Consider the following 72089-nt stretch of genomic DNA (forward strand, 5'->3'; position numbering starts at 1 on the left):
AAGTTAATTTTATTCGTGGGTTTAAATTCTTTTAAAATTCAAGCATATCTTACTCGCGAATTGAAAATCTCTCACCCATATTTCTATTCGCACTCTAAAGTTCTACGCTCGATCTTACTTGATCCGATCTACAACAAATCAAATTTTTCAATCAAATATAATATTTAATCATTTCATAGTTCATAAAGATACTAATAAAATAGAAAATATAAAATTAAATCCATATTAAAATTAAAAGCAATAAAATTATAATAAACTCTTTTTTTAAATGACAGGAAAAGAGGATATAAATTTAATTTTCATCGATTTTATTATATATGTATAATAATTTTCAATTACATATTATAATATATCACAGATTTAGATTGGTCAGATTAGGTTAAACTTAAACTCAAACTTAACTCTATCTGCAATTTAACACACTCCTTCTTAATTTGATCTGCTACAGATTGAGTCATCAACTTTACTAAAACAAATTAGATCAGATTGAATATATATAGATAAGATTAATATTGCTCGCCCTAAATATTTCATAAACAACTTATAAAGCTGGGGATGCATGGCACGCGGAGACTAGCAGGTTTCAGTTCAGAGGCTAACGAGGTTACGAGGCTATATAATTAGTTTGATCAAGGCAATCAAATAATAATAAGTACGGACTTGTGTTTCATGTCTCTTGTGTAAGGGTGGCAATGGATAGGGTAGGGTAGGGTTTGGATCTAACCCTAACTCTATCCGTGAGTTGAGATTTTTATATAAACTCAATTCTACTCTATTCGCGGATTGAGAATATCTCAATCCTAACCCTACCCGCTCTTAACTTGTGGGTACCCAACCCTATCTGTAGGTTACAAAAAATATACAACATTATTATATAACTTGATGATAATTTAAAATAGAACTGATTTTTATGTAAAAAAAAAAATATAATTATCAATTAATGATTTATTTTTTAGTGGTTAAGGATCTTTTATATTTAGTGAAAAGTCTTTGATTCAACATCCACTTAAAACATATTTTTATATAAGTATATAATATAAACATATATATAATGCGGGTTGGTCGGGTAGGGTTGAGACTCAACCTGCACCCTACCCGACCCGCACAAAAATCCTACTCACATCCTACCCTATCCGTTGCGAATCAGGTTGGCAACCCTATCTAATCGGATGGGGTCGGATTAGATACCCACAGATAAGGTACATATTGCCACTCCTACTCTTGTGGGTGATTTTCTTTTACTTAATAAGTAAGCCTATTATATTGGAGGCACATTTTATTCGTAGGATTTAATATTTATGTAAATATATGTCTCAAATAAAGTATTATTTCTCCTCAAATCAAGACAGTCTATTAGCAATCTATCTTAGAATGTGATGATCTTGAAATTTACGATGGTCACAAATAAAATAAAAAAAAGTTACTAATTTTGATCTATAATGATGATGGTATTATGAAAAATTCATTTTATTTATTCTTTTGTCTTCTTAATTCTTTTTTTAATTTGGTTATTGATGGTGAGTTAAAAAGAAAGACTTTATAGGTAAAAAGAGCAGACTAAATTCTTATTTGTTTTCATAAAAACCAACTTCCATCAAGTTGGTTACATTTTAAAATAATTATATATCTTCTTTTATTTTATTATTTTAATTAAATATTTATTAAACCAATAAGATAAGACACATCACACACATGAGACATCATATAATAATATAATTTCTTACATTTTAAAACTAAATTTAATTTAACATAGCTTATCAATTGTAAAAACAAACTTTCATTTCCTTAAAAGAAGATTTTGTTTAGTTATCCATTTCTTCATGTTTAATTATTTTTATTTTTTTTAAAAAACCAAATAAGTTGACGAATTCAATTAATAATATTTTAAATTTTAGTTGATATTTTGATCTCATATTTGGTTTAATTATTTATATTGAGTTTAAATTAAATAGTCTTTGATTCTAGATTATAATTTAAAAATTTTAAATAATATTAAATAACCAATTATCAATACAATTTATAAACTTTAAAATTAATTAAATTTGATTAAACTAATTTTTTAAATGTAATTTGCTAATTATACAAAATTTTACCACTAAAAACTAATACCATAAATGTAAAAAATAATTGAATGGGATCCACTTGATTTTGGCCAAAATCAGGGGCGGGGCTAGATTAACTTTTAGGGAGGGGCTAAAAAAAACTTTATAATTAACAAAAAATAAAATAAAAATTTTAAGGGGGCTAAATTAAAATTTATGCATAATTTGTAAAGAAAACTTAATAGTTGGGGGAGGCCATTGCCCTCCTTGGCTTGTATGTGGCTCCGCCACTGGCCAAAATCGAAAAAGATCCACCCTAATTTTTCACCTAAAAAAATATTATTTTGGCATTTAATATTATTTTAATTTATTGTTAAAATATTAATTTTTAGAATTTATTTAAAAATGTTCCATTCTTCTATACACGAAATCTCCACAACCGGCAAAGACCAAAAGCTAATTCAGTAATTCCTAAGCTTTCTGGCTATCGATTTATTAGTTTGTTTATGTTATTGTATTTAATAATTGAGATTCATTGGTAAAATACGTTGACATAATAATAATAATAATAATAATAATAATAATAATAATAATGAAATTAATTTGATTACTTATACTATAAAATTTTAACAGCATATTAAAATTAATTTGTATCGAATAATATTAACAAGATTTTATTTTAAGCATTAGTTATCTAAAATAACATTATTTTTTTATAAAATTAACTGATCAAGGCTTGAAAGCTAAAAATTTATATAACAAATTGCTATAAAGTCTTAATGCATGCACATATGTAATTTGAGAAGACAGAGAGATCAGTACTAAGTACTAACATGCAACCACCGCCACTGTTGTTTGCTCTGTATACCACTTTTTTCCCTTTGACCAATAATGACCAATGTCTATTATTTTCTTTGACCAAATTAAAATAATAAAATTAAAATCGCACACCTTGCACATGATAATATAACATTATTACTTTAATTTGTACGATTAGGCTTGCTTTCAAGTGGAACACTAATTTAAACGTGCTCTACCTTTATAGGAAGGAGACAGTACTAAAACAAAATAACAAAGTACATATATGTATAACTTTTTTTTTTTAAAGAAAGTACGGGAGACAATGGATTTAGTAAATAATATGAACAATAAAGTTAAAAAAAAATTAAAATAAGATGATAATTAATTTAAATAAATTTTAATAATTTCGAATTTAAAAAAAATAATGATTTGTAAATTGTATGATTTTGAAAATTGGATTAGACCGGTCGGTCTGACGGGTTAAATCGTAAACCGAGACTCATTACGGTATGGTTTAACTTATAAAACTGCTAATTTAAAAACTGCCTAAAAACTATTGAACCGACTGAGAATCGGTCGGTCAGACCGAACCGAGACCCGGCTGGTTTTGCTGAAACGGTGCTGTTTTGGGTTTTGGATAAAAACAAAAAAGGAAAGCGTTCGGCGTTCAGTCTCCTCCTCTTCTCAAACTCACTCTCAAACAAAAAATAAAACCCTAGCAGTAGCCTCCACCGCCGCTGCAAGGAAGGAGACACTGCCGCCGTCCGTCGCGCCATCGTCATTCTTAAGCTCTCCAACCTCTGTTCACTCAAACTCCTCTCAACTCTCACTCTCTCAAACGAAGCTATCTTCCTCCAAAACGAAACCCTAGCTTACAATAGCTTCTGCCACCGTCCGTCACGCTCAGGAGCTTCTGTCCTTGTCTGGTCGTCGTCGTCGTGATCCAAGTCTCCAACTCCTCTCCTCATTCACCAATCACAGCTTCTTTCTCGTTCTCCGCGTCCATCGTCTGTTGATGAATCCATATTTGACGATGTATTTTGGTTTGATTCGAATGGATTTCATCACATAAACTCACACTTATTCACTAAAATAGCATGCTTTTGTATTTTCTCCCTAAATTGTGCTTGATTATGAAAACATGCTCTTTTGTACTTATTTTTGACTACTTTTATTCCATTTACCTTCCATTCGATACCTTGATGTTATTTGTGAGTGATTTCAGATGAATAAGGTAGGAATGGCTTGGTGGGAATGGAAGAGGAGCATGCAGTTGGGAGGAAGCATGAAGAAAAATAAAGGAGGAGAGCTCAGCCATGCGTGCGTGCACACAAGGATGCGTGCGTACGCACAAGAAGGAAATCAGCATGCGTGTGTGCGCACAACCACCTGTGCGTACCCACAAGAACCCAAGCAGAGCGAGTCCAGAGCATCGCAAAGTGTGTGTGCGCACAACCCTCTGTGCATACGCACAAGTAAAAATTCGGCGAAGTGTGCGGACGCACACGTCTGTGCGTCCGCACAGGTCCCAGTGCGTGCCTTCATTAAAAATGCACGTGTACTTGCGTTTTGGGGCCCTTTTTGTCCCATTTCTAAAGGCTTGAGGCTGAAATCAAAGGCTATATATCAAGGGGGCAACATCTCATATGAAGGCATTAGGACTTAGACTTTATTTTCCATAGTTTTACATAGTAGGAGTAGGAGTAGTGTAGATTAGGTAATTCTCTCTTAGGGTTTTAATTAGGGTTTGTAGAATTTTATACTTCAAGTTTAATTTTGGATTATAACAATTGTATTGTAAGTATTTCTTTAATTTCTCTTTTAATTACATTGCTTGTTCTACACTTTCATCTATTTTCATTTCTCTTGTCAATATATGCATAGGTTTGCAATCTTGATTTCTAGTTGTTAATTTGATGTTTGATGCTTATTTTATGTTTGTTTGAGTTGCCTTTATTGATTTTGATCATTTATGATTCATAGCTTTCATCAATTTCTCAATTTTGCCATGTTTTATGTTTATGCCCTCTATGTGTTTGATAAAATGCCAATTTTGATTATGGGGTAATTTCCACCCCTTGGCTTGGGGAAAATGAGTGTATGGATTACTAGAGCCATAATGTCCAACATTTAGTGATAATTCTTGGGTTGTTAATTGTTGTTGTTCCCACTAACGCTAATTTGTTGCTAAGGTAATTAGCAAGCAAGCTAGGATTTGTGGGTTAAGAACACTTATACTCATTTAACTTACTCTCCGATGTGAGGGTTGACTTAGTGAGATTAATCCATCATAATTATCATAGTTGTGGTTGTGGCAAGGAAGGGATTCCATAGCTCATCCCGAGTCAAGGTTTCATTTATGTTTTAAACCACTTTTTCATCAATTTTGAGTCTTGTTTATATTGCATACATAGTTCTTTTATTCCTTTATTAGTTTGTTAATTGCAATTTTGTCTAGTTATTTTATCTCTTCATTTGTTTGCTTCCTTATCATTGAAAACACTCTTTTGATCTTCACAACCAATTTTATGCACTCATTGGTATTAGTTCCTAGGAAAGACGACCCGGGATTTAAAACTCCCGGTTATTTTGTGTTGATTGTGACATCTTTAGGATTATAATTTGATTGATGATCAATGATTGGGTTTGGGCTATACTTGCAACGTCAATCCTATTTTTAGTGCGAAAATCCAACCCCATACTTTTGGTCATTGTCATCTGGTCTACCTCTGCTCAGCCACGCTTCTGCCGCCGTCCGTCATTGTGCTTGTCGCCTGGTCACCGTCGTCCGTCACGCTCAACCACTTTTCCTCATACTCTGCCCAGACTGCTCACGGCTCAGATCGAAGATGGCAATGGCTTCTCTGCTCACTGCTAATGCTTGTTTTTCTTTTTGTTTTTATTTTTCGTTCAGATATTATATTGATTATTGAATGATTGATTGATTATTGAATGTTTAATTGATTATTGATTAGCTTTGCTCAATGCTGTTGTGATATACTGTGCTGTATTTTGTGCTTTGTTATGTTGTGATTCTGTGTTCAATTAAAATTTTGTTTGAGAACTTAGCTTTGCCATGCTTGATAAATTATGCAGTTTTTGAAATCTGATTTTGACAATTTGAGTTGTTTATGAAGCATAGTTCACTGTTATTGAGGAGTGTATGAAGCAGATTACTTGCTGTGTTTGGAGCTGTGTATTAACTAAATTAGTTAATTTATACTTGATAAAGGGTACAAAAGATTGTGAAATCACTTAGTAAAATTAAGTTCTATTAGTTATAGGAAATATATATCTGGTATATCAATTGAGATTAGTTTTGTTAAAAAGGAGTCTTGGGATGAGTCTTGAACATATATGTGCAAACTCAATAACATTGTTACTATATTGATTTTCTAAATAGCAATTACAGTGTTCTAGCATTCCAAGTTTTCCTTTCTTTTTGGTTTTTCATCCTATTTTTTAGTAGAGTTTGTTCATGATCATCCACTAAGATCACTTCAGGCCATGTTAAAATTGTGAAACTATTACTTGTTCATTATAATCAGTCTTATGTTTATCTTTATTAATCTTTATTAATTTTTGTGCTAACAATTTTGTTAAAATTGTGTGTAAATTGTGATCGTCTTAATAATATAATGAGTATTATATTATTATTAATTGATGAGATCAAAGGTTATTTAACTTTTGAATTTGTACTTTGACAAGATTTAAGATTTTGGTTGATGTAGTACTTTAAATTGGGATGATAATTTAGAGTTTATGTTAGACTTTAATTTATTTTAGTATGTTTATTTATATTTTATTTATTTTTTATTATAAAACGGTTATTCCGGTTGAACTGGTTGGACCAGTAAACCAGTGAATCAGTAACTAAAACGGTTCGATGACCGATCCGGTTTTCAGAACCTTGGCAAATTGTGCAGTTACGTATACAGTAACCTCCTTTCTCCGCGTGTAATTTCGGTCTTACAGTGCCTTTCTCTCGCGCATTCTCTTCCACTCTCCCCACTCCGAACGCCGGATAGAACACCACCCGCCACTGCCCAGAACACCAGTCGACGCTGCCCAGCTGTCCGCAAATGTCTGACCGGTAGCAGGTCGACGACAGCTGGGGGTGGGTGTCGTAGCAGGAACTGGGGCAACCTGTTCAGCGGTATCACGAGTTTCGATGGTCTGGGACGCTAGGGCGGCGGTGACAGGACACGACCTCCAGGCTGGGTACCGGCGCGGGAGACAACGGCAAGCCAACCAGACACTAGGGACTCGTGACAGGAACGACTAAGGCTTTCCACGACGGGGGCTGCCTGCGGACGGATGACACAGAAACTTGCGACAGGAAGGTGGTGTCCGTCTGAGCTATTGGTTGCCGGCAACGGAGGTAGACATGTGCGAGAGAGGGGTGGACTGGGGTCGAAGCTGATGGACGGTGATGGTGTCTCTGACACCACTGAGGTAGGATGGTTAGTGAAGAACATCAGAGGTCCCTGTTGCTGTCAAGATTTCTCATTATCTTCCTAGCAGAAATTTTTTTTTTGGAAATATAATACGTTGAAATGTACTGTATTATACTTTTATTAAAATTGTTTTATTATTTATAAAAAAAATTATGAAAACCATGTGCATTGGATTAAATTTTTTAGAAGATAAACAAGAGAGAAACAAATTAAAACACTAGTCTAATATAAGATGGTAGGAAGTTAGAAACATTATTAAATATATAAGTATGTATTTCTATTGAGATAAGTAGCTCTATAATATATGGTATTAAAATTTTTATAATTAAAAAAATTTAAAGTTGATTTCCTTGTTAGAATTTAAACATAAAAGAATTTTTATACGAGATTCACGCTTTAAATTAAATAAATTTATATATATTTAAAAGGTCAAATTAATAAAAAAAGATGAGTTATTTTTTAAAATTATCTAAAAAATTTTATATACTTTATTAATAATTTTCGTTAATAATAGATGGCATGCAGTATTAACTAATATGTAATATATCTATTAGCATATCAATTAGATACTAATTAAATACGTTTATAAAAATTTATCAATTTAGTCTCTAAGTTATATTAGAATTAGAGTTTATATAATTGAAAAAAGAGATTAATAAATTGATAGATTTTCACAAAACATATTTGGAGAATGTCAAATTGAACATATTAAATATCATATAAATTGTCAATTAATATTCTACGTCATTAATCGTTAATGAAAATGGTTAATGAAGTAATAGAAAGACAAATGTAATTACTTTATAATTTTTGAAAAACTAATAAAATTTTTCAGAGATAAATTTAGAAAATAACTCATTTTTTTAGAGATTAATTTGACTATTAACTCATATATATATATATATATATATATATACTTAAAAGATGGCCAAAAGGGAAAGAATGGTTGAGAGTTGAGAAGCTGAGGTTATGGCTTTCTATGGCGGCGGTGGTGAGTGGTGAGTGGTGACACTGACACCACACCACACCACCTTACATTGTCGCCACTACTTCCCTCACTCCACGTGCATGCTCCCCTAGCATCTCCTCATCTTCCCATGCATGCACCTTTATTTTTCTTTCAAATTAAAGTTCAAATTTCAAATATATATAAATATTTGATTATTATGGGATCAAATTAAATTACCTTTTTAGTCGGTACTGTCCTATCTTATTTTTACTTTTGTTAATTAATATTATAATAGTTAATTACATGATGACAATACTAGTGTAAATCATCAAACTTTAGTTAATATTAAAAAGTTGTAAACATAAAATGAAAAATAGTAAGCATACGTACGTCTCAATGGTATGAGAACGTAGTCAAGTATCTGCTATGCAAGTGTCAACCTTCAATATATGGTAACTGTTTCTAAGAAGCTGTTACCACCACTACCAATAGTCTAATACACACCATGCATGGTCCCATCTTCCCTATTTATATTTTCTTATTGCTATACATTTTAAAAAATAAATAAATAACTAACAGCTGCTAAAATGGTTCAATTTATCTTATTACATTTTTTTATAAAGATTGTACAAATTAAATGAAAGAGATATTGAAGGTTTATATTATTTTTAAAACAGTCTTATTTTATTAAAAAACATATTAGTCATCTTAGTTAAAAAATCATATATTAATACACATTTATATTTAATTTGAATTAAAGTAAAATAACAAATAAATTACTGAAAATTCATACTTTAGACATATTAGTTTTTGAAAAAAAATATAATATTAATAAATTTTTAGGTTAACTGTCAAAAATGTCTCCGAATTATTCTAATGCTGACAAAAATACATCCGAATTTTACTATCGATAAAAATGCCTTTAAATAATTTAAAAATGAGACAAAAATGTCCAACAATAAATATATATTTTCAAAAAATACTTTAGAGATTGAATTTTGATGTGATTTTTACAAGCATAATTAAAAAAATGAGATATTATTATTCTTAAAATTTGGTGATTATTTTCTAAGTATATATTTTTTTGTGGTTTTTTAAAAGTATTATTAGTTATTAACAAAAAAATTACAACTATATATATATATATATATATACTTAACTGAAAAACACCAATTTTAAGGGTAATAATATCTCATTTTTTAATCATGCTTGCAAAAAATTTATCAAAATTAGAGATCTCTAATGTATTTTTTGAGAAATACATATTTAATGTTAGATAATCTTGCAAAAAAAAACTAACATTAAATATATGTATTTCTCAAAAAATACATTAGAGATTGAATTTTAATGAATTTTTTTGCAAACATAATTAGAAAAATGAGATGTTATTATTCTTAAAATTTGGTATTTTTTGTTAAGTATATATTATTTTGTGACTTTTTAAAAGTATTATTGGTTGTTAACAAAAAATTATAAAAAAATATATAATTAACAAAAAATTACCAAATTTTAAGTATAATAATATCTTATTTTTATGATTATGCTTGCAAAAAATTGCATCAAAATTCAATCTCTAAGGTATTTTTTAAAAATATATATTTACTATTGGGTATTTTTATTGTGTTTTTAAAATAATTGAAGGCATTTTTGTCGATAGTAAAATTCGAGTGTATTTTTGTCAATGTTTAAATAATTTGGATACATTTTTTGTGATTAATCATAATTTTTTTTACGATAATAAATATTAACACATTATCTTCAGATAAGCCTCTATGATTAGAGTAAAAATTCTTAATTTGGATATAACTTATTTATGTCTACTATTCATAGAAAATTTTATTAGTATTTTTTTAAAAATTAATATGGACGAAATATAAATGTTCGTATACTTTTTTCTTATAAATTTTCAACCAACAGACATTAAGAAATGTGAAGAATCATAACGAATAGTAGTTTTTTACCATTATAACAGATAGTTACTTGCAATATCATGATTCAACATTTTAAAAAAATTAAAAACTGTAGATATATATAATCATTATACAGTATTAGCTAGTACGTAGAAATAAATTAAATCCTAAATGGATTATAGGATGTTAGAGATTTCCCAAATTCCAATATATCAATACCATGATCTCTGTCCCTCTTCCCACTTCTTGTTTCTCTTCTCAGTGTTTAACTGTTTATGTATTCGCTTTTGCTTTTCCATTTGTGCGGCTAATATTGATGATGTGTTTTTCCTTTTTCAACGAAACATTCATGGAGATTTTTCTTTTAATCAACGGTTGAGATTTTATTTTAGTTTTTGTCGGACAACAATGGCGAAGCGTGTTTTCTCTAGTTGGGCCTAATGGGCCATAGCAATATAACAATTTCTTTATGGTTTTTAAAAGTTTCATTAATATTCCGCCAGAGAAAATCGGGAAAAAAATTAATATTACAATCCAGATGACCCATTGTATTGGACAAGGTTACGAGAACCGGACCGGTCAATAAACCGGTGAGGTCACTGGTTCACTGGTTTATTGGTTCGACCGGGGTTCAACCGGGGTTCAACCGATTTAATAAAATATTAAATAAAATTATTAAAAAACCTGAAAATAATTTTAAATATATAAATTCAATAATTTCTAACTTAATAAAATTTAAAATTTCACATAATAAACTATCCATAACTTAATATTAGAGGTTCACAAACAACTTCAAACATCAACGTTTATAACTAAACAAAAAAAAACGCACATAATGACAAACCCATAATGTTCTACATTCAAAAGAAACAATTACTAGCAAGTTTTCAACTAATCAAAGGTGCAACTCATCAAAAATCATAATTATCATTAAGTGTTTCAATATCTCCATCATAAACAGGTAATCCAAAGCCACCATCATTAGAAGTACCATCAAAAGAAGTTGTATTTGAAAAATCAGCTACATTAGGCAAAGATATTTGAAATCGCTGTTCTGACCAAAGATATTTGAAAAGCCTGTAACATTGATACTGGTTCTCGCTCCCTGTTGACATGATGATTGTTCACAACAAATTCAAGAAAATTATCAACCATATCTCTGACGTTATCCTGCATGCATTTTTTTTTTAAAAAAAATAGTAAGTGTTAAAATACCATCATATTCAGTCTTATAATAGACCTTACATTGACATGTACAAACACTCCCAAAAAAAAAAAAAAACAAAAGAAGCTACCAAATTCATTGGTAGTCCAGAGATGAAGGCCATTCTTTACTAAATGCAGGAAGCAGGATTGAATTAGAAGAACTGTGTGCAACATTAATTTAGATGGCCAAAACTACACTGAATTAAACAACAAAAAATTGGAAGATTTGAAAAAGTTCATTATAACAAATTGTTAATTTCATTGATATCTGCTCTTCTCTTTAATAAAATTCCTTTTCAATCCAAAACGGAAATGTTGCAATCTTATTACAGTAAAGGGACCAGCAGAGAGCAAAATATTGTCATACTTCACTATAAATTCATGAAGCCACCAAACAAACAAATAACCTCAAAAAATGAAAAATCAAAATCAAAATCGAACAAATAAAGCAGCAAACAAATTCATGAACAAATAACCTCAGAATCATGAAGCCAGCAAACAAACAAATAATGAAGCCAGTAAACAAAATCATGAACAGAACATGAAAATCAGAAGGCAGCAACAAAATCAAGCACAGAACATGAAAATCAGAAGGCAGCAAATAAAAAAACAAAATCGAAGCACAGAAAATCAAAATCAGAAGGCAGCAACTAAATCAAAATCGCAGACAAATAAATCATAAAATCAAGCACATAAAATCAGAAGGAGGCGAGCTCATAAGTCAAAATCAGAAGGCAGCAAATAGATCAAGAACAGAGTATTACCAAGGAGGAGGCGAGTAACGGCGAGGAGGCGAGCTCGGACGACCGAGGAGGAGGCGAGCTCGGCGACGACCAAGGAGTTGGCGAGCTCGGCAACGACGGTGGTGGTTGCGGTGGTCGCTGCTGTGGCTGCTCGATTGGTGGTGGTGGGCTGGTGGGTATGCGACTGCGAAGAGGGCTGATGGCTGTGTGTGACTGGGTGGTGAACTGTGCTTCGGTGATTTCTGGAGCGTGGTGATTTCTGGAAACTGATTAGGGGATTTAGGGCTCGGCCAGAAGCAGGACGGGGTGGTGGCTCGGTGGTGAACTGCTGTGGGTGAAGAATGGTTTCTGGAAACTGGAAAGGGGAAATCACTGGAAACTGATTGTGATTATTAGGGATTTAGGGTTACGCGTTTTGCTTTTGCCGTTTTCTCTTTTTTTTTTTTTTTTTTTTTTTAAATAGGCCAAAACGACGTCGTTTAGCCTTTCTGATTTCAAACCAAAAAACCGTAAAAAAACCGGACGGTTCTCCCGGTTCACCGGTTAACCGCCGGTTTGACCGGTTCTTTTACCGGTTTTTTGCCAGACGGTTTTTAATGTTACCCGGACCGACTAGATGACCGGTTCCCGGTTTTTCCGGTTGAACCGGCCGGTCCGGTTCGGTTTTCAGAACCATGGTATTGGATCCTCTAATTTTTAAAACGGCTTATTAGGAAAATAATTAAAATCAACCAATAATCAATTAAAAAAGATTATGAGCATTCAAAAATGAAACAAAAAAAAATACATATCTAGTTTATTGAAACCAGACATCTAGATTTCATGTTCACCCATTGTTGGCGTTTCCCAATCTTTGTTCTTTTTCAAAATGCTAGCTTCTCCATGATTGAAGTGTTGGTCTTCTTAATTACGTTAAGAACCTTAGGTATATAATAGCCAAAACTAGGTTTTAGCCTAGCCTGTTATTTTTGGTTGGAGATTTTAAGTTATTTGTTTTCTCCCTTGGTGTGCCCTCAATAGTGTAGAGCTTGCACCAATATGCTGTTTTAAATTAAGGTCCTTATACTATCGTGTCTATATATAATTGTTTAATTTATTTAAAAAAGATAAAAATTAATATTTAATTTAAAAGTATAAAAGTAAATTATTTTAAATTAATAGTGTAGAGCTTGCACAAATATGACATTTTAAATTAATTATCAATTATCACTAAAATTAAAATTATCTCTCTCTTTTTTCTAAAAGTTTAAGCTTTATTTCTCCACGTAAGAGTTTTTTATATTAATTATTTATACGTAATTTTTAATTTATGCTGAAATTTTAATTTTAATTAGAAAAATAGGAATAATAAAAATTAAATTCTGAATTTTAGTAATAAAAAATTCTAATATTATATTATAAAATTATCCTTTTTAAAAAATTTAAATTATATTTCTTCGCGTAAAAATATCTTATGTTTAAAATGGTGAATTATGTATAAATGTTCCTTACTTTATACTCATTGTATTCTTATTTAAAAAGAAATAAAAACAATAAGAATTAAATTTTAAATGTTTATTTTACTTATAAAAGATTTTAATACTATATTATAAAATTATTATCTAACAATTTAATCTGTTAAATAAATAATACACATAAATAATTATATATTTAACAAAAAATATGAAAAGATGAATTTGGAGGAAAATGTGAAAAAGATGTGATTCATGAATGGTGATTGGGAATAGGGCATAATCATTTATGGTTTCATGACACGTAAAATAATAGCACAAAAAAGTGATGATGGGGAGTCTAAAGAATAATTGATCGAATGAGAACAAAATAGAGAGATTGGCAAATTAGGCCAAACAAATCAATCGTATTTGTCTATTTGATATTTTCATTATTAGGTGACGACAAAAATTGGTGGTGTCGCGAAATCAATACTTTAATATACATATTTATCATACTAGCCATGGTTTCTTTCTGATCTTCAAATAGAGAAAGAAAGAAAATAAAGAAGAGAGAAACAAAGATGCTATTGCTATTGATGGACATGGAAGAAATCAAAACCGTCATCATATACACATCTCAAAATAAATAATTTTAGAGCTCTTGTCTATTTATGGACCACTTGTTTGAATATAAAAACTTATGTTTTGGGTGGGGAGATTGAATAACAAACTCTTATGGTTTGAAAAATGACATTTCATAATCATTAGCCGTGGGTCTTTTAATGTAAACATTCAAAATTAAGAGGAATTATTATTACGTACACCAACTTATTGAGATTGATGACACCTTACATTTTATATTAATCTACTCTAAAAAAAAAACTACGAAAAGAAAAGAAAAACAATATAAAAAATCACAAATTTCATTTTTCTTGTGTTGAGTTGGGTTGTTTGCTATGATGTACATACATGGACACAGATACTATAAGATACGAGACATGTTGATATACAAATTTAAAATTTTTATAAGACATGGAAATATATATATATATATTATAAAGTATTTTTTAGATAAATTATAATAATATTTTGGTATTAATTTTTTAATTATTTTTAATATTTTTTTAATTATATAAAATATTAAAAATATTTTTTGTATTATTTTAATAATTAATAATATGTATTATTTCTAAACTCATAATTTTAATAAGGGAAAGTCTCGGACCAGCAATTTTTTAAAAAGTTGGCCAACATTTAACCATCAAAAGAAAATTGAATGATCTCATACCATTGAATTTAATTTTACACCATTAAAAACACTATTGATGATTACAAAACACAAAAGTTGCTGGCCCTAACACTCCTCTTTCAATAATACATGTTAAGAATAAAATTGGACACGCTGATATGTGATGGTATTTAGGTGTGTCCAAACGTATCTAGAGAAAAATTTTTTATTTTTTATTAAGATACAGTTAAACATAGAAGACACGCGTGTCGGACGAGTGTTGATGAATGTCATATTCAAAATGTATCCGACATGTAGACACAGTAAATTAAGAGAGTGTTCGTACTTCATAAGTTGTTTGGTAATTGGATATAGAGTTTATTATTTGAATTTTATTTTGATATTTTGTTTTTATTTTATATATATATTTTAATTTTTTTCGTGAAAAAATGTAAAAATAAATATCAGGATTCTTACTGTTTTCATATTTTATTAAAATAATAAAAAATTATAAACTGAAAATATAAATAAACAAAAATTATTAAACCTGTAGTTAATATTTATAGATTGATATTTGTGTAAATCAAGGTTCTGAAAACCGAACCGGTCATCGAATCGCTCTAGTTACTGGTTCATTGGTTTATAGGTTCAACCGATTCAACCGTGGTTGAACCGAAAAAACCGTTTTATAATAAAATAATAAATAAAATATAAATAAACACATTAAAACATAATTATAGTCTAATATAAACCTTAAAATATTATCCAAATTAAAGTACTACATAAACGAGAATGTTATGATCTTATTCAAGTACAAACTCAAAAGTCAAATAACAAAATAAAACAACCAAACATAAAATTCCAACATCCAAACTTATCATCAATCATGAAAATCCACTATAAATCACAATGTTATTGATACTAATGCTGCATGCCATTAATTCTGGATGGAGTCATAAATTAAGGAATGGAATAATATATATCATCCGGCTTTCAGTTTGCTTATTGATTCCATAATATATATCTGTTCACCAGTTTTGTAATTTATCATCCACAAAAGGAAAATTACAATCCAGTGAATCCACAAAGACCTCAAACTTGTCAAGTTTCAAAAATTTAACAGCAGTAATTCAATCTCCAGCAGCACATCACTAGGCAAAGAAATCACAAAATCCTACATAACTAAAATAAAAAATCATGAAGGCAGTCACCATTTAAGCATAATTAAATCGCAAAACAGTAAAACAACCACAAACACACACAAAACAGCAGCAACTTCAGTTTCCAGCAGCACATCACTATGCAAAGAAATCACAAAACACAACATCAGCAGAGCAGAACATATGCTGAATTAACTAACTTAACAATCTAAGCACAATAAAGCCCAAAGCATAGTTTTAATTAACTTAATTAAACACAAAAATGCTCAGCAGTCAGCAATGAACAACAGAGAGCCAAAAAAGCATAGCACAGCAGCAGCGAAGAAGACACAAACCAGGGTACAACACAGCATAGCAGTAGTGAGAAAAGCCATTCAATAATCAATATAATTTGATAATTTATGAACTAAAAAATAAACATGAACAGCAGGCACTAGTAGTGAGCTATGTGATACAAGTATTCCTTTAGGCAATGAGTACAATCAAGAAACTTTAACAAAATTTAACAGCAGAAAAAAAATAAAAGCATGTACAAACCAGTATCAATTTATCATTAATCAGTAGGAGGATTGGCGTTGGGGGAATGGAAGGGCCTTCGAACACCACGAAATAGGAGGATTGAAGAACGATCACGACGAACCAGGCGGCGACAGTGCGACCAACGGGGGCGCGATGGAGGCTAGGGTTGTGTTTTGGGGAGAAATAATGAGAGTATGTATGAGACTGAGGAATCAGGAATGGGGCTCGAGACAGGGGCAAGGGCTTCAGGTCACTCAGGACGACACTGCGCAACGGCAAGGAGTGGTGGCGGTGGCTGCGATTTCCACGGCTGACTTCGACGGAAAGGGCTGCGCGAATCTCCAAGCTGGCTCCACGAACTTGCGACGGTGAGTGACTTCGATGGAGGTGTTGCGACGGGGGCGGTGGCTCGAGGTAGAGACTGCATACGTGGCCACTGAGTGCGAGAGGCGAGAGTGGAGGGCTGCAGGGTGGAGGCTCGAGAGTGGAGGGCTGCAGGGGAGTGAACTGAAGAGTGAGGAGACCGAAGACTGAAGGCTAGGGTTGGTTTCTGGATCAAAACGCATCGTTTTTGACAAAATTTAAAAAACCGGCCGGGTCACGGTTCGGTTCGACCGACCGGTTCCCGGCCGGTTCGGCGGTTCAATTTCGGTTCTTAAATTTAGCGATTTTGCCTTCTGTCCGAACCGTATTTGTTAACGGTTCCCGGTTCGACCGGTTCGACCGGCCGGTTCGAACCGGTTTTCAAAACATTGGTGTAAATAATTTATTTTACATTATCTAATAAATAATATTAGACATTTAAATTTTTTTATGAACAAAGTCTAACAAAATTTACAATGGCAATAACCATTGAATAACCCTACTTTCTTTTCTTTCTTTTTTTTTTTTAATTTATAAAATCCTACTCTTTCTCATAAGCTAATAATATAATTATTGCTCCCACTGTGACAAAAGGACAACCTCATCTCATGATGGTGTTACGTCGGCTATCCCTATTCAAAAAAATTTTACCTTAAGACATTGTTTCCAAAAGGAAAATCATATTTGGACAATTTGAATTTTGTAAAAATATAAACAATACTACTTTAAGCTTTACCAAGGAATTTTGTGCCTACGATAACAGAATACTATATGTCATAAAATTATTTTATTACACAAATTTAAAATCATAAATAAAAATACATGAATATATATATATTATGCAAAATTTTGTTTTCTGAATTTACATAAATTTTGTATAATCATTTTTTCTTTTGTCATTTGGTTTATGTTAAAAAAAAAAAATTTTAAAAGTCGTTAAGAATCGAACCCTGCTAATATACGTAGAGACAATGAATACATATTACCTGGAACTAATTATATATCCTTCAATTACTAATAATACACCATTTATATTATCCTATTAAAATATTCCTGATTTTGTCCGTTTTTGAAAAACGCTAGTCCTCATCACTAATTGATTATAACAACAAATATATACAGATTTTAGTGATTATGTCATTTAAAAAAAATTAATTTGGTTTGTCTTATTAAAAATGAGATCATCACAAGTATATTTACGGACAATTTACTATAATAAATAATATAAAATCAATTTTACTAGAATGCACAAAATAAAAAATAGATACTAAAATGCATTTTTTTCACAATTTATGTAAATCACAACAGAGGTTTCACGGTTTATAAATACACGTAATTCGCTATAGGGATGTCGCAGTTTACGTGCAACGAGAAATGAGCATAAACCGCGACAGAGGTGTCGCGGTTTACGTGTGGGCGTTAAATGTGCATAAATCGCAAGAGGGGTGTATGATGACTTGGCGGGTCTGACTTTCATGATGGATATAGACCACGAGGTTGGGAGTTCACAGTTCTATTCCAACTTTGCAGATCTCATTCGGGATGACGACTCCCTGCATTTTCAGCAGCAGACTCCATAGGATCAGGTGCCTAAGACCCAACGGCAGATGTCTGACCCTCATGGATTTCAGCCCCAGCTACATATAGATCTGAATGAGCCTACTGGCAGTCCGTATGACAGTTGGTTGGGCATGGGAGGGACGCCTGCATCTGCATATGGCGTGGGCATGCCGGTCAATCCTCCAGCACAGCAGCGCCAGAGGCCCGCCAGAGTGAGACGGGCCGCTCAATGTGGTACAGGGTCGCATTTCCTGGGCGCATTTGGACATGACTCTGACAACGAGGATGAGAACAGGCAGGAGCCGTAGCTTACTATTTTATGTTTTCATTGATGATACCTATGTATGCCGGATTTACTATGTATTTTTGTATTATATGTGTTAGTACTTAGTTTATTTCCGTTAAATTAGGTGTATGTAATGTATGTTTTTTGTTAACCACACACTTTGTTTTATGTTTATATAAATTGTATACTAACGCATAAACTGCTACACCCCTCTTGCGGTTTATACACATTTAACGCCCACATGTAAACCGCAACACCCTTATCGCGATTTATGCTCATTTCTCGTTACACGTAAACCGCGACAGGACTCATGTTACAATTTACATAAACTATAAAAAAATACGTTTTAGTATTCATTTTTCATTTTATACATTCTGATAAAATTAATTTTTATATTATTTATTATAGTAAATTGCCCTATATTTACATTTCAAACCTTATAATTTTATATGAATCTAACCTTGTATGTTAACATTGATATGTACATAATAATATAATTAAATTAATTTTTTTTACGTGTTACAATCATTAAATTGTCAATATGTTCATATGTAAAAAATGTAAAATTTAATAATTTTACTATTTTGGAAATTAAAGAGGATGAATTGTCAACATATTCCTGTTTTAAAAATATTTTATATTTATACCATTTATTACTCTACCAAAAGCAAGGGTATTTTTCCAATATTAATGACACAATCATTAAAATCTGTATACATTTATTGTTATAATCATTAGTAAAGATTAAAATTAATAAAATCTGGGATATTTTGGTAAGATAATATAAATAGTGTGTTATTAGTAATTGAAGGATGTGTAATTAGTTACACCCTACATATTATATGTATTCACTTAGTTTTAAATGTTGTGTTAAAATATACGTTTCAACTAATAATTTTTTGTGTCCGATAATAATAAATAGGTTTATATGTTGTACTGTTTAGTATAAGAGTTTTTCTAAAAAAAAGATTGTTTTGGTAGATAAATATGTTTACATTTTTAATTATTTACTCACATGTTATTAACGTGCTTATTATTTTCATAATTTGGTTCGAAAGGAAGTAGTTTAGTTATATAAACGTATTATTTTAGGGTTGAATATAATGAAACGCAAAAGATATTGATGATAAAACATTTTGTATTTTAAAATAGAAAAAAAATTAGCTACTATAGTGGGACGGTGGTTGTAGGGACTAGCTAGGGACATGGATAATTGGGTAAGATTTCCTCTCCCTTTTCATTTTCCTAATTTAACAAAACTTTTCTCTTTTTCAGTTTGTTTTCGCTGTATTTGGACACAAGATCGAAAAAGGACCACGTTGTGCTTGTTATTGCCTCATCTTATATATATTGATTACAACTCATCATAACTAATTAAGAAACCTTATATTTCTTATATTGCATCTTGGATTATTCTCTTAAAGTATATTCATAATGCACCCAATCAAATACTAAGAAAACAGTGAACATACATTATATATGCATTGCTTTTCTTAATAATTCAACGTGCAATTGATGTCACTATGGAATTCGTTAGTGTATTATCGTAATAATATAGCTAGCTTAAAATCAAAATAAAAGTCAAAAAGATTCTATTTATCCAAATCAAATATTAGATCATTAGGTAACTTTACAGTTTTCGAATTGTCAAGTTTACACAGTCGGCATTACTATTGTTGATCATATACGACGAAGTTTTATTATCTGGTTGTGGTGGGTGTGTGGGGTTACATGTCTATTGTATATGCAACAAGATAAATCTTTCAAACTTTTTAGCTACACACAAAAGGTTTCAACTGTCTCCTTTTACTTGGAGTTGCTTTAATTTTCTTCAACCAAGAACTTGCCTTCAAAATCTCATCAAATTTTATTTGGTTGGAGGGACTACATACCAATATACCATCATACTTCACCACATTAATCTTCTTTATTATTATTATTTATATATTAGGTTTAATTGTTCTATTAGTTCTTATTATAATTTTATTAAATTTATAGTTAGGTTTTATATTTTTTTTAATTGAATCCCTATATTGTTTTTAATTTTATAATTAGATCATTTTTAGTGTGAAAAATATTAAAATTAACTGAATATTTTTTTACAAATTGAAGGTATTCATAATTAAAAATATAATAAAATTTTTGACCGTATTTAATGAGAAACATATTCTGATAATTTTAATTTTTTATATGAAAATGATCTAATTATAAAATTAAAAATAATGTCAGAATCTAATTGAAAAAAAAAAAGAGTATAAAGAGCTAATTAAAAATTTAATAAAATTATAATTAAATTTTATTATTGTTGTTGTTAAATTTAATTTAAATATAAGAGCTACCTTTTATTTATCAAAGGTACATGTATAAGAGATAGTGATTTCAAATTTTCAACATTATAGAGATTTTTAACAGATTTATATGTATAAACAAGCATCGATGTAGAGATAAACTACTTAGGATAATTAATTTGGATTCGTCTACCACTCAATTCACTAATTTATTTAAAGTATTAATGTTTCAATTTTATTTTATGCATGTAATAACAACTCATTATATTTATTAACAATAAATTCTTAAATAAAATTTTAATTTGTAACAAATTAGTCTTTAACCTATTAAATTGTGGAATACCATTAAAAAAAAAAAGGAACAAACTATCTAAGCAGATTCTAAATTCAAATGATACCCTAACTCTTATATTAGTTTGTACCCTAATTTTTGTAGAAGCTCAACTCTCAGTATAAGTGTATAACTGCTATGTATACTTGACATTATACACACAAATATCGTTGCCCTAAATTTTAGATTGTTGTCTCTAAAAATGTTATTTTTAAGTAAAAATTCACCTATAATTATTTTTATCAATATAAAATTGATAATTAAAAATTATTAAATAATAATTTAATCAAATTTATTAAATTATTTAATAATTTTTAATTATTAATTTCATAAAAAAATATATAAAATATTTAACTTATTTTTATACATCAACTCTCTTTTTATAATACATATATTAGCACTTGATTTACCCTTCTAGGGAAAGCCAAGTCTCTGTATTAGCACTTGATTTACCCTTCTATTTTGTTATTTTCATTGAAAATTCATTAATTACAATAACGACATGTGTCAATAATGAAATTTTTCTTTTCAAATTAAAAAATATTAAGTCAACAAATTACTTTTATAATTAAATTTTTCTTTTTTTCTATATCTCTCCTCTTTTTCATTCTTTTTCTTTAACTAATTATCAATTCTTAAAATATTGAATTAATTTAGTTACTAAAATAATAATGTGGTTATATAACATCTATCACTGTTTTAAATTTGCTAATTTTATCTTGAAGGTTTTTTGGGCTCAACTTTTGTTCTTGTGATCATTTGGAATCAGGCAAAAGAGACTATAGTAGACAACCAAGATGGAGGTCATAGAGGAAGGGTGAAGCACCATGGAAATATTGATGATGGAATAAGGTAGATATCAAAAAAATAAAAGAAAAAAAAAAACACAAAGCAAAAAAGGGAGTAGTCTTCGGCGTTGTTGGTTGATCAGCAATCGACGCGGCCTTGTTGGTTGAGAAATTGTAATTCTTAGACTGCATTTAGAATAAAGACAGAGAAGAGACAAAGATTAAAAGATAAAAATTAAATTAAATTTTTGTATTGTATTTAGTATAAAATGTATTGAATTGAGTTATGTCTCAGTAATATGTTTGGTTTAGTATAAATATAAAGTAATATGTTTGGTTTAGTATAAATATAAAGATTAAAGGATAGATTTAGAATTTAAAAAATTAAATAAGATTATTTTAAAAAAAAATATTAATAAAATTTTTGTTTTTATTCTTAAAAATTTTAGCATTCTGTATCCCTACTTTTTGGAAATATTAAAAAAGCTGAAATTTTGTATTTTAAAATTTTAATTTTAATTTTAATCTTTGATCACAAAATACAATACTCAAGTTTCAGTTCAGTCTTAATCTAAAAAAACAAACGCAACTTTAGTAATAGAAATTTGGCTCTCCAAATGAGATAATAAAACCCTAGTAGAGATCTTCGATGCTACATCACATGCCTCAGCCACTTTTCTTTTCTTTTTTTTTTTTTTTTTTTTTTTGATTGGGGGTAATGCATTTTATTTTTTAATTGTTTTTCATCCTGGTAGTTTTTATTTTTGGACAGACATCCTTGTGTTTGAATTTGGAGGACTTTGTGTTACATTCAAGTAAGTTGGGCTATGGCAAAATTTAATGCAACGATGAAAACATGTTTGTCCAATAGACGATTTAGTACTTTTTTTTATCGGGTATTGAGTTACTCTATGACCAAATAAAACCTCCACAAGGGCTATAAACTTAAGCCCAAAAAATACAATACTTTTGGCCCTGGTCGAAGACTGTCCAAAGACAAAATTGCCCTTTGATGAAGGAGAGTATGTTAAAAACAAGGTTGCGAAAATCGAACCGAAAAGGTGAGTGGTTCAATAATTTAAAGATTCAACCGAAGTTTAACTGAAGTTCAACCGATTTAATTAAATATATAATAAAATTATAAAAAATTTAATATATAATTTTAAATATTTGAATTTAATAATTTTTAGCTGATAAATTTTAAAATTTTACAGTTTTTCATAATTTATGATTAAAAATTCACAAATAATCAACAATATATATATATATATATATATATATATATATATATATATATAAAGAAATAGCATAAACAAAAATCCCAACATAAACACAATGCAGCAGAGTCAAACCATAAACATCTCAAAATCAGGAAAATTTCATCAATTCAGCACAATGCAATGAAGCATGCACCATAGGACCATCAACAATTTAGAATCAGACAATCAGCAAACAGAATCACCAATCCAAAATCAGAACAAATCCGCATAAACAACTCAATGTAGAATTGTAGCAATGTTTCTATTTTGAATCAATAACAGCAAAATAACAATTCACCAAAATAACAAGTACAACATATTGGATTTTTAAAAATCAATCTCAGCAAAATTAATAAATTAAACAATTGAATTTATAACTCATCAACGACAGAATTCATCAAATTTCAGAATCATCAATAATTTCAGAATCACCAAATAAAAATTCCAAAAATTAATATCTCAAAACTCAGAGAAGCAGAGAAGCAGAAACGTAAAAGAGAAGCAGAGAAGCAAAAACGACGTCGACGAGGAAGGAAGAAGCAGAAACGACGAGGAAGGTAGAAGCAAAAACGACGCTTTGCCCCCTCATCATCAATAGAATTCTACTACTAGGTTAGTACCCATTCTGACTCTTGCTTAATAGAATTCATGCTCTGAGGGACATCGACCGAAGGCTATACTTCCTCTATCGAGTCTGGGAAGTTAGGATTGCTAGTTGCACTTTCTGTCTTCTCGTCTTCTTTCTCCCTGGCCATAGTTCCCCGCAGATTTGGCAGTGATGGTGTGGTGGCTAGGGAACATATGGTTTCTTTTCAACAATATGAAGATGAAGTCATATGGTTGGATTGCAGGGCCAGTTTACGGGCCAGGCCTCTCTCTGACCTGATAACTAGTCTCGCCTCCCCAGAAGCAGCGACGACCCACGACGAGGAGTGGAGAAGCGGCGACGACGACCCACGGCGAGAAGCAGCGAAGCAGCAACAGAGAGACAAAGAGCGCGACAGAGAGAGAGAAGGGAGAGAAGGGTTCAGCGATGACAAACGATGCGGGGCTCTGGGGGCTGCGGTGGCTACAGGCTGGGTGACTGTGGGTGGTTGTGGTGACTGTGGGTGGCTAGGATTCTTCCCCTTCTTTCAATCTCAAGCTTTCTTCAGTTTGAGAGAGGAGACGCCGAGAGGGGTGAGAGTGGGAGTGGGTTGGGGGTCCTGGGGGTCTTGGGTAGCCATTTAGGTTTTTTTTTTTTTTTTTTTTCAAATAAAGTATAAAACGGTGCTATTTGGATGGAGTACCTGAACCGGAAATCTTTTAAAAAACCAACCGATTTCGACGGTTCACTGGTTATCAGCCGATTCGACCGATTTTTTGCCAAGCGGTTTATGAAGCTAACCGAACTATCCTGGTGACTAATTTCAGGTTAATTCGGTTGAACCGGCCGATCCAGTTCGGTGTTCAGAACTATGATTAAAAACAATTAAAGTCCAAGACCAATATATATATATATATATATATATATATACACACACTTACTTGTCCGCTTATACAAGTATCAGGGATGCGAATTCTTCCTTATGCATGTAACAACTTATTATTGACCAGCAACAAATTTTTAAATAAAATTCAGATTTATAATATATTAGTTCTTGACCTATCGGGCCACGATACACTGTTTTCCAAAACTTGTGAGTTGTATAAAGTTTTTATTTTTTTGTATTAGAATTTAAAAGTAATGTATATTATAAAAAAATATATATACGCAGTAGTGTATTAGCGAGTTGTGCAAATATATATAAAATTGTGCTCAAAGAAGAATCAACAAAATCAATTTTGAAGTCAAGCTTCCGAACCTCAAGCTACGGCTGCATTCGAAAACATAAATAGAGAGATAAAGGAATACAAACTTATTTAAATAGAGAGGTAAATAACTAAATATAGATATACAAAATGGTTTCTCACAGAATTGATTGTCTTCACGTGTCTTTAATTTTTTGGTGTCCAGCAAGAATTATCAAAACGTGGCCGGATGAGCTTTTGGTTAAAATGGGTATTGACATATATATAGCAATTGCTAATAAATGCTAAATGAATAGCCCAATAAATGAGTCAGCAAGTTTTATTTAATTGTATAATCAAGAATTGAAGCTCATGACCAAAAGAGAAAAAATAATTGAAGCCCATGAGGAGACGAAAAAAAAAAGCGAAAAAAAAACAGCAGCTAAAACTTTAGTTTAGTGGCAAATCTTAGTGTTTTTTAGACTGTTTGTTTATAAAAATAGAACACTAAGATATAAATATAGAGATATAAAATTGTATTTGGTAAATAAGACATAAATAGAGAGATATTGTGTTTTAAAATACTAAATTAATTAATGTATTTTGTATTTTTTCTATAAAAAATAATACAGAGACATTAAACGGAGACACATTTTTTTTATCGTCAATATTAATTTTTTATAATTATATTTTTTATTATTCTATTTTTTAAATTGTGTGAAGGAAAAAAATAAAACATAAGGTTAATTGGGTTTTTTATTGTTTATTCTATCTTGTATTTAATTTATCACCAAACAAAATATAAAAATATTAATTTTTGTGTCTCTGTCTTTTGTGTGTTGTTTTTGTTAATATTAGAAATGTGAGGAATGTATGAAATTAGTCTCATATTAAAAAAAAAAAAAGAAAGAGTAAGAATTTATAACATAAAAAATTCGTTAACTAACTACTTTAAAATTTTGAGTTGGATTTAGTATTTTTTTATTTTATATTCTCTTACTTGATTTTAAATTTGTGATAACTTCTAGCATGTGTTAAGTTTTTAGAGTTAGGATTTTTATAGGTTATTATCAATCTTACCCTAAACTAGTTGTTGTTTAGTGTTTAAAAAAAATATCAATATTTAGTCTTTTATAAAATACATAATTTTATAACAAAAAATATAATTGAAGGGAATTGAGAAAGAGAAATCACCGTTTAAGTAAGATTGTAATTTTTTATCATCATTTTATTAATATAATATAATATAAAATAAAATAAAATAAAATAAAACACAACACCCATTTTAAGTAAGGTTCGACCATTTTATTTTATTCTGATAAAATGATGAGTCTAAAATGAGTAAAGAGAGAAAATATTGTAATTCGAGTATCACTCAAACATATAACATTTTTATAATTATTAATTAATAAATGTGTATTAGCATTACAGGAGTTTGAATTTTGCCGTAAGGATTTTGAGGAAATTTTCATTTCTTCCTTCCCTTTGTAACTTTCAGCGTTACTTAAGCTGAAATGAGGAAGAAGAAAGCTTGGGGCCACTTAAGTGCTGGGCTGGTTGGGCCCACGGATTCGGTTTGGGCCCGATTCAACTGATTCGGTCCGTTCGGTCCAATCTTGAATCGATTTTTTCGAAATTAGAGCAACACCTTGCTAGTGGAGATCTTATAAGGAAGGAGTCACTGCGTCATTTTTCCCTACCATTTGATCATTTTGAAAGTGATCAATTCAATGAGAAAGTTTATCGAGTTGAAAGCACTAAAGGGTAAAAAGTTCAAGAAAGCTTATTCCAAGACAATCACTAGTTTAGTATGAGACACAATTAGAAGTCGTCACTGCAATTAGAAAGTCCGGGCAACATTGTTTCTGCAGAAAATGATCATTTTCTAAAAATCATATCTCCCAAACCACACATCGAAAAATTCTGAAATTTTAGGAGAACAATCTAGACATCTCAAGGTTTCATAGAAAAATAATTTCACTCATTTTAAGTGGCTAGATTGCTCCCAGTTTTGTTCACAAAGTGCTGCCCGAAACTATATAATTCTGCAACATGCAACCTTGGGTTTTAAGAGGTCAAAAATTGATTCCTAACTTTTCACTCACTCTAACCTTGCATTCTAACTTTTTTTTACCTATTGTGACTTATTGGAAAGATTAAATCAGCCACAAGTACTCAGGATTAATAAATCACTATTTTTGTTCACTTTTCACATTTAAGCATACTCATATGAAATAAAAAATTTCTGCATTACTCAACATAGCAATCCAGCCACAGATCACTCAAACAATTCACATATATTATCATTAATTGATTGCATCATATATAACAAATATTCCAAATGGATCAATATTCAAATCAATCTTAAACTTTAACATCATTAATAGTTTCCAGTTCCAAATGGATCAATATTTCAAATCAATCCTAAAATTGTACCTGTCGGTGTTCACAGTTTCAAATGGAGACTCGATCTGGTGGTTACCATTTATGGATGCATTAGATACAACTGGATCTTAATGCTCAATCTGCAGCAAACCAGCAATTCCTCATCATAATAAATCATGTGATCTCGGCCTGAATGAACAAATTAATTCGCCTGAAAGGAGTCAAGAGCAAAATATATGTATCAACTTAATGCTAGAACTCAGAGTGACAATGACTTTAGTGATTTCAACTTGATAAACTTCCTCATTGAATTGATCACTTTCAAAATGATCAAATGGAAGGGAAGAATGACGCAGTAACTCCTTCCTCATAAGATATCCACTAGCAAGGTATTGCTCTAGCCGAGAATATGTGACTGAATCTTCCCTGAAATTTCAGAACAAAATTGGATAGTTTCTTTGGAGATATGTATGTTGTCAATCTTACTCTATACAACATATCATAAGATAGTAGTTACACTTTCATCAGAGATTTGTAGTAGTATGGTGTGGAGGAGGAGGTGTGGAGACTTGTAGACATAAGTAGGTGATGGTGGAGGTGGAGATTTGTAATAATATGCTGGTGGAGGTGGAGACTTATACACATATGTTGGAGATGGTGGAGGAGGTGACTTGTAATAATATGCAGGTGGAGGAGGAGACTTATATACGTAAGTAGGTGATGGTGGAGGAGGTGGTGACTTGTTATAATATGGAGTAGGTGAAGGTTTGTGATTGTGGTGGTGACTGTGTTTTTCACACTCTTCATATGGCTTCTTTGAAACATAAGCAAATGGCTTAGCCTTGACAACAACTTCATACTTGTCCTCGGACTTGAAAAACAAGTGAGTTCCATCATTCAACAAGGTAGGGATGTTGCAGGGTGAATCCTTAAGAGGAGCATGGAGCTTAGCATTGCACTCTGCGGATCCATATTTGACATAATCAAAATCCTTCACAGTCATACTGTACTTTCCATTGATCTTTGTTGTACCATAATGCGCTTTAATGGTTTTACTTCCTACTTCACATGTCACTTCCACAACAACTCCTATGTCATAAAGTTAAAGTTAACATGAATGAAGTATACGCAGAAATCAAATCATAATTCATACTTAAAAAATAATAAAGAAGAATGCATAGAGTAAGATTGACAACATATCTCCAAAGAAACTACCTAATTTTGTTCTGAAATTTCACTGGGGATTCAGTCACATATTCTAGACTAGAGTGACACCTTACTACTGGAAATCTAATGAGGAAGGAGTCACTGCGTCATTCTTCCCATCCATTTGATTATTTTGAAAGTGATCAATTCAATGAGGAAGTTTATCGAGTTAAAAGCACTAAATGGTAAAAAGTTCAACAAAGCTTATTCCAAGACAGTCACTAGTTTAGTATGAGACACAATTAGAAGTCGTCACTACAATTAGAAAGTCCGGACAACATTGTTTCTACAGAAAATGATCATTTTCTAAAAAACATATCTTCCAAACCACACATCAAAAAATTATGAAATTTTAGGAGAACAATCTAGACATTTCAAGGTTTCATCGAAATTAATTACACTTATTTTGAGTGGCTAGATTGCTTCCAGTTTTGTTCACAAAGTGCTGTCCGAAACTACATAATTCTGCAACATGTAACCTTGGGTTTTGAGAGGTCAAAATTGATTCCTAGCTTTTCACTCACTCTAACCTTGCATTCTAACTTTCTTTAACCTATTGTGACTTATTGAAAAGATTAAATCAGCCCCAAGTACTCAGGATTTATAAATAACCATTTTTGTTTACTTTTCACATTTAAGCATACTCATATGAAATAAAAAAATTTCTGCATTACTCAACATAGCAATCCAGAGACAGATCACTCAAACAATTAACATATATTACTATCAATTGATTGCATCAAATATAACAAATAGTCCAAATGGATCAATATTCAAATCAATCTTAAACTTTAACATCATTAATAGTTTAATGGATCAATATTTCAAATCAATCCTAAAATTATACCTGTCGGTGTTCACAGTTTCAAATGGAGACTCGATCTGAGTCATTGGCGGTTACCATTCATGGATGCATTAGATACAACTGGATCTTAGTGCTCAATCTGCAGCAAATCAACAATTCATCATTATAATAAATCATGTGATCTCCGCCTGAATGAACAAATTAATCCGCCTGAAAGGAGTCAAGAGCAAAATATATGTAGTATCAACTTAATGCTAGAACTCAGAGTGACAATGGCTATCGTGCTTTCAACTCGATAAACTTCCTCATTGAATTGATCACTTTCAAAATGATCAAATAGAAGGGAAGAATGATGCAGTAACTATTTCCTCATAAGATCTCCACTAGCAAGGTATTGCTCTAGCCGAGAATATGTGACTGAATCTTCACTGAAATTTTAGAACAAAATTGGGTTGTTTCTTTGGAGATCTGTATGTTGTCAATCTTACTCTATACAACATATCATAAATAGTAGTTTCGCTTTCATCGGAGACTTGTAGTAGTACGGTGTGGAGGAGGAGGTGTAGAGACTTATAGACATAAGTAGGTGATGGTGGAGGTAGAGATTTGTAATAATATGCTGGTGTAGGTGGAGACTTATACACATATGCTGGAGATGGTGGAGAAGGTGGCTTGTAATAATATGTTGGTGGAGGAGGAGACTTATATACTTAAGTGGGTGATGGTGGAGGAGGTGGTGACTTGTTATAATATGGAGTAGGTGAAGGTTTGTGGTTGTGGTGGTGACCGTGTTTTTCACATTCTTCATATGGCTTCTTTGAAACATAAGCAAATGGCTTAGCCTTGAGAACAACTTCATACTTGTCCTCGGACTTGAAAAACAAGTGAGTTCCATCGTTCAACAAGGTAGAAATGTTGCAGGGTGAATCCTTAGGAGGAGCATGGAGCTTAGCCTTGCACACTACGGATGCATATTTGACATAATCAAAATCCTTCACAGTTATACTGTACTTTCTATTGATTTTTGTTGTACCATAATACGCTTTAATGGTTTTACTTCCTACTTCACATGTCACTTCCACAACAGCTCCTGTGTCATAACGTTAAAGTTAACATGAATGAAGTATACACAGTTCATACTTAAAAAATAATAAAGCAGAATGCATAGAGTAAGATTGACAACATATCTCCAAAGAAACTATCCAATTTTGTTCTGAAATTTCACTGGGGATTCAGTCACATATTCTCGAATAGATCAATACCTTGCTAGTGGAGATCTTATGAGGATGGAGTCAGTGCGTCATTCTTCCCTTCCATTTGATCATTTTGAAAGTGATCAATTCAATGAGGAAGTTTATCGAGTTGAAAGCACTAAATGGTAAAAAGTTCAAGAAAGCTTATTCCAAGACCGTCACTAGTTTAGTATGAGACATAATTAGATGTCGTCACTGCAATTAGAAAGTCTGGACAGCATTGTTTCTGCAGAAAATGATCATTTTCTAAAAATCATATCTCCCAAATCACACATCGAAAAATTCTAAAATTTTGGGAGAACATTCTAGACATCTCAAAGTTTCATAGAAAAATAATTTCACTCATTTTGAGTGGCTAGATTGCTTCCAGTTTTTTTCACAAAGTGCTGCCTGAAACTGCATAATTCTGCAACATGTAACCTTGGGTTTTGAGAGGTCAAAATTGATTCCTAGCTTTTCACTCACTCTAACCTTGCATTCTAACTTTCTTTAACCTATTGTGACTTATTGGAAAGATTAAATTAGCCCCAAGTACTCAAGATTTATAAATCACCATTTTTGTTCACTTTTCACATTTAAGCATACTCATATGAAATAAAAAAATTCTGCATTACTCAACATAGCAATCCAGACACAGATCACTCAAACAATTCACATATATTATCATCAATTGATTGCATCATATATAAAAAATAGTCCAAATGGATCAATATTCAAATCAATCTTAAACTTTAACATCATTAATAGTTTCCAGTTCCAAATGGATCAATATTTCAAGTCAATCCTAAAATTGTACCTGTCGGTGTTCACTGTTTCAAATGGAGACTCGATCTGAGTCATTGGCGGTTAACATTCATGGATGCATTTGATACAACTGGATCTTAATGCTCAATCTGCAGCAAATCAACAATTCATCATTATAATAAATCATGTGATCTCCGCCTGAATGAACAAATTAATCCGCCTGAAAGGAGTCAAGAGCAAAATATATGTAGTATCAACTTAATGCTAGAACTCAAAGTGACAATGGCTATCGTGCTTTCAACTCGATAAACTTCCTCATTGAATTGATCACTTTCAAAATGATCAAATAGAAGGGAAGAATGATGCAGTAACTATTTCCTCATAAGATCTCCACTAGCAAGGTATTGCTCTAGCCGAGAATATGTGACTGAATCTTCACTGAAATTTCAGAACAAAATTGGGTTGTTTCTTTGGAGATCTGTATGTTGTCAATCTTACTCTATACAACATATCATAAGATAGTAGTTTCGCTTTCATCGGAGACTTGTAGTAGTACGGTGTGGAGGAGGAGGTGTAGAGACTTATAGACATAAGTAGGTGATGGTGGAGGTAGAGATTTATAATAATATGCTGGTGGAGGTGGAGACTTATACACATATGCTGGAGATGGTGGAGGAGGTGACTTCTAATAATATGCAGGTGGAGGAGGAGACTTATATACATAAGTGGGTGATGGTGGAGGAGGTGGTGACTTGTCATAATATGGAGTAGGTGAAGGTTTGTGATTGTGGTGGTCACTGTGTTTTTCACATTCTTCATATGGCTTCTTTGAAACATAAGCAAATGGCTTAGCCCTGAGGACAACTTCATACTTGTCCTCGGACTTGAAAAATAAGTAAGTTCCATCGTTCAACAAGGTAGGGATGTTGCAGGGTGAATCCTTAGGAGGAGCATGGAGCTTAGCCTTGCACACTGCGGATCCATATTTGACATAATCAAAATCCTTCACAGTTATATTGTACTTTCCATTGATCGTTGTTGTACCATAATGCACTTTAATGGTTTTACTTCCTACTTCACATGTCACTCCTGTGTCATAATGTTAAAGTTAACATGAATGAAGTATACGCAGAAATCAAATCATAATTCATACTTAAAAAACAATAAAGCAGAATGCATAGAGTAAGATTGACAACGTATCTCCAAAGAAACTACCTAATTTTATTATGAATTTTCACTGGGGATTCAGTCACGTATTCTCGACTAGAGCAACACCTAGATAGTGGAGATCTTATGAAGAAGGAGTCACTGCGTCATTCTTCCCTTCCATTTGATCATTTTGAAAGTGATCAATTCAATGAGGAAGTTTATTGAGTTGATAGCACTAAATGGTAAAAAGTTCAAGAAAGCTTATTCCAAGACAGTCACTAATTTAGTATGAGACACAATTAGAAGTCGTCACTGCAATTAAAAAGTCCAAACTACGTTGTTTCTACAGAAAATGATCATTTTCTAAAAATCATATCTCCCAAATCACACATCAAAAAATTCTAAAATTTTAGCGAAACAATCTAGACATCTCAAGGTTTCATAGAAAAATAATTTCACTCATTTTGAGTAGCTAGATTGCTCCCAGTTTTGTTAACAAAGTGCTGCCTGAAACTGCATAATTCTGCAACATGTAACCTTGGATTTTGAGAGGACAAAAATTGATTCCTAGCTTTTCACTCACTCTAACCTTGCATTCTAACTTTCTTTTACCTATTGTGACTTATTGGAAAGATTAAATTAGCCCCAAGTACTCTGGATTAGTAAATCATTATTTTTGTTCACTTTTCACATTTAAGCATACTCATATGAAATAAAAAAATTCTGCATTACTTAACATAGCAATCCAGCCACAGATCACTCAAACAATTCACATATATTATCCTCAATTGATTGCACCATATATAACAAATAGTGCAAATGGATCAATATTCAAATCAATCTTAAACTTTAAAATCATTAATAGTTTCCAGTTCTAAATGGATCAATATTTCAAATCAATCCTAAAATTGTACCTGTCGGTGTTCACAGCTTCAAATGGAGACTCGATCTGAGTCATTGGCGGTTACCATTCATGGATGCATTAGAAGCAACTGGATATTAATGCTCAATCTGCAGCAAATCAGCAACTCATCATCATAATAAATCATGTGATCTCGGCCTGAATGAACAAACTAATCCGCCTGAAAGGAGTCAAGAGGAAAATATATGTATCAACTTAATGCTAAAACTCAGAGTGACAATGGCTTTAGTGCTTTTAAATCGATAAACTTCCTCATTGAATTGATCACTTTCAAAATGATCAAATGGAAGGGAAGAATGACACAGTAACTCCTTCCTCATAAGATCTCCACTAGCAAGGTATTGCTCTAGCCGAGAATATGTGACTGAAACTTCACTGAAATTTCAGAACAAAATTGGGTAGTTTCTTTGGAGATATGTATGTTGTTAATCTTACTCTATACAACATATCATAAGATAGTAGTTTCGCTTTCATCGGAGACTTGTAGTAGTATGGTGTGGAGGAGAAGGTGTGGAGACTTATAGACATGAGTATGTGATGGTGGAGGTGGAGATTTGTAATAATATGCTGATGGAGGTGGAGACTTATACACATATGCTGTAGATGGTGGAGGAGGTGACTTGTAATAATATGCAGGTGGAGGAGGAAACTTATATACGTAAGTGGGTGATGGTGGAGGAGGTGGTGACTTGTTATAATATGGAGTAGGTGAAGGTTTGTGATTGTGGTGGTGACTGTGTTTTTCACATTCTTCATATGGCTTCTTTGAAACATAAGCAAATGGCTTAGCCTTGAGGAAAACTTCATACTTGTCCTCAAACTTGAAAAACAAGTGAGTTCCATCGTTCAACAAGGTAGGGATGTTGCAGGGTGAATCCTTAGGAGGAGCATGGAGCTTAGCCTTGCACACTGCGGATCCATATTTGACATAATCAAAATCCTTCACAGTTATACTGTACTTTCCATTGATCTTTGTTGTACCATAATACGATTTAATGGTTTTACTTCCTACTTCACATGTCACTTCCACAACAGCTAATGTGTCATAATGTTAAAGTTAGCATGAATGAAGTATACGCAGAAATGAAATAATAATTCATACTTCAAAAACAATAAAACAGAATGCATGGAGTAAGATTGACAACATATCTCCAAAGAAACTACCTAATTTTGTTCTGAAATTTCACTGGGGATTCAGTCACATATTCTCGACTAGAGCAACACCTTGCTAGTGGAGATCTTATGAGGAAAGAGTCACTGCGTCATTCTTCCCTTCCATTTGATCATTTTGAAAGTGATCAATTCAATGAGGAAGTTTATCGAGTTGAAAGCACTAAAGCCATTGTCACTCTGAGTTCTAGCATTGAGTTGATACATATATTTTGCTCTTGGTTTCTTTTAGACTGGTTAGTTTGTTGACTCAGGCCGAAATTACATGATTTATATTTTAGTTTTGCTTCCTTCACTTGTTTGAACCCTATTTATAGATGCTAGTGCGTGCATTCTCCATCAATCTTGTTCCTTTTTATCCCCTTATATTTTTATTTATTATTATGTACTTTAAAGTTTAAACCCACTCTAAGATGGGTAAAAGAAATAGGAACATTGCATTTTCTGTAAAGTTGTGCTATACAACAAATAGGTAACTCACGTTTGTGACTTTAACTCCGTAACCTTTAAATTTTAATAAACTTGACTCATCCTTAAACGCTCTTTACTAAGTATGGAGTGCTGCACACTTTGTTAATTCATTAAATCTGAACTCTTCATTATAAAAATATTAAAAAAATATGTAATAATAATTAAATTTTCTGATAATTGAGGAATATTTTTCTTCTTTATATCAATTCCTGAAGAACTTTCATCACCAGATTGTGAAAAAGATTATGCAACGGCAAAGATACGCACCTTCTTGGATTCCTCATTGGAAAATGATGATCCCACAAAGCCACCAATAATTGAGAAAAATGAAAAACCCTACATACATACATACCCTTATCAAGTTATCATCATCAATTCATCATAATAATTCTTTAACAGTTGGAGTTATTATAGAATTTAAGGTTTGAAAGCTCTAATTTTCGTACATAAATTAATCAATCAGTGAAGATGATAATTTAACCAAACCTAATATATGTTGTTGCTTAATTATTCCACATGGCATGAGTAAACGTCAAACGGATAATATCTACATACATGGTCATGGACTCATCACTCATGAGTCATTAGTAATGAAATTCTTTCTCGGCTTCTCTTACTATCTTACAACAACTTATAAAAATTGCTTAGAAGAATGATTATATATATGGATCCACCATGTTTTCTTCTTGCATACAAATTTTTAAGTAATCACTTTTATTTTCACACCTTGAATTCAATGAGCAAAATATACAACAACATTCTAAAGACTCAGAAAGCCTTTATTTTTAAAATGCAGTCCAATTTTCTTTAAAGACTACATAAAACTTAACCTGCTAACTAAATAAAATAAAGTTGAAAAATCCATAAATTAAATTAAATATTCAAATAAATAACTCAAAATTTAAACTAATAGTTTAATATTGAATAATACTTGCTATATTGCACTTTTTAAAACAAAGTTGTTAACATTTTTCTCTATGCCATTAAACCTAATGTCAACCAAAATTAATAATAATATAGTCTTATAAAGTAAAAAATGTCTCTTTATCTTCTGAAATGCATATAAAAAATTATATATAAAAATGTGAAAAAAATTTTAAAAATTACAAAATAACAATGATCATATTGTAAAGTCATGTTATGCAATATATAGATGAATTTAAAAAAGATAAAACTGCAGACGAAGAATGACTTAAACGCGACATTGATAATAGGGGTCACCCCGTTCCACCGCTCCATACTCGAGGTCCGGCTGCCAAAGCATTTTGACAAGCCGACGGACATGAGGTACGATGGAACACAGGACCCCCTGGAGCATCTAACGGCCTTCGAGGTCAGGATGAACTTAGAAGGAGTAGGAGATGAGGTAAGATGTCGCGCCTTCCCGGTTACTCTGTCGGGGCCTGCAATACGGTGGTTCAATAACCTCCCGCAGGGCTCGGTGACCCAATTCTCCGACATCAGCCATGCCTTCCTGGCTCAATTCACAACCAGGATCGCAAAAGCCAAGCACCCGATCAATCTGCTAGGGGTGACCCAAAGAGCCGGGGAGTCGACCCGGAAGTACTTGGACCGTTTCAATGACGAGTGCTTGGAAATTGACGGTTTGACGGACTCGGTGGCGAGTTTATGCTTGACGAATGGGCTCCTGAATGAGGATTTCAGGAAGCACCTTACTACAAAGCCAGTCTGAACAATGCAGGAGATCCAGTGCGTGGCTAAGGAGTATATCAACGACGAGGAAGTAAGCCGGGTCGTGGCTGCCAATAAACAGCAACCCGCCTACAACCAAGCCCGGCACCACGAAAGCAGAGAGAAAACTAGGGAACACGCCAGGGACCACACCAAGGACGGCGGCCCGAGCAAAGCCTCGAAGCCATTCCCCCGAATCGGAAAATTCACCAATTACACCCCCTCACGGCACCGATCACGGAAGTCTACCAACAAATAGCAGAGAGGGGGATACTGACGAAACCCCGACCTCTGAAGGGCAGGACGGGTGGAGACAAGAGCCTCTACTGCGAATATCATAAGGGATACGGACACAAAACCCAAGACTGCTTCGACCTAAAGGACGCCCTGGAGCAGGCAATCAGGGACGAAAAACTTGTCGATTTCTCCCACCTTATAAGGGAGCCGAGGAGACGCAATCGGGATCATGAAGGCGAAGACAAATCCCGGGCGGCAAGACAACGCCGAGAACCAGAGAGGGGCGACCACGATCTCACGGTGGTGAACGTAGTAACAGCGAGAAACTCCGCCCCAAGGTCGAAATCAGCACAGAAAAAAGACGCCAAGGTCCTTGCAGTCTCCTCCTCGTCTGCCAGAAGTTCTCGGGTACTCCCATCCATTTCCTTTGTTCCCGAAGACCGATGGTTCGATGAGATGCCAGAAAGTCCCCCCATGGTCATCACGGCCAGGGTCGGAACCGGCCTCGTCAAGCGGATCCTGGTGGATACGGGGGCAGACTCGAACATCATGTTTCGGAATGTCTTTGATGCCCTAGGACTACGAGATACCGATCTGGCGACCCACCCACACGGTGTGGTAGGATTGGGAGACCACTTCATCAAGCCGGATGGAATCATCTCGCTCCCAACCTCCGTGGGGCAAGGGCAAAAGCGAAGGACCGTGATGGCCGATTTTGTAATCTTACGAGATTCTACAGCTTACAATATTATCTTGGGGAGGAAAACCATCAACGACCTGGGGGCCGCCATTAGTACGAAGCTGCTCGTGATGAAGTTTGTTGTTGATGACGGATCCGTAGGATCCATCAGAGGAGACTTGGAAACGGCGGTCGCCTGCGACCACGCCAGCCTCTCTCTCAGGAAAAAGTCCAAAGAAGCTTCAGGAGTTTTTCTCGCCGACCTGGACGCCAGGATACAAGATAAGCCCAGACCTAAGCCAGAAGGGGACTTGGAGAAATTCAGGGTTGGTGAGGGGGACGAGAAGTTCACGTTTATAAACAGAAACCTTCCCCATGAATTGAAAGAGCCTCTGATGGAGATGATCAGAGCCAATGCCGACCTCTTCGCTTGGACGCCAGCCGACATGCCAGGGATAGATCCCCAACTCATGTCACACCATCTGGCCGTCAAACCAGAAGCCAGGCCAGTGGCCCAAAGGAAGAGAAAGATGTCGCAAGAAAGGGCAGAGGAGGTGGCCAGGCAGGCGGCCAGCCTCCTTGAAGCGGGGTTCATCCTAGAATTGGACTACTCGACCTGGCTGTCGAACGTAGTTTTGGTGAAGAAACATAATGGGAGGTGGAGAAGGTGTGTAGACTACTCTGACCTCAATAAGGCATGTCCTAAGGACTGCTACCCCTTGCCCAATATTGACGCACTCGTCGACGCAGCGGCGGGGTACCGGTATCTGAGCTTCATGGACGCCTATTCTGGGTACAACCAGATACCGATGCACCGACCCGACGAGGAAAAAACGGCATTCATAACGCCAGGAGGGACCTATTGCTACAAAGTAATGCCATTTGGTCTAAAAAACGCTGGCGCCACATACCAGAGATTGATGAACAAGATATTCAGTGAACTAATAGGCAAGACAGTGGAAGTCTACGTGGACGACATCCTCGCAAAAACCACACGACCAGACGATCTCCTGAGCGACCTGAGGGGCGTATTTGCGTCCCTCCGGCAACACGGTATGAGGCTTAACCCACTCAAATGCGCCTTTGCTATGGAGGCCGGGAAGTTCCTGGGATTCATGATCACCCAAAGAGGGGTAGAAGCGAACCCCGAGAAGTGCCAAGCGATTCTCCAGATGAAGAGCCCGGGTTGTATCAAAGACGTCCAACGATTGGCCGAAAGGCTGACGGCTCTATCCCGTTTTCTCGGTGCATCGGCAGCAAAAGCCCTACCCTTCTTCAATCTGATGAAAAAGGGAATAGCATTCGAATGGACCCCGGCGTGCGAGGAGGCATTCAACCACTTCAAGGAGATCCTAGCAGCGCCTCCTGTGCTCGGAAAGCCCAAGGCCGGAGAATCACTCTACCTCTACCTGGCAGTAACAGAGGAAGCGCTCGCAGCGGTGCTTGTAAGAGAAGAAGGGAAAACTCAGCAGCCGGTCTACTTCGTCAGTAGGGCTCTGCAAGGAGCCGAGCTGAGGTACAGCAAACTGGAAAAGCTGGCATTTACGCTCCTAACTTCCTCCCGAAGGTTAAGGCAATACTTCCAGAGTCACCGTATAGTCGTGAGGAAGGACCAGGCAATTCGCCAAGTACTACAAAAACCTGACTTGGCTGGTAGGATGATGACCTGGGCCATCGAGCTTTCCCAATACGACTTGCAGTACGAGCCCCGGCACGCAATCAAGGCCCAGGCAATGGCAGACTTTTTGGTTGAGGTAACGGGTGATCCCCCCGAGGAAACGGGAACACTTTGGAGGCTCCACGTGGACGGGGCCTCCAACCAAACGTCCGGGGGAGCAGGGGTCATCTTAGAAAGCCCGGCAGGAATCATATACGAGCAATCGACCAAGTTCGAGTTCCCTGTGTCGAACAATCAAGCGGAATATGAAGCTCTCTTAAGCGGACTAATGCTAGCGCGGGAAGTCGGGGCGTCGAAGGTCGACGTATGCAGTGATTCACAGGTCGTCACCTCACAGGTAAACGGAAGCTACCAAGCCCGGGACCCCCTCCTACAAAAATACTTGGAAAAGGTTAAAGAAATGACGAGTCAGTTCCAAGAGGTCATGATCCAACACGTCCCAAGAGAAAGGAACACACGGGCGGACCTCCTGTCCAAACTAGCGAGCACAAAGCCAGGGGCGGGTAACCAGTCTCTCATTCAGGGCATGGCGAAGGAGCCAACGGTCGCCCTCCATCTGACGGAGTTAAGCCCCTCGTGGTTGGACCCCATTATAAACTTCCTGGAGCTCGGTAAATTGCCTGACGATGAGAAGGCTGCCAAAACACTGAGAAGGGAGGCGGCCAGATATGCAATCATACAAGGACAACTGTTCAGAAAGGGGCTCAGCCAGCCCCTATTGAAGTGCTTGCATCCCGACCAGACGGACTACGTACTTAGAGAAGTCCACGAGGGATGCTGCGGCCACCATATCGGGGGCAAAGCCCTAGCAAGGAAGCTCATCCGAGCTGGATACTATTGGCCATCAATGATGAAGGACTCCAAGGAATTCGTTAGAAAGTGCGTAAAGTGTCAACAAAACGCCAATTTCCACAAGGCACCGGCCTCTGAACTGAGCCTTCTGACGACCACACGACCTTTCGCTCAATGGGGAATCGACCTCCTGGGACCCTCCCCGGTTGGCCCAGGACAAGTCAAGTATCTCATAGTGGCCATCGACTACTACGCCAAATGGATAGAGGCCGAACCACTAGCCAGCATATCCTCCTCTAATTGCAGGAAATTCATGTGGAGACAGGTGATAACCCGATTCGGGATCCCGGATATCATCATCTCGGATAACGGAACACAATTCACTGACAAGAAATTCACGGAATTCCTCACCGGCCTAGGGGTAAAACAAAAATTTCCTCAGTGGAACACCCCCAGACGAACGGACAAGTGGAGTCCGCAAACAAGATCATCCTACTCGGCCTCAAGAAGCGCCTAGACAACAAGAAAGGCGCATGGGCCGACGAGGTCGCTTTGGTCCTGTGGTCCTACCGAACAACCGAGCAAAGCGCTACGGGGGAAACCCCTTTTCGCCTAACATACGGGGTCGACGCCGTGATACCCGTCGAAATCAGCGAACCGAGCCCGCGGCTACTGCTCGCAGGTGTGGACGAAGCGGTAGAAAAGGACCTGGTTGAGGAGACGAGGGAGATGGCCCATTTGTCAGAAGCGGCATTGAAGCAAAGAATAGCCCTGCGCTACAACGCTAGAGTCCTTAGGAGGGATTTTGGAGAAAGAGACCTCGTCTTGCGACGCAACGACGTCGGTCTGCCGACTCTTGGGGAAGGGAAGCTGGCGGCAAACTGGGAAGGTCCCTACAGAATTAGAGAGGTGCTTGGCAAGGGTGCCTACAAACTCGAGAGACTTGACGGCAAAGAAATCCCTAGAACGTGGAACGCAGGTAATCTAAGAAGATTCTACTCCTGACTCGGGCAAACCGACCAGGAGGCCTAGCGGACTTATGTATGCTTGCTCTGATTGACATGTTAATTTCTAGTCACTTTTTAGCCATTTACTCTTATTGAATACTTGCCATATTAACGAGCTTGCCTAGCTGATGATTAATTCTCACTTGTCAAAACATCCTCCTTCTTATCTGTTACTTCCCAATACGCGTTTCACAACAATTGCGTCCTAAAACGGCAGCCCAGGACTGATCACCCCGGGAGCCAAATAGACCATAGCCACGATTAACGCAGCGACAACACGACCAAATCGGTCCGAATCATTACCAACATAAAGACGACAAAACGGGCACAAGCAATAAGCCCATCACGAAAAAGCGTTAACGAAAATAATACGACGAGCAAGGCGAAAGATTGTAACGGCCACTCGGCCAAACGACCAACCTAACATAAACGTTACGGAAGTGTCAAATTACAAAACACGCAACAAACGTTCAACAAATCTACATCAAAATGTCTAAGTTAAAAGAAGTCACTTCCTAGGCATGTCGACAACCTTGCCGTCTTGGATCATTTTGAAGACCCCAATAGCCGATGTGTCGAAGTCGGGAGCTACGATCTTCACTTGGGCTTTCAGAGCATCTTCAGTCATAGAAATCGCACTCTTCCCTTGCTCTTTGGTCGCTTTCAGCTTCTTCCGGAGCTCCTCGACCTCGACTTTAACGGCTTTAGCCGACGACACGGCTTGGTCACGTTCTTTCTCCAAGAGTGCTACCCGACCCTGAGCGGCGTTCAGCTGGCTCTCCAAGGTCATCTCCCGCTCAGCTAAACGGGCCACCGTCTCGTCGGAAGCCTTCAATTTTTCCTCGGCAGACGTCGCCTTTTCGTCGGACGCCTTGAGTTTCTCCCCCATCTCAGACAACTGGCTCTGAAGCAGCTCAACCTGCACCTTGAAGTCATTGTTTGCCTTGGCAGAGGACTCGAGCTTCCTCCGAAGGGACTGCATTCCCGACAACTCGAATTCAGCCTTTCGAGCTATCACGGCCCCCCGGAGCAAAGTCCGATACATCCATCTCGCCTGCCCGGCAAGATCGGTACCGTGGAAATGCTCCTCTGTCCCAGGAATCAGCTGCGAGTCAATAAAAGTTGTGGCATCAAAATTCCTCTCCATGATGGTGAGAGCCCCCTCCGGGCTCGAAGACGCCCTCCGCCTCTTAGGGGTGTGGATGAGCTCCACATCGTTGTCTTCTGGAGGAACAGAGGGCGAGTGCCCGCCAACGATGACCTCGGGAGGGGGAGAAGCGTGCGCCCCCTCTTGGTTCTCACCCATCATCTCGGTATCCTGGGGAGGGGCCTTAGTCTGGTCCTCCTTCTCCTCGGAGGGTCCAGCCGATTTCCCGGCATCCTTCTCCGCGGCCTTCTCGTTATCACTTTCTTCGAAGAAGGTCTTCATCAGGTTCTCAAGACCCGTCACTGTAGCAGACATCTCCACTGCAACAAACGGACAAACACGTTAGCCGTTAGATCAGATAAAACAAAGAATAATAAACATCACAAAAATACAAAACAAGAAGACTCACGGATATAGCTCCTGGCGGCCTCCCGTTCACCCATAAGGAGATGAGGGTTCACGGGGTTCTTCTCAAAAAGAGCAAATAGCACATCGGCTATTTGCTTATCTACCGAGGACATCCTCTTATACGTTACCTTAATAAAAGGATTTGACCCCTCCCCAAAGCTCCAGTAAGTGGGGATGAGGCGCTCTCCCTCCAAGGATAACCAAAAAGGATGCCGACCTCTAACGGGACGGACTTTGAAAAACTTATCTTTAAACCCGTGGTAGGAATCCTCGAACAGACCAAAGATTCTCCTACCCTGGGCGGACCGGAAAGAAAGGAACCCTTTCCTCGCCTTCCCTTGTTTGGAAGGATTGGTAAGGTTGAAGAAGAAAAGGAAGACATCCACCGACACCGGCAGTTCGAGATACTCGCACACCATCTCAAAACAGCGGATAGAAGCCCAACTGTTCGGGTGGAGCTGCGACGGAGACACAGATATCCGATTTAAGAGTGACATCTGGAACTCGAAAAACGGAAGGCGAACCCCAACCTGGGTGAACATAGATTTGTAAAACCAAATCCAGTCGGCAATACGGGGAGAGTGAAGATTGACCTCGTAAAGCCGCTCATGGGGGGCAGGCACGAAGGTCTCATAATTGGCCTCTTCATCTGTTCCCCCGCACAAGTACCCGGCCTGCCGGAACTCCGTCAATTCCGCCAGATCCATCTGGTTTGGCGAATTCTTTACATCCGAGGTTACCCAGGCGTACGGATCATAGCTGGCCGCGGAGGGGGAAGCCCGGGAGACAACACGAGGCATACCTACAGCGGGGTACCACTCCGTTAGTCTACGAGATCGGGAGCCCGGAAAATACCCAGAAACTATAATTCATCCTACTGAACAGTTAAGATCAAAGTATGGACCAAGCAACCCACCTAAAAATCTACCCTGGAATGGTACCCCTGCCCTAATACTCTACCTATCATCAGAAAGCCATATAGCAACATAACAGTAAAAATGGAGAAACAAACACATACAACAAGCACGCAAGAACAAAACAGAAAAGAGAAGGATTCTAGAAATACCTGAATTAATCGAAGGAACTTGAAAGTGGTTGGAGAAGCACAAAGAACCTCGAACAAGTGGTTGATGAGGCACAAAAACGCTTGAAACGGAGGAAATTTGGATATCAGGGAGAAAAAAAGTGGGAATAGCAAAAGTGGGAACAAAAGAAATAAGAAACTGTTTAAAAACCGCAGCACGAAGCGCAAAGAGGCCAGGGGTAAAAAGGTCTTTGCACGCGGGATTTTAGTAACCCATTATGAGCATTCAATGCTCAGCGTGAAGAACGAAGCGACGAAACGGTCGCCTTGGCAACCAAGAGACACGCGCGCAGGGAGCACGTCACCCCCGCGAACAACCGATCTGGCGACAACACACGAACGAGGAAATCACGCGCCATCGATGTCTCCCACGAACATCACTGGCGCGTTGGGGGCACTGTTACGGCCTGGCCCAGAGTCCTTGCGGGTCGACCCGACCCGGATGCCACCCGAACCGGACACATGCCCCACAACGACCTCGGACACGCGTCCAGTACAGCTCATGCACAGCTGGGGGGTAACCTCCCTGGAAACATGGGCCTGCTCTCATCGGGCCCACCTCTGACAGGTATATAAAGGGGGAGGCTTGCACTCCCCCAGAGGTACGTCACATACTCTATCACCTTATCCGCCTGCACACCCTACTGACAAGAGCGTCGGAGTGTCTTTGCAGGTGGCACCCCCCTCTCTCTCACTTGAAGTACTCGGGACCTTGCACTCCGCTAGCCGACAGTCCACGACTCGACGAGCCCCAATCATCATCTCGGATCACAACCCGAACCGTTCAGTAACCGACCTACCGAACAATGCTCTTATAAGGATGTCAAGGGGTAGAAAAATTTGTTGGAAGGGAACACGAAGAAGAGAAAGAAATAGCAAAAGAAGTTGACGAGTTCTTTCGTGAAATATATATATATATATATAGTAGCAGGCGGCATCCCCGCCACCCACTTCCTCCCTTTCTTCCCCCTGTCTCGCCATACTAGCAACTTGATTAGCTACTAGTTACTAGAATCGTTCAAACATCAAACAGTAAGTAAGCAATGCATACTTCTTTCCTAGTCTAGTGGATCTGCATAGCAGAGCAATATATATATATATATATATATATATATATATATATATATATATATATATATATATATATATGCGTGGACTTTTTGACTTTTGACCTCAGCTTACTTACACTTACACCATTAGTCCATTATACGTACAGTACTTATTATTAAGACAAAATTTTACTTCTCTCTTTTAGGAAAGGTTACATTTCTCTTTTTTCTATTTATAAGATAAGATGTATATTTTCTTTTTTTTATAATTTTTTAAAAATTTTTTCTTTAATTTAATTTAAATTTTTTGTGTTAATAATTTTTTTATATTTTATTATTAATTTTTTGATCAATATATATTATTTTAATATTAAAAAAAATATTAATAAGATCATTTTTTAATATTAATATATATTAATTATTATACATTTATAAGATTTTTTTATTTAATGTTAAAATAATATATATTGATATTAAAAAATTAATAATAAAATATAAAAAAATTATTAACAAAAATTTTGATAAAATAATAATTTAATAATTACAAAATTATTAAAAAATAATTTAATTATTAAATTTTTTAAAAAATATTTTGATAAAAATATAATTTAATTAATAAAAAATAATTTATTAAATAATAATTTGATAAGCAAAATTTAATAATAAAAAATAAAATTTTTGTTAAAAAGTATTTTTTTAAAAAATAATTTTTTTTAAATAGATAAAGTTAAAATTAATTAATACAAAAAATTTAAAATAGGTTAAAAAGGATGTTTTTTAAAAGTTATAAGTTAGGAAAATGTACATTTTATAAATAGAGGGAAGGAGAGTGTCATTTTAACATCTCGTAAAGAAGGAGAATAAATTTTTTTCTATTATTAAATATTAATTAACGTAATATTATATAACTAATAAAATTTATTATTTTTAATTATCAGTATTTAAATTTTAAATTATAATAATATAAAAGTAAAATATAAATTAAATAATATCTAATATTAATAAAAAAATATTAATTCTGACGCGTCATTAGTGATAGGAATATACCGAGTGAGGAGTGTGTGCGCGCCTTTGGAGACAAGTTTACCTGTGTATCTACTACTACTGCCTCTTCATTAGATTATTCATGTCATCACTTCACTACATTTAAAAGGACAAAATATTATTATTTTTAATTGAGTAAATGCTCTTTCCGGTTCCTAACCTGATGGACTTTCCACCTCCTAAGAAATCTAAAAATTCAAATCGGTCTAGATCTACTTTGATATATGTACGTTCCAGTCCCTGCAACCGATTTCGAGCAGGTCACTTGCTGATGTGTCAGTAACTTGTCCACGTGAGTTTCTCTCCTTCATAATTGAGACAAATTGCCCCTGGACCTTTGTTGAAACGTTGCGTTTCATAAAGAGCGTTATTTCATAAAACACCTTCCTCTCCCTCATCATTTACATTTTCCTTTAATTCTGAAAACCTTTCTCCTTCCCTCCAAAAGAGCGTTACGTTGAGGACGTGCGAGCGTGTTGCACCACTGTGTGGGAAGACATTGACTGCATTTGGCATGTTTCTTTGAAAAGGTAAGGAATGCTTCGTTCTCTTCGACTTACTTTATCTTTTATTGTAGTCAAGTTGAGGAGTGTGTCAGATAGTGGGAGTGAAATTAGCTTTGATAACCCAGTTCTCCTCTGCATGGTGATTATAGGTGGATGGGGTGAAGCACTAGCTTTGTTTGATGAGTTAGGATTGTAGCGAAACTATAATAGTGATGTTAACTTTGAAAGTTTTTACCTTTGTGTTTACTGATGAGTTAAGAATTCTTAACTGATAGACATTATAGTCTATTTATTCTTGATTAAGTTTGAAGTTTAGCTCTGTTACTGAGTTGTGGTTTGAATTTTTACAGATGTCTGTGTTTGTTGTCCCTGTTTTTCACCATGGTGGGAGATTAAAGAAAGATTCAAATGGAGTGTTACGGTATGTAGATGGAAAGATTGAGAAATTTCCACCCATGGATGTTGATTTTGTCAACAAGAAGGACTTGAAAGAACTCTTCAGGGGATTAGGTTATCCAGAATACAAAGAAATTTACTGGCTTGATCCAGCGGCAAGAAACTTGGAGTTTGGGCTTCATATCCTTAAGGGTGACCAGGATATTAATGACATGTGTGAAGCCACCCTAAGTTGTCCAGATAGAAATGAGTTCTACATTTACTTTGAGCACCCAGTAAGTCAACCAATGGCAGTCGAACCAGAGCCAGAACCAGAGGAAGAGCCCGTTGTGTTCACAGATGATTCTTCATCGGATGACGGATACGAGAGTGCCGAAGATGAGGCCTACAAGCCTCCTCCTCCTGGTTATGAGACTGATAGTAGTGATATTGAATCGCCAAAAAGACATGAAAAAAAATAAAGAAAAAAGCATCGGTGTCTCCATCAATCAAGAAGAAAGTGTCACCTAAGAAAAATGGTAAGAAATCGTCAAAGAGGTATACCGGGAGGAGGAGGAAGAGACGTGTGCTATATGGTGAATCTAGTAAAGGAAATTGAACTGAGACACCTCCGAGTGGGTTGGGTTCTTCCCAAGGGCCAGTAGAAACAGATATGGAAGGGCCAGTAAAAGATGAATTAGGAGGTCCAGTAGACATACCATAGTTCTTAACTTTTTTTTTAAACACAAAAGATGCAGTTTTGGAGCCCATATGTGATTTACTATTGTTTTACCAGGTTTCAGGAACTGATCAAACTGCTCCAATGAATCAGGCCACAACTCAGGTTCCAAAGGCTCATCCCCCTTCTGCAGCTCCAAAGTTTAGGCCCAAACAGAGTGTAAGAAAGCCCCCAGGTCCTCCAGTGTAGCCCAACACACCTGCTCACAATTTACAAGCCCAACCAGAAGGACAAGGCTTACAAAGAACCTCTCTTGCAATATCCAATGAAACTCTGGCAGCAGCTAGTACTGGGACCTCATCAAGGCTATTCAAGTTCATTCCAACTCCAGGAATGAAGCCTCCACAAAAAAAAAAAAAAAAACAGTAAAAGAACTTGCTATATGGATATTATGTTGTTTAGGGAATGTGGAACTTTAGTTATTTTGGTTAAGTTTGATGTTATAATTAGGTTTTGATTTGAAGTCTACATAATACTCAGGGTTGATTTAGAGATACTATCAATTTTTTTGGTATTTGTTTTAGTATCAAGTTGAAAAAACACACATGGTCTTGTGAGTGAAACTCTGGAGCTGTTCATATTTTGGAGTAAACTTTTTGTGGAACACTCATGCTTTGGTTTGTGAATCAATAAATCGCTTTATATATTAGTTTCAACTTTTATGAGTGCAATTCTAAATGTGTCACATATTTGAATATTTATATTGTTATCTTCATAGACATGTGTTTCACAATTACATAATAATACAATATGATAATATCTCAATACACTATTTTAACTTCTACTAACTACATGAAATAACATAAATTAAGTATAACTAAATTAGAGTAAATAACCATAACATGAGTTGTTGTCTTCAAACAAGATGATTACCTTAAAATAAGAGTAACAAAAAAAAGCATGTTCGGATTTCCTGCAGTGCTAGATTGAAACAGTATTGCATATGTGCCACAATGACATCTGGGTGCTACAAATCTTTTCTTGCCTTGGTTTGCCTTTTTCTCTATACTCCCAGTGGAACCCAGAGTCGGACTCCAGCACAAATTCTTCCCAGCTTTACTGTTTTCCTCCACGGTTCTTGAAGAAGAGTCTCTGACTTTCATAGCCATATTCTTCTTTAGGAGAAAAGCCCTTATCTTCACTCTACACACAATGAAGAATAAGAAAAAAATCCTAAATAACTATGAACACCCAGGAGATAATTGCTCTTTATGAAACGCAACGTTTCAACAAAGGTCCAGGAGGCAATTTGTCTCAATTATGAAGGAGAGAAACCCACGTGGACAAGTTACTGACACATCAGCAAGTGACCTGCTTGGAACCGGTTGCAGGGACTGGAACGTACATATATTAAAGTAGATAGGGACCAATTTGGGTTTTTAGATTTCTTAGGGGGTGGGAAGTCCATCAGGCAAATGGTTAGGGACCGGAAAGGGCATTTACTCTTTTTAATTCTTTTTCTTCTTCTTCTTCTCAGAAATTCAGATAAAAGGACAAAACATTATTATTTTAATTTTTATTTAAACATTTAAAAGTAGTGTCTATATGTGACTGCAAACAAATTTAAGGAGAAATTACTTAAATAAAATAACTTTTTAATATTATTTATTTATAATTTTTTAAAAGATGTATTTTTTTTAATTTTGTTTTAATTTTATATAAGTTGTTAAAAGCACCAGCGGATTCAAAATTTATACGTAAACTATGAGATCTTATTATGATTTTACATACAAATTGAAATAGAATATATATAAACTGCTATAATATTTTACACATTATAAAATTATTACTAGAAGAAATAATTTTATAATATGATATTAAGCTTTTTATGATCTAAAGATTTAAAGTTTAGTTAGCATCAAGAAAAAAAAATCAATACTAGACAAATTGTTGGAAAATATAGCATAAGTTCATTGTACTAGTTAGTAGTAGATCCTATACAATTTAGTTAGAAGTTGTTACGGATGATTAGTCTAACTGGCTAGATGATTAAGTTAATTCATTGATATAGTTAGTTCTAAACCATTCTGCAAGTTCTCAATTTCTGAACTTGGAACTCATCTTATTCTCTTTTTCCTCTTCAATTTACCAGCTGGTTCTAAGTTTTTATATAGTGCAGTGGGTGTTTTTTCCACTTGTTCTCTTTCATCTTCTCCGATTCACTCACACGACAGCGTTGATGAGAGTGCTTTGCTTCGGTTCCATTGAAGTGTCGACTCCGATCACGAGTTTACACGGATTGAAGGGAGGTGCTCGTTTTTGTTGAGTCTCAAGGGGATTAGCGTCTTTGTCCTATTTTCAATTTCTCTTGCGCACGATTCCTAGTTCGTGGAACTTGCTTTCACAACATTTTGTCCGATTTTGACTGCTTTGCTGAAAGAATGGTTGATCCACACGCTCCTTGCTCCGATTTGGAAAATCCTCGATTCTCCACCGCTGAATCTTAGAATTTCATGCTGATGATGCATCACTTTTTGACTATGCAATCTCAATTTTCTCCTTCCGTCAGATCCAACTCCAATCTCAATTAGGATCCTTCTAGTCAATTTTTTTCATGCGAGTGAAAATCCTGGTATCTCACTCACTTCCATTCCCCTGAACAATCACAAATTATCATTCTTGGTCTCGTTCTGTGACAATTTTTCTAAAGACGAAGAACAAATTTCTATTTGTGAATGGTTCTCTTCCCAAACCTAATAAGAATGACCCTACTTTTGAGGCTTGGGAATGTTGTAATTCTTGTATGCTTTCCTAGCTTCATGCTTCTCTTATTTCTAAGATTTTCGGTTGTGTGTTGTGGTGCAATGTTGTCGCGGATCTTTGGCGAGATTTAAGTCATCAATTTTACAAGAATGCACAAAATGAAAAATGGATACCAGAATGCATTTTTTCTTAATCTATGTAAACTGCGACAGGAGTCCCGCGGTTTATGAATACACGTAATCCGCTATAGGGGTGTCGCGGATTACGTGCAACTAAAAATGAGCATAAACCGCGACAGGGGTGTCGCGGTTTACGTGTTGGCATAGAATGTGCATAAACCACGAGAGGGGTGTAGCGGTTTATGCATTAGTAAACAATTTATATAAACATAAAACAAAGTGTGTGGTTAATAAAAAAAATACGCTACATACACCTAATTCAATGGAAATAAACTAAGTACAAACACATATAATAGAAAAGTACATGGTAAATCCGACATACATAGGTATCATCAATGAAACCATAAAATAGTAAGCTACGACTCCTGCCTGTCCTCATCCTCGTCGTCAGAGTCATGTCCAAATGCGCCCAGGAGATGCGACCATGTACCACATTGGGCGGTCCGTCTCACTCTGGCGGGCCTCTGGCGCTGCTGTGCTGGAGGATCGACCGGCATGCCCACGCCATATGCAGATGCAGGCGTCCCTCCCATGCCCAACGAACTGTCATACGGACTGCCAGTAGGCTCATTAAGTTCTACATGTAGCTGCGGGTGGAATCCATGAGGGTCAGACATCTGCGGCTGGTACCGCTGTATATCATCCATATCTGGGTGGTACCCATGCGCAACGTTCATCTGGGGTTGGGTCTCAGGCACCTGATCCTGTGCGGTCTACTGCTGAAAATACGGAGGATCGTCATCCCGGATGAAATCTGCAAAGTCAGAATAGAATTGTGAACTCCCAACCTCGTGGTCCATATCCATCGTGAAAGTAGACCCGCTAGGTCATCATACATCTGGCCATGGATGTCATGGTATATCTAGGAGCTCGAAACATGTGTAAGAGGAACCTCCTGGGTCTCCGCCCCTGCATGCCCAGTGAGTCTATCACCAGGACTAGTAGATGTGCCCCCTGCTAAACCACCCCGACGTTGAGGATGGCCACGCCGAACAGGGTGATCAGCATGTCCGACTCCGTCGTCACTGGATCTATCATCCTGAATCATGTCATCCAGCCATCGCCACTCTTGGTCTGTAGCCCTGGTACCCACGAGTCGCCGCCGCTCCACGCACCTGTTGTCTGGAACGTCTGGCATGGGTACCCTAGAAGGAGCCTGTGACGACCCTCTCTGAACAAAATCCTGGGATATCTCCTCAGCCCTAGGATCGGCAATCAAGAAATCTGGCGACATAAACCTAAGAGACACTCTGTACCACCATCGCAAAAAGTCTGCGGATGCCTCGGGATCAGGCACTCGGGGGATACTTAGGACAGCATCAAACATGTTCTTCCAACTAAGGTTCCATACCTGGTAGTAGCTCGGGAACTATCTCTCCCCACCCTCCCATCCTTGGCATGGAGCCAATCAATATTCGAGGCCGGCTCAGGCTCGTGCTGAACACCACCCAGCTGTGGCAGCACCCTATCCACCTGGTGCCACTCAATGATGGCGAAGTATATCAAGCAAGTACATGCACACCATAACCGACTGTGCTCCTCTGTGCATATATGCGTACGGTCTCCTTCGTAGCATCATCTGGCAGCACCCTAAACCTCTCATGAAAGCAGGTGAAGTGGATTGTATACTGCTTCACCTTATTCTATGGTGGAAGCTCGCCAAACAGTTCCTCAAACCACTCCCATGCCGGTTTTCCTTCTTCCATAAACTTCTCAAAATCAGTAAGGCACTCGGATACCGGTAAACCATCCATGGGCAGCCCAAACTGGTATACTACATCCTGCAGCGTGATAGTGCATTCTCCAAAGGGCATATGAAAGGTATGCATCTCAGGACGCCACCTCTCAATGAAAGCACTAACTAAGGGCTCATCCAACCAAAACTACCTGGTGTTGAGCCTCGCCAGGTGGTACAAACCGGCCCTTTCCAGATATGGAACGATCCTGTCATACAGAGGCATGTTCTGCTGCCTCCGGACACTATATATACACCTAGTCGCCTGGAGCATGTCACAGAATACACCAAACATATAAAAAACCCAACAGTAATAATTTATAGTCATCAACCACATAACTACAATTTTAAAGTTTAAACTGACATACACTTCCTATTTTCTAATCACAAAATTCAATGAAAGATATAAACGATTGAAATAATAATTTAAATACTACATTGTATGATTTAAAATAATAATTTAAATCTAAATTTAAATAAATTAACTAACAATTACGAAACTAAAAATAACCAAAACACCAAAAAATACGAAAAATATTATACAACATACATTAACTAAAAATAACCAAACTAACCTCTTTGTTTATGCTCCCAACAATGTTCGCAACGCCGTTTAGCCTGTATAGACTGCGTGCCTCCGCCATGGTCCCGGCTCCGATCTCAACTCAACTCAACCACTTCTCTCTCTTTTTCTTTTTCTAGAAAACCACTACTTCTCTCTCTAGAAATCTTTCTTTTCCAACACAAATGTAATCCGCGAGACCCCTTCAGCGTATTTATACTAATGCATAAACCGCTACACCCCTCTCGCGGTTTATGCACATTCTACGCCAACATGTAAACCGCGACACCCCGTCGCGGTTTATGCTCATTTTTAGTTGCACGTAATCTGCGACACCCAATAGCGGATTACGTGTATTCGTAAACTGCGGGACCCCCTGTCGCGATTTACATAGATTAGGAAAAAAATGCATTTTGGTATCCATTTTCCATTTTGTGCATTCTGGTAAAATTAGTTTTCATATTATTTAATATGATAAATTGCCCAAAAATTGATTGCACTTGAACTTTTACTATTTAAAATATAATATCTTTAAAATACTATTTTCGTTGAACTAAATTAAAAATTTAATTAATTTACAAATTAATATTTTTTTTATAAATATAGTTTAATAAAGATGAAGATTAATATATAATTATTTTTATATGATGTTAATAGTTAAAAATTATTAGATGATAATCTAGCTAGGCAAATATTAAATTATCTAAACATAAATACTTTTTTCGGCTCATGACTTTTTACCCAAAAGATGACACACACGAAGATTAAGGTATGTGTCGTTTTTCGGATAAAGGGTCAGGAGAGAAAAGAGTATTTATCTATTATCTAAAAATTTTTAAATATCAATTTTATATAAAAATAACTGTATGTAAATTTTCACTTTAACAAAAATGTATTTGATTTGAATGGATAATTTTGCCCTTTGTATTCCTTTATTTGTAATACAACTTACCACTACTACGACGACCATTAATTATAAGACGGTTGCTATTAATTATTGATGAGAGAGAAAACAGGTTAGAGTTCACCCTTAACAGGTTAGACTTATAATAAATAATTCTGAAACTTAATTTGATTTAAAATTTGTTAGGAATTTTGATAATTTAAAAAAATACAAAATAAATAAATACAATTAAATAAAATTAAAGATATTAAATATATAAAAAATGAAGATATATACATGTAGTTAAAGAAATAAGTAGAATAGTAAATAAAAGACTTTAAATAAAATAAAAGATACAAGATCAAGTCCTTGTTATTATACTTTTTAGTACAATAAAATTATATATTTATTGGTCTAAAATGGTGAAAATGGACCTTCTCAATGGTTAAAAAAAATTAAGAGTGTAAAGTGTGATCTTTAATCCTTCATTGTTCTTTTTTTTTATATTTATTTTTAGTTTTATTTATAAAATTAATGGTGAGAGATCACATTTTATTTTTTTAATTGTTAAAAAAAATTGAGAAGATACATTTTTCAAAATGGCCTATCAAACTATTTTCATAAGCTTGAATTTGACATATGAAAAATTTTGAACTTTTAAAATTATTTGGATCTCAAACTATTTTTTGTGGGCCAAACACAAACTTCTCCCAAATTATTTTTAAACCGTTCTCTTTTATATTAATATATCTAAAGAATAAAAATATATTTTTAAAATTTTTAACGCATTAAATCATCTAAAAAAAGTTGCAGCTGCACTCCTAAATTCACAAGAGATTGTGTGTATATGTTTGTGGGATAAGAGAAGTGGTAAGAAAGTTGTCCTTATAGAAATTAAAAACCGATTAACCAAATTTCATCAAAGCACCAGTGGTCTAGTGGTAGAATAGTACCCTGCCACGGTACAGACCCGGGTTCGATTCCCGGCTGGTGCAATGTGTGTTGAGAGCGGTGATGTAATCCAAACTCTGTGTTGGATAGGGTCCTTCACGTTCTGATCCTAATGGATGAACTCAAGTGCCGTCTGAGCTCTTGTCTTTTTTACTATTTTGAAAAGGTTCTCCATACATGTTGTTTAAATGAATATTTTCTCTAAATATTTTATTACATGATGAATTTCTCGGAATAATACAAGTTCGCTTGCAATACATTTGGTTGTAACTACCTCTAACTTACTAATTCTTCAAGAGTACTATATTTATATATATAAGTAATTATCCACATTCGAGAGACAAATCTACCAACAAGTACCTGCGTGCGTTATTTCATGTGCCAAATAATTTCGTTGTGATTAGTTTATTCACTCTAAAATAAACTGAAACGACGCCGTTTAACTTTATCTTTTTTCTTGTTACTTGTTTGGGTTCAGTGAAGTGAAACGCTGTGAAGAAGGGAAAAAAATGGCTTCTTCTTCTTCTTCGATGTGCGCTTCTTACTCTTCAGTAATCTCGAGACCTTTTTATAATTCTCAACCGCAATTCGCGTTCTTCCGTACCGGGAAACTCGGTTCGGTTCCCGATTCGGGTGGGCGGTTCAGGTGTATGGCTGGTCAAACCGGATTCTTCACGAAGCTTGGGAGGCTAATAAAGGAGAAGGCGAAGAGCGACGTTGAGAAGATATTCTCCGGCGGGTTCACGAAGACGCGGAAAAACCTCGCCGTCATCGACGAGCTTCTTCTCTATTGGAATCTCTCCGACACCGATCGAGTACTCGACGAGCTCGAAGAGGTTTAGCTTCTTACGAAATTGAAAAGCTCCTAAAATAATAAAATGCGTAATGTAATGTTATTTGAAAAAGAAAATGGTTTTTTATTATTTACTATTTAAGTTTATGATTTGATGTGTTCATTTTGTGTTCAGGCTCTTTTGGTGTCTGATTTTGGACCAAAAATCACTATTAAGATAGTGGAGAATTTGCGTGAGGATATATTGTCAGGGAAGCTCAAATCAGGCACTGAGATAAAGGTATCATTTCAATCAGCACACACACTCTGATAGAAGAAAATCCTTGCACTTTGATCATTTTATCTATATTACTTAATATACCAGGGAATTTCAAATTTTGTGACATGAAATATGTTATGCATGGATTTGAATGGCTTTAGGAAGCACTGAAACAGAATGTCTTGGATTTGTTGACGACTAAGGTGAGTAAAACTGAACTTCAACTTGGATTCAGGTGAGAGGGCTATTTAACTTTTGATTTTGACATTGTTATGAGACAGCAATTTTTATTAGTTGCCAATTTTGTGCTTTATATTGGATTAATTTGTTATCTTCAGGAAGCCAGCTGTAATAATGATAGTTGGTGTTAATGGTGGTGGAAAGACAACATCTCTGGGTAAGAAAAAGACTTAAGAAATTGACCCTATTATTTGCCTTGTAATGAAACCAAAAATTGCTATGAAACACAATTTTCTTTTATCTTTCTCTCCTATGAACAAACTTATAATCTAAGTTTATTGTGTTTGGTGAGGTTGGAAAAATATTAAACTTTTATGGCATAGAGTAACTAATAGGTTAAAGTTTGGTCGTTGATGCTGTTATAGTGTAACTAGTGCTTAAAAACTCCAATTCTTTTAAGATATGAAGCAGAGGCAAACAGTTTAGAAATTTAAAAGCATGCGAACATGACAGCTCTTTCATGCAGGAAAGCTGGCGTATAGACTGAAGAAAGAAGGGGCAAAGGTTAGATTATGTTACTTGAGTTTGGTTTATGCCATGACTACTTAGGATATGATGGTTAATGCTGGTTTTCTGTTTGTATCTTTAAAAATCAACCAGATACTGATGGCTGCTGGTGATACATTTAGAGCAGCTGCTGGTGATCAGCTAGAGATATGGGCTGAAAGGACTGATTGTGAGATTGTTAGGGCTGAATCAGAGAAAGCCAAAGCATCATCAGGTACAAATGAAGTTAGAGTTCACTCAATTACCACCAGATCTTCTGTTCATTCTTTTTCACATAACTTCATTTCTTACTTTATTTGATTTTATTCTTTAAAAAATTCGATTAAATTTGTTTTAGTCTTTATTGTTATATCTATAGTTGTTACTATATTGTATTACTTGCAGTGCTTACACAAGCTGTGAAAAAGGGAAAAGAACTAGGTTTCGATATTGTTTTATGCGATACATCTGGACGTAAGTGCGAAATTTTACAGATAGCTATTTTGTATTTTCATGAACTACTTTATTGTTTGTAATACTAACGCTGCTGATCACTTTGAATTGTCAGGTTTACACACTAATTACAGCCTAATGGAAGAATTGATTTCTTGTAAAAAGGCAGTGAGCAAAGTCGTTGCTGGTGCCCCTAATGTAAGTCCAAGTTTTTGGCAGTTACTTTTTGCTCTTTTTACACGCATTTTACTTCTGGTGATAGATGTACTTATGATTTGAAAGTGATTTCCCAAGTTTTATTCATATGAGGCTCTGAGGGGTAAGCTTTTAGACTTCCAGACAGAATTTGATGAGCCATTATAGTACTTACAATCTTTGTTAATGTACGAAAACTCTCTATATCTGTATTTTCTTACAATCTGTTCATCTAAATGACTTCTTTATCCCTGTTCAACAAGATTGTGCGCTTTTGACATTTTTAATTCCTCATGGGCTGACACTAACAATAACTTCTTTCTTACCTGAGTTGGCATTGATGATGTCTGCAGGAGATCCTACTGGTTCTGGATGGAACTACAGGTTTGAATATGCTGCCACAGGCAAGAGAGTTCAATGAGGTAAACACTAGTTTATGTTTTGAATTGGATTTTTGTCTGACCAGTTCGAAGTTCTACTAATAGGAATAATAAACTTCATTCTGTCCCTTCCCGTGCTTACATCTTTTATCAAACCGTGACCCAATGAATTGTCTATCACATATTAGTTTTTTAGGGTGTAGTGTGATTATTGCCCCTTAATATTTCCAAATCAATTCGATGTTAGTTGTTACCTAAACTGTTTCAACACTAAAACCTCCAAAGTGCAGGTTGTAGGTGTTACGGGTTTAATTTTGACCAAGCTGGATGGTTCTGCAAGAGGCGGCTGTGTGGTATTCTCTTCATTTCATCTTACTGATCTCTACTATTTTAGGGCTCAACAAATCTAATATTATTTATTTTTGCTGGGGCGATCATGTTGAAATTGTAAGACACTGATATCTGTTGTCAGGTCAGTGTTGTTGATGAGCTTGGAATCCCTGTTAAATTTGTGGGTGTTGGTGAACGTGTAGAAGACCTTCAACCCTTTGATGCAGAGGCCTTTGTCAATGCCATCTTTTCGTAAACCAATGTTAGGTTATGTTAATATGGTATGCGGATTATGATTTGTTCTCGTCATTCCTTTCAAAATTGAAATTGAAATTTTTTGCAAATTTGTCATGGTATAACTGGAATTACACGCATTTTGAAAGTACAGAAAATGGCTAAAAAACTGTCCAAGACATGTCTCTTGTATATCTCTATTTAAGCTTTTGTTTATATCAGTTATCCAAACATACTTTTTACCCCAGCTTCTCTTTCTCTTCTATGGACAGTAATAAAATGCTACCTTGAAAATGTAGAACTCTATGAAAAATGAAATATTAGCATTTTAGTTAAACCAGAAGCACTTTGAATTGTAGCCTTGTGCTTGTAGGACATTTTCTTGCTTGTATTGGCTATTTCAATTTACTTTTCCATACCATTGTTGTATATGTTCTGCTTCAAGATCATTTATTAGCAGAAAAGCTTGGCATGGATATGAAGAGCCAATACCAGGTCATAGGAAAGACTGGCAGTGAAGCCATGCTTAGGAGAGGGAAGGCAATCAAGGCATTACAAAACTGTGTAAATGATTTTGTGGTGCAGAGACGATATTGCTTTTGATGCACGTTAGGGTGTATAGAAACATTTTTCATTCTCTGTGGCTCAGTTTTTGACAACACAAAGGTGTTTATATGATGTGCATGTAAACATGTGCCCCATTGTTTGTAATATATCTGTTTGATTAATGATATGTTTTTCTTGCTTAGATTTCTCAGGTTTTTCAGTTTCAACCATCATCAATTCATCATCTATGCAAATTTGCACTTGTAAAGGAAATTTACCCATAATAATTATCTAAAAGGTTTGGTTTTTGCCTTTTTGGTAACGTTCATACATTACTGAATGGTAAGTAAAATATTACTACATGAATGATGTGGGTGTTATTTAAAATTTATTTAAAAAGTTAATATAAATTTTAAAAACTATTGATATGATTAGAATGGTCTTTACAATGACGTGCTTACATCTCAGTTAATAACAAAGTTAAAAACTTTATAATACAAAATTTTATGTGTAATACACTACTACTCTAGGTTGCCACATCATATGTTTGACAATATTTCATATTTGTTTTGTAAATTATCACTAAAAGAGGATAACCCCATTGGAATTAACAGAGGGAAGTAGAACATTATGAATAGGCTAATTCATCTTAAGAATTTTGGTATGACAATCAATATGAATCTAGAGCCACTTGCATCTGAAAGCTATATGTTCATAATCATAGACTAGAAGCTGGCATGTTATAGTAGGTAGAATGACAAATATAGACAGAATTTTCAGTTTTCTTGAGCTTGAAGTCAAGTGCAACTACAGTCAAATTTCTTCCACTCTTCACCACTGAAGCATTAGCTACCACTGCTTCCTGCATAAACCGTTTACATTTCAAAGGGTCGAACCACCAATCAGAAAGTAATTAGGCAATTATGATGAATCCATGATTTAATGTGCTGTTTCTTTAAACTGCACATTGCAGCTTATATGATCTTCATCCAAGTGTTACATTACATGAACTGTTAAGAGGCATATGGCAAATGTCAATGTAAGTCACCATCACCAAGACACCCAACATTGCATTGAGGTTGTGACTTAAGTGACTATTTGCCAAGAATTACCCTGGGTGGTTCGCATATTTTCTTTTCCATTCCTGATAATTTTACGCTAGAAATCTTGCATCCAAATTGTTTTTTCAATTCAGGATGCGCAGAATGTGAACCACAAGTCACCTGGTAGGTAGTTAGTCGATGAAATACAAAAACAGAAATTCTAGAGGCACTAACACCCCAAACTTTTGACATTCTATCAGATTTTGCATACACACATGCAAACATGAATAGTATAATTTGCACCCACATTACAGAGTTTGCACACATAGATTGACAAAAAGCATGCACACACAAATCATTATATTTTGCACTCTTTTTGAGTGTTGGTTACATATTGTCCAAAAAATTATTGACCACCTAGCAAGGCTCATACAAAAATAAAGAAATAAAGAGCTTACATCTATTGGAGTGGCAGAGAGTCGGAGGCCCAGAGTATCAAACACGTTACGAAACATGATGTTCGAATCGGCTCTGGTGTCCACGAGGATTCGCCTGACCAGACCAGTCCCCACCCTTGCTGTGATCACCATAGGAGGGTTCTCCAGCATGTCGTCAAACCATTGGTCCTCTGGACCGAATGCTATTGGCTGGAACCTCCTGGAGGAAGGCACGGGATTAGATGATGACACTGCCAAGACTTTGGCATCCTTCCTGCATGCCGACTTCGACCTGGGAGCCACATCTCTCCCGACTACAACGTTCACAATGGTGAGGCCGCGCTCATTGTCCTCCTCGGGTTCTTGTCTCTGTCTCACGGCACGACTCTTGTCATCGCCAGATCAATTACGATCCCGCCTTTTGGGTTTTCTTATGAGGTAAAAGAACTCTGCCAACTTGCCTTCCCGGATCGCCTGTTCCAAAGCATCTTTTAGGTCGAAACAATCTTGTGTCTTGTGGCCGAAGCCCTTGTGATAGTCACAGTAGAGGTTCTTGTTCCCTCCAGTTCTATCCTTGAGTTGTCGGGGCTTCGACAGGATGCCTTTGTCGGTGATCTGCTGGTAGATTTCGACAATTGGGGCTGCCAGGGGGTGTAGTTGGTAAACTTTCCTACCCGGAGGAACAGCTTGAAGGTTTTAGCTGGAGCTCCGTCCTTGGAGTGCTCCCTAGGCCTTTCCCTGTTACCGGGCTGACGAGCATGGTTATAGGTGGGCTGCCGCTTGTTGGCTGCCATGACCTAGCTAACCTCTTCGTCGTTGATGTACTCCCTAGCCACATTTTTTGTTTCTTGCATTGTCCATACGGGCTTGGTGGTAAGGTGTTTCTTGAAATCCTCGTTCAGCAACCCGTTCGTCAAGCATAAACTGGCCACCGAGTTGGTCATACCGTCAATCTCCAAGCACTCATCATTGAACCTATCTAGGTACTTCCTGGTCGGTTTGCCGCTTCTTTGCGTCACCCCAAGCAAGTTGATCGGGTGCTTCGCTTTATCATACGTGTGGTAAGGCGGTAAGCTGAGCTAGGAAGGCATGGGTGATGTCTGCAAAGGTCATCATGGAGCCTTGGGGGAGGGCGTTGAACCAACGTATTTCCGGGCCCGTCAAGGTCATAGGGAAGGCACGACATCTCACTTCATCACCTACCCCTTCCAAATTCATCCTGGCCTCGAAGGCCATTAGATGTTCCTGGGGGTCTTGGGTCCCGTCATACCTCATGTCCGTTGGCTTATCGAAGTGCTTCGGTAGCCGAACCTCGAGGATAGAATGATGGAAAGGGGTTGCCCCCATGATTATGGGACGTCGCATTCTCCTTGGTCTTTCTCTACTATCTTCGTGGTTCTCCTCCGCGGTTTGTCTCGTCGAAGGTCGGATGTAAATTAGGGGATCTCACCGTCTTCTTGGCAACTCCCTGCTTTCCTCTTGGCTTTCTGATTCTGATCGGGGGTTCGGGGTGCGTCTGGAATGACTTCTTCGGGGGCTTCTTCCTCTCCTTTGAGGAGATCGGGAGTGATCTTGTCCAGGAGCTGGTTGGTAGCGCTCCCGGCTTGCTAGCTCGCGTTCTAGGTTCTGCACCCTGTGACGCAGCTCCTGCATTATTCTGGTGTTGTCACTGCCTGTTCCTCCAAAGGGGCGCCTCTCCTGAGAGCGCGAGAGTAGCTCGGGTCATCGCGGGGGGGACCTTGTACGTTCGCGGGAGGAAGCCACAGAGGCCACCCTACCGGTTCGGGGAGCCATCTCTCCCCCGCGTGGTTCGCCTCTGTCATCCGCCTCCACAGGACCCAACAGAAAGTCCATTCAGGCCAGTTTCTACAGACGGTGCCAATGTTCGGGGCTTCGTGTGCCGGACGGGTCGGAGATATTCTCCGGGTGAGATGGTGGGAATCGGCCTGGATCTGCGTCTGGTGAGCGAGTCGTAAGGGTAACGACCTCCCGAGCTTCTGCGGTGTGAGGGAGGTGCCACCTGCAATGACACTCCGACGCTCAAGTCAAAAATGGTACAGATGGCAGTGAGAGTAAAGGTGGTAGTGACGTACCGTGGGGGAGGGGTAGGGCCCTCCCCATATATACACTGTCAGTAGGGTGGGTCCCACAGGAGAGGTCTCTTTCCTAGAAGCTTCCTCTCCCAGCTGTCGCATAGCTGGCTATCAGGAGGTAGGTGCCCGGGTCAAAATCCGGGCGTGGGGTCCGCTAGGTCGGCTAATCGGGTCGGGTCGGACAATGACCCAGCCGGGCCGGCCCGGAACAATATATAATATAATGATTAATTTTTTATATGATTTATGTTTGTTAGTTTTATATTTTGTTAAAAGTTTCATAACCTTTTTTTCTACAAAAACGCTATTTGTACGCTAAAATTAGTCACTAAAATCAGTCACCAATATATTCGTATATAAATACATGTGTGATTTAATTTATTTTTAATGTGTATTTATATTCCAACATGTATTTTATACGAGTGACTGATTTTAGTAGCTAATTTTGATATACATGTAGCATTATCCTTTTTTCTAATATAATATAATTAAAAGATGAAATTGAATCAGTCCATATTGAGAATTATTATTACAAGTTATGCATCTCTTTCCTTCTTAGCTTTTTTTATTATCTTACAATGACTTATAAGGCTCATCCTTAAACGCTCCTTACTAAGTTTGAAGTGCTGCACACCTTATTAATTCGTTAAATCTAAACTCTTCATTTATTATATTTTATTTGAATGGTCTAGATTTAAAAAGATAACCTATTAATCAGGTTAACTAGTTTTTTTATAAATTTTAGATTTTTTTATAAGATTCAGATATTGGACTGAAGTCCAAAATAAAAAAAATAATAAATATTAAAAGCACTATGTCTGTACAAAAAAAAGTTACTAGGCTTTAGAATTAAAATAAATAATACATGAAAAATAAATTAAAAATTCATGTACTAAATTCAGAAAAAAAAGATATATTAGAATCTTAAAAAAAATAATATTAAATATATATTATGTATATAATATTAAAATTTAAATAAATTTTATTTTGTGTGAAACAAAATTATAATATTAAATATAAACACAATGATAAATTGTGTTATATAAATTTAATATATATATAATTTTATTTTGTGGGAAACAAAATTATAACATTAAATATGAACAGAATGATAAAAGATTTTGTATTATATAAATTTAATTTAAAAAAACATATATACAACGTAAAAAGCAATCAAACAAATAATAATTTTATTTAGTGCGAAACAAAAATTCATTTAAAAAATATTTATATATTTTTTTATTAACAAATTTTTTATTGAAATATGTTACTTTGGTATATTTAAAATATATTATTTGGAATATATTATTTTAGTTAATATATATTATTTAAAAGAATATTTAAAATTTATTATTTTGTGTTAAGAATATTATTAAAAATATATTATTAGTTTTTCTTAAAATAAAATTTTCTTTTTTTTGGTTCAAATATTATGACAAAAAAATTTACATAACTGCGATTACTCAATAAATATTATATAAGTTAATAAAAGAAAGAAGTACTTTTTTTAACCAAAAATAGGAAGACTCAAATTTACGACTTTTTAGGTAAGTATAGCAAGACTATACCATTTAAAGTTCGAATTATAGCTGGTTGCAAAAAAAAAACTCTTAATTATATATTAAATAGAATAATTATTTATTAGACTCATTCTTATACAAATAAAAATTTCTCTTAGTTTTATATATATAATATTTTATATCAATTAATTTCAAAGTGTAATTATTTTTTGAATAAATTAATAAAAAAGTAATACAAATAATTGTTTAAATATAATTGTATTTTAATTTTTTATTCTATTACGTACACGTTGAGAATAATTTGAAATAAAAGATAATGGACTTGTTGTAACTGCCATGCATTTTGTGCTTTGAATGTGTCGTCATCTGAGAATCATGGCACCTTCATAGAGACTGGAGTTCTTCTACAAAATCGATTTTGCATTTAGAGTTAGCCAATCAACAGCGGTGACAGACACAGACAGACTTCTTCCTCCTCTATGGCAACGATTTTTCGGACTTTGAAAGTTATTCATGGAAGAGTTGGAAGGGAGTGAATTCAAGAGCGTCAAAATCTGTAGCTAGCCACAAGCCCACAACGTCTAAAGATACTTGAAGACATCACATCGGTAATAACAGAATAATAGAGGAATTCGATAAATTTTTTTGAGTATTTTTGTGGTGTAAAGGTCGTCCTGTATTAAATGAAGGAATTAGTTTTTTTTGTCAGTGTTAATTTTTTGTTCAGCCCATGACCAAAAAAATAATAACAATAATAAATAAATTTAATTTACATGATAACTTTTAATAGTAAGTTAACTTTTAAAAAGTGCTGCACTCTCTACTTTATTTGAAGTGCACTAACTTTTACCTATAACATCTATCACTATTTCAAATTTGCTAATTTTATCTTGAGGGTTTTTGGAGCTCAACCCTTGTTCTTGTGGTCATTTGGAACTAGGCAAAAGAGACTATGGTAGAGAACCAAGACGAAGGCCATAGAAGAAGGGTGAAGCACGATGAAAATGTTGACGATGGAATAAGATGGTGGAGATTTAGTAAGAAAAGTAGATGAGATGTTGGTAGCAGACTCATGTGAAAGAATTGGATATCAAAAAAATAAAAAAGAAAAAAAAACACAAAGCCAAAAAGGGAGTAGTCGTCGGCGTTGTTGGTTGATCAGCAATCGACGCGACTTTGGTGGTTGAGAAATTATAATCCTTAGACTGCGTTTAGAATGAAGACTGAGAAGAGAGAAAGACTGAAAAATAAAAATTAAATTAAGTTTCTGTATTATTTTGGTATAAAATGTACTGAATCGAGTTATGTTTCAGTAACATGTTTGGTTTAGTATAAATATAAATATTAGAGAGTGGATTTAGAATTTAAAAAGTTAAATAAAATTATTTTTTAAAAAAATATTAATAAAATTTTTGTCTTTGTTTTTAAAAATTTTAGCATCATGTATTTCTACTTTTTAAAAGTATTAAAAAGACTAAAATTTTATATTCTAAAATTTAAATTTTAGTTTTAATTTTTTATCACAAAATACAATACTCAAATTTCAGTCTTAATCTAAAAAAACAAACGCAACTTTAGTAATAGAAATTTGGCTCTCCAAATGAGATAATAAAACCCTAGTAGAGATCTTCAGATGCTACATTACATGCCTCAGCCACTTTCTTTTTCTTTTTTTTTTATTGGGGGTAATGCATTTTATTTTTAATTGTTTTTCATCCTGATAGTTTTTTTTTTTTTTTGGACAGGCATCCTTGTGTTTGAATTTGGAGGACTTTGTGTTACATTCAAGTAAGTTGGTCTATGGCAAAATTTAATGCAATGATGAAAACATGTTTGTCCAATAGACGATTTAGTACTTGTTTTTGTCCAATCCGTCGTGGATCGAAGCTCCATTTAAGGGTTTGTCGCTGGCCAATAGGTTGCTGCGTGCACAAGGCAGGATTCGAACCCCCGACACTTGTTTAAACGGACGAGTGAGCTGACCACTCGACTAACCCAAGTTGATTACCGGATATTGAGTTACTCTATGACCAAATAAAACCTCCACAAGGCCTATAAACTTAAGCCCAAAAAACACAATACTTTTGGCCCTGGCCGAAGACTGTCCAAAGACAAAACTGCCATTTGATGAAGGAGAGTGTGTTAAAAACAATTAAAGTCCAAGACTAATATATATATATATAAAGACAAAACTACCCTTTGATGAAGGAGAGTGTGTTAAAAACAATTAAAGTCCAAGACTAATCTTCATAGTAATACAAATAGGGAGCTCATTTGCTGACGTGGCGCTCATACGTTGATTCTGGGAGTTTATTTGCTTACGTGTCGTCACTAGAAATTTTTAGATTTATATTTATAAATTATAAATTATTATTTGCTTAGGTTGTTATTTTCAAATTTTAAATTTGGGTTGTTTTAGTTACGTTGTTATTTTTTAAATTTTAAATTGTTTTATTTGTTTGGGTTGTTGTTACGGTGGGTAACCGGAGATTAATGGGCTGGATGGCGTTGGTTGGCCCAAACGTATGAAGGAGGTGGCTTTCGAGTGGATCTGTTATTCGGTGTTCCTCCGTCCGACTTGTACGTGTGAAAGAATGGGGGGTGGTACCTGCAAAGACACTCCGATGCCTAAGTTAGCAAGGGTGTGAGCAGGTTAGAGAGTATTGGGACTTCGAGATACCTGAATGGTGTCAGTGTATTTATAGTGGTGAACCAATAACCACCGCTGAAGTAGTGCCACCTTTTTAGGTGGATAACCGTTCCCATATCTTAGGGAGGTTAAGATATGGCTCTATGAAGTGGTTAGAGGGTTTCTAGGGGCAGTTACTCATTCGAATGAGTGTTATCTGCCAGCTAACCCTCGTGTCCGACTTCTTTGGAGCAGGTCGTGTTAAGTACCGACTTCTTGGGATGAAGGCTGGTACTGGATGAAGGCCAACCCTTTGGGTTGGGCCTTTTTGCTTGGATCCTGGACCTTTATTATTGGGCCAGGGTATGAACAGTGCCCCTACTCGAGCCCAATTTCTTTTTAGGATTTGGGTTCGAGTATTCAACTCGGGGTCGTAGCCGATTTGCAAGAGGACCGACGTGATGGTTTAAGAACCGACGTGATTTTTCGTGACCTTTTGGTTCTGACAGTTACGTCTAATCAAGCGTCGTGTCCGTTAGGGGTGTGCGTAGGGATTTAATGGCCTTGGTAACGGTGCATCTTCATTAATGATTGCCCCAATTTTACCATTATGCCCCTAACGTTCTTATAAATACTTTCCCTCTCTTTCGTTGTTTCGTTTCTGCGATCTTTCAAATTTCCCTTGCATTCGTTCGTGCTGCATTCTTGCGTTTTCGAAGGCTTTTGCTTCCAACCCTTATTTCCGGATAAAGGTTAGTTCTTTAATATGCCCTTGTAGATAAATTTGATTTGCAGACTTTAGTTTCGCATCCTCCTCCCTTTAGAGACCGTGTTGGTGATTTTTCTTTTCCCCTTGTAGGTTTTGTTACCCCCTTTTTTATAAAAAGAAATGGCTTCTGTAGATGCTCTCTCTCACTGGGTTGATGTCACGGTCTTAGGGGAGGAGCCCTCAGTCGATTCTGAGTTCATTACCAACCTTCGCACTCATCACAGAATTTGTACTTCTGAGGATGACGAACCAAAATATGAATTGGTAGTCCCGGGTCCTGAAGACCGGGTTTGTTTTGGAAGAGTCAATGAGGCGGCCCCTCATTTTTTCTTTATGTATGAGTGCATGATCACCCGTTTGGGTGTTTTTCTTCCTTTTTCAAATTTTGAGATATCTGTTTTGCGTCACTGTCGAGTCGCTCCCACCCAGCTTCACCCCAACTCTTGGGGTTTTTTGAAAATTTATCAATTCATCAGCCAGGCTTTAGAGTTTCCGACTTCTTTAAAGATTTTTTTCCATCTTTTTCATATGACAAAATCCTTCAGTGGGCTAAACAATAAACAACAGTGGGTGTCGTTCCGAGCCATACAAGGTCGGAGAATCTTCACCCTTTTTGACGAATCCTTTCACGACTTCAAGAACTACTTTTTCAAAGTGCAAGCTGTAGAGGGTCACCACCCCTTTTTCCTGGATGATAATTCCTCTCCCGATTTCCTTTATATTGGCTGGAGGCCTCCCCCTGCGAGAAATATGGTCTGGATGACCTAAATGAGGTAGAAGCAGCCATTGTGGGGTTCCTCCGAGAAGTGTGGGGGAGGGCCCCATACTTGGACACAAAAAAGTTTCTCCAGGGGTCTCCGACCTTTGTCCAGGCACAGCTAGGTAGCTTTTATTTGTTTGCTGGATTTCCGACTTGTCTTATCCGACTTGTCTAATCTATCATTTGTTGCTTTTTTCAGAGATGGTAAAGGCAAACGCTCAAGAATCTTACCAAAGGGTCCAGGAGGCTAAAGCAAGGTCTCGCGCCAGGACTGGTGGCGTCAGGGCAGTTATCTCTCCTCCTCCTCCTCCTCGGAATGTTGGGACTCCCTCTCAGCCCATTGTAATTTCTTCTTCAACTTTCTCTCAGCCACCCCCCTGCTCGACCTTCTTCTGAACCAGATAATAAGAAGCGCAAGACCTTAGAGTCTGGCTCTTCTGGTGAGGCGAAGGCGGATGCTCTTGCATTCGTCCGAAAGAACATCTATCCCAACGTTCGCATAAACATGGATGATGTTTCTGTTCGGCGCCACCTTACCACTCTGGTTGAGGAGAGCCTGAAGGCGGCGGGGGTTTGTGGCAAACTCTTGGATATTTTCGAGAAGGCCCCTCTTAGCTCTTTAGGGATGACCTCGAGGGTCGAAGAGCTGGAAGGAAGGCTTCTCATATATCAGGAGCATGAGGGGAAGTTGAAGGAGGAAGTTGCCAAGCTGAGGGAGGAGAGAGATAATCTTCGGGAGAGTGGGAGGAAGTTGCAATCCCAATGCAACATGGAGGTGGATTTGAGGAAGGCAGCGCAAGCCAGCTACAACAGTTTATTTGATGATCTTGTGTCTGTAAAGAATGACTTGCTGAATGCCCGAAAGGCCTATACCGAGTTAGAGGACTCTATTGCAGATGGTGCTGATGAGGCTTGGCGGGTTTTTAAGGAACAGGTCGGAGTCATTGCTCCTGACTTGGACCTTTCTCCTTTGGACCCTGATAAGATTGTTATTGATGGTGCCATCGTGGATCCTCCTGTCCCCGTGGTGGAGTCCGAGTCCGATTTGAAGACTCGGGGGCAGAGGATCATAGAGTCCCCTCCTCGCTCTAAGGACGCTCCGGGTTCTTCTACTGCTTCTCCGACTTCCTCTCCAGCCCTTGCTCCTGGCGTTCCTTCCGACTCTGCTAGTGGTGCTCCTTCTACTCCTCTTGCTAAGAAGTGATTTTGGCTATTGGGGCCCGGCCTGTGGGCCCCTCTTTTAAACTCTTTTATATTTATTTGTTGATGTTTGCAACAATTTTTTTGCCTTTTAGGGCCGTAAACAAAACAAATTTTCGATACCCTTTTTAATAAGGGTTTAATTTAGCGTTTAAATAAATGCCCTTTTTTGGATAAGGGTTTTGAGTTACCTTATGCGCGCATGCTTTTCTATTCGTGGTTCTTTTGACTTTTTGATCTTTTCTGGAAAAAACCTTTTCTTTGGGGCTTGCCTGCTTTTCTGAATCTTTTTTGATCTTCAAGGCAGCCTTATAACTTTTTCTTAGTTTTTCCTATCTCTTTTTGTTATTCCTAGTACTCAATTTTGTTTCATTGAGTTTTTCGTGACTTAGGCTACTTTTGCGATTCATTTTAATTTTACTCGGCTTCGCTTTCCGACTTATGAGTCGGACTGCTCCCGAGTTTATCATGATCGACTTCTATAGCCTCTTTACGCCGACTTGTACCTCGTCGTTTTATCCTGACGACCATCTAGGTCGGTTCATGGGATTTTCACGTTTTGTCGAGCTTAAATCGGCGTGTTTCGTAGAAAGAGAATAAAAAGGGAATTTAAAAGAGATATTTAAAATGAAAGAGATCTTTATTAATTGAGGAGGTACCTTCTTGCTACTAAGGGCTTTTGATAATTTATTTTCCCTTAGCCCCTACTATGATGCCTCGTTAAAAACCCTTCTCCAGAAAAAACCCTTTAATTTTGGAAAAAAATCATGAAGTTGGGAAAAGAGTACATCAGGGAGTAGGGTTCGCTTTTTAGCTGTAGTACCTTTTCATATTACAAGCATGCCATGATCTTGGTAACTCGTTGCCGTCAAGGTCGGTTACCCTATAATAGCCTTTTCCTAAGACCTCGTTGATCTTGTATGGTCATTTCCAATTTGCAGCGAGCTTTCCTTCCCCAGATTTGTTGACTCCAATGTCGTTTCTGATTAAGACCAAGTCGTCTGGGGTGAAACTCCTTCGAATGACTTTTTGTTGTATCTCGCGGTCATCCTTTACTTCAACGCTGCTTCTCTTATCTGGGCTTCTTCTCGGATTTCGGGAAGCAAGTCGAGCTCCTCTTTGTGCCCCTGTATATTCCTGATCTCGTCATGGAAAATCACTCTTGGGCTTTGCTCATTGACCTCTATTGGGATCATGGCTTCTACGCCATAAACTAGTCGGAAGGGTGTTTCTCCAGTGGCGGATTGGGGGGTTGTTCTGTAAGCCCATAGTACTTGTGGGAGCTCTTCATCCCAAGCTCCTTTCGCATCTTGTAATCTTTTCTTCAGCCCTGCCAGTATGACTTTGTTGGCTGCTTCGGCTTGCCCATTGGCTTGTGGGTGTTCCACTGAGGTGAACTGGTGTTTGATGTTCATACTGGCTACTAGGCTTCTAAAAGTGGAGTCGGTGAACTGGGTTCCGTTATCTGTGGTAATGGAATAAGGTATCCCATACCTTGTGATTATATTTTTGTAGAGGAACCTCCGACTTCTTTGTGCAGTGATGGTGGCCAGTGGTTCTGCTTCTATCCACTTTGTGAAATAATCTATTCCCACTATTAGGTATTTGACTTGTCGTGGCGCCTGGAGAAAAGGACCTAACAAATCCATTCCCCATTTTACAAAGGGCCATGGGGGAGGTGATACTAATGAGCTCCTCTGGGGGGGCCACGTGGAAATTTGCATGCATTTGACACGGTTGGCACTTTTTCACAAAGTCTGTGGCATCTTTCTGCAAGGTTGGCCAGTAGAATCCAGCTCGGATCACCTTTCTGGCTAATGATCTTGCTCCGAGATGGTTCCCGCAGATTCCACTATGTACCTCCTCTAATACCTCGGTGGCTCTTGAGGTCGGTACACACTTTAACAATGGTGTTGATATCCTCCTTCTATAGAGAATATTTTTCACCAAGGTATAGTGTTGTGCTTCCCTTCGGATTTTCTTGGCCTCCTTTTCCTCCTTGGGGAGGATGTCAAATTTCAGGTATTCGACTAAGGGGTTCATCCATCCGAGGTTTAATCCGACCACTTCAAAGACTTCTTGTTTGTCTTCCATTTTTACCACTGAAGGTTCCTGGAGAGTCTCTTGAATCAGGCTTCTGTTATTTCCTCCTGGCTTGGTACTTGCTAACTTGGATAGGGCGTCTGCTCTGCTGTTTAGATCCCGAGTTATGTGTTTCACCTCGGTTTCTGCAAAGCGCCCCAGGTGCTCCAAAATTTTTTCCAAGTACCTCTTCATGTTTGGGTCCTTTGCCTGATATTCTCCACTTATTTGGGAGGTCACCACTTGGGAGTCGCTGTATATCATCACCTTCGTAGCACCGACTTCTTCTGCCAGCTTCAATCCTGCGATCAAGGCTTCATACTCTGCCTGATTATTTGAAGCTGGGAATTCAAACTTGAGGGAAATCTCTATCTGGGTTCCCCTTTCATCTACCAATATTATGCCTGCACCGCTTCCTGTTTTGTTGGAGGATCCATCTACATAGAGTTCCCATGTAGTTGGTTTTTCTCCTTGATCTCCTGCATATTCTGCAATGAAGTCGGCGAGGCACTGGGCTTTGATCGCCGTTCGAGTTTCGTACTTCAAGTCGAACTCGGAGAGCTCCATTGCCCATTGAACCATTCTTCCTGCAACATCCGTCTTTTGGAGGATTTGCTTCATGGGTTGGTTCGTGCGGACTCTTATTGTGTGAGCTTGAAAGTAAGGCCGTAGCCTTCGAGAGGCTACCACTAAGGAGTAGGCAAATTTCTCTAATTTGTGATACCTTAGTTCAGGGCCCTGTAGAACTTTACTGATGAAATAGATTGGGTGTTGACCGTCCTCGTCTTCTCTTATCAAGGCTGCTGAGACAGCCTTGTCTGCCACGGATAGGTATAGGACGAGGTCTTTTCCGGCTACAGGTCGGGTCAAAATAGGAGGTTGGATCAAAAACTTTTTGAACTCCTGGAACGCCTCCTCGCATTCGGGAGTCCATTCAAACTGGTGTCCCTTTCTCAATAGGGAGAATAGTGGAAGGGATCTTAGTGCTGATC

General features: G+C 36.2%; 3 protein-coding genes, 1 long non-coding RNA gene, 1 other non-coding gene and 1 pseudogene across 8 annotated transcripts; 3 read left to right on the forward strand and 3 right to left on the reverse strand.

Moving 5' to 3' along the window:
- Positions 1 to 10860: 10860 nt before the first annotated feature.
- Positions 10861 to 12510, reverse strand: LOC148566191 (uncharacterized). Its single transcript, XR_015883235.1, has 2 exons — positions 12130 to 12510; positions 10861 to 11329 (listed from the first exon to the last, which is right to left on the reverse strand). It is a non-coding gene; the product is annotated as an uncharacterized LOC148566191 (long non-coding RNA).
- Positions 12511 to 36480: 23970 nt separating this feature from the next.
- LOC148566192 (uncharacterized) lies at positions 36481 to 36891 on the forward strand. The gene has a single exon (XM_088487426.1). It carries the CDS (start codon positions 36481 to 36483, stop codon positions 36889 to 36891), a length of 411 nt encoding a protein of 136 aa, XP_088343552.1.
- Positions 36892 to 41791: 4900 nt separating this feature from the next.
- On the reverse strand, positions 41792 to 42951 carry LOC148566193 (uncharacterized). The gene is made up of 2 exons (XM_088487427.1): positions 42840 to 42951; positions 41792 to 42750 (listed from the first exon to the last, which is right to left on the reverse strand). Exons 1-2 carry the CDS (start codon positions 42949 to 42951, stop codon positions 41792 to 41794), a joined length of 1071 nt encoding a protein of 356 aa, XP_088343553.1.
- Positions 42952 to 50873: 7922 nt separating this feature from the next.
- On the reverse strand, positions 50874 to 51655 carry LOC148566194 (uncharacterized; annotated as a pseudogene).
- Positions 51656 to 54621: 2966 nt separating this feature from the next.
- Positions 54622 to 54692, forward strand: TRNAG-GCC (transfer RNA glycine (anticodon GCC)). The gene has a single exon. It is a non-coding gene; the product is annotated as a tRNA-Gly (tRNA).
- A 171-nt stretch (positions 54693 to 54863) lies between these two features.
- LOC107644417 (cell division protein FtsY homolog, chloroplastic) lies at positions 54864 to 58766 on the forward strand. 4 transcript variants are annotated; one of them, XM_088487693.1, is made up of 13 exons: positions 54864 to 55012; positions 55127 to 55484; positions 55617 to 55721; positions 55862 to 55935; positions 56039 to 56097; positions 56407 to 56444; positions 56541 to 56661; positions 56832 to 56900; positions 56995 to 57077; positions 57428 to 57496; positions 57745 to 57807; positions 57927 to 58065; positions 58479 to 58766. In XM_088487693.1, exons 2-12 carry the CDS (start codon positions 55158 to 55160, stop codon positions 58038 to 58040), a joined length of 1122 nt encoding a protein of 373 aa, XP_088343819.1. In that variant the 5' UTR covers positions 54864 to 55012; positions 55127 to 55157; the 3' UTR covers positions 58041 to 58065; positions 58479 to 58766. The 4 variants fall into 4 exon arrangements, with proteins under 4 accessions (XP_088343819.1, XP_088343818.1, XP_020958640.1 ...); XM_088487692.1 differs by lacking the exon at positions 54864 to 55012 and having other exon boundaries at positions 55052 to 55484; positions 58464 to 58766; XM_021102981.2 differs by lacking the exon at positions 54864 to 55012 and having other exon boundaries at positions 55052 to 55484; positions 58476 to 58766.
- The last annotated feature ends 13323 nt before the right edge of the window (positions 58767 to 72089 follow it).

Source organism: Arachis ipaensis, chromosome B5, assembly GCF_059453495.1.
Source record: "Arachis ipaensis isolate K30076 ecotype BB chromosome B5, ASM5945349v1, whole genome shotgun sequence".
Lineage (NCBI taxonomy): Eukaryota > Viridiplantae > Streptophyta > Magnoliopsida > Fabales > Fabaceae > Arachis > Arachis ipaensis.

Bases quoted from the DNA above. Each gene is read 5' to 3' on its own strand.
- LOC148566192 (XM_088487426.1), top strand. From the start codon at position 36,481: ATGAGGTACGATGGAACACAGGACCCCCTGGAGCATCTAACGGCCTTC.
- LOC148566193 (XM_088487427.1), bottom strand. From the start codon at position 42,951: ATGTCCTCGGTAGATAAGCAAATAGCCGATGTGCTATTTGCTCTTTTT. The intron at 42,751-42,839 runs GTGAGTCTTCTT...CGTTTGTTGCAG, and splicing joins GGCCGCCAGGAGCTATATCC to TGGAGATGTCTGCTACAGTG.
- LOC107644417 (XM_088487693.1), top strand. From the start codon at position 55,158: ATGGCTTCTTCTTCTTCTTCGATGTGCGCTTCTTACTCTTCAGTAATC. The intron at 56,445-56,540 runs GTTAGATTATGT...AAAATCAACCAG, and splicing joins TGAAGAAAGAAGGGGCAAAG to ATACTGATGGCTGCTGGTGA. The intron at 57,078-57,427 runs GTAAGTCCAAGT...TGATGTCTGCAG, and splicing joins TCGTTGCTGGTGCCCCTAAT to GAGATCCTACTGGTTCTGGA.